Source organism: Asterias rubens, chromosome 11, assembly GCF_902459465.1.
Source record: "Asterias rubens chromosome 11, eAstRub1.3, whole genome shotgun sequence".
NCBI classification, from domain to species: Eukaryota; Metazoa; Echinodermata; class Asteroidea; order Forcipulatida; family Asteriidae; genus Asterias; species Asterias rubens.
The window spans coordinates 5,340,510-5,397,624 of NC_047072.1; the positions used below are offsets into that span (position 1 = coordinate 5,340,510).

Consider the following 57,115-nt stretch of genomic DNA (forward strand, 5'->3'; position numbering starts at 1 on the left):
GTAATAGGCAGGCCTGCATTTTAAAGGGCATCAAGGCAATGACCAGTGACTGGAGACAATTTCCTGCCGTGCCTCCCATGATTTACCCTACCATGTACATTGTGCATGACTGCATACTAAACCCTCTGTGCCTACAAAAAAAACTTAAAGTTTAGAAAAGGACACTATTTTTCTTGGCGCCAAGCAGGTGTGAGTTTTCAAATAAAGAGTTAACCCCCCAAGGATGTGCCACCCGTCTCTTTGTTATCCTAAAAGATGAATGACAACTTCCCAAAATTGGTTTGTTCCTCTCACCTAGGTCAGTTTCTTGTTACCTGGGAATAATTTATTTTTTTTTGACTGGCCAGATGCTCCGTTTTGGGGGCAACAGCTCCGGTGGTCACTGTTGACATAATGTTCGTATGTTGAAAGTGAGACGTTTTTTTGGTGTCTTTCGGAGGAAGACGACACGCAGTTGATTGACCTGAACTTCTTCGTGGGTCGGCGTCAAAATAACTACCGTGTTAATGAACTAGTAGTGTTTACATGTATGCTTTAGCAGTGTTAACGCCCTGAATGTGCACATACATGTATGTGCATTAGTACATGTGTAAAAGTGCACTAGCGGTGTGGATGGTGACCTAAGCAATGCTCTAGTATTTTATGAAATCTTAAACGGTGCGAATGCCCTAGCAGTGCTAATGCCCTATCAATGATAATGCCATTGCCGTCCATGTACATAGTGTAGCAATGATAGTGCCACAGCATATGTAGCACTTCCAATGCCAGTTCCCTAAGCTGTGCAGTGTATTATGAAATCCCTATCATTGCTAATGCCCTGTCATTGCTAATGCCCTATCATTGATAATGCCCTATCATTGCTAATGCCCTTGCAGTCCATGTAGCAATGATAATGCCATAGCACTTCCAATGCTGTGCACTGGTGTGTGCCACACTGACATTATATTTGAACTGGTACAGCTCTGTGATGAGGTGTTACGACCCCAGCCAGTTCTGAAATAATTTAGAGCTAAAAAAAAAGATGTAAAAAAATCGCTTCTCCATGCAGTCAAAGGGCTGCAAAAAAATAAAATCCCTTGTTTTTTATAGCCACTTCAGAATGTGTGTGGAGACAAGTGTACACTCTTTTATCATCAAAATTCAAAAACTCCTTTTTGATGAGTTTTGGCAGACTCTACTCTCGTTTCATAAGGGGCAGGTCACATTTTAGAAATTTTTAGGAGGGCTTTCATGCTCAAAATGACCGATAGTCAAGTGATTCCATTTCCAGATGTTTTTTAGGTGAAATCTTTCTGACTGTGCTTGCAGTTTTAGTGGAATCGAAGAGAGAGGGAAGAAATGTGGAAAAACCTTTAAAATACATCTTTCCTGGAAAACAGTTTACATGAGTTTTTTTTTATCCCCTTGAATAAACCATCGTCTGTTAGTAGTGCCAGGACAAAGTTATTTTTCACTTAACTACAGTCATTCCAAAAATGTAATTACTTTTTAAACCCCAGAAGTCAACTTGAGGTTGAATCAATAAGTATCGTCTAGAGTTTTGCTTTTTTCTTTAATTTGTACGTTTTTTTCCAATAGGCCCTTGGATAAATATAAACAAAAATGGGAATAAGTCAGTATAGTAGTTGTGTTCTTCATGAATTATAATATAAAATCTGATAGGTGCTTAGTCTATGATAAAGGGGAACCCAGGGCCAACAAACCATTCTCAGGAATTTTCACATTTGACAAATCTTATCCTGTCGTGCTGATCCCATTTATGAGCATTTATTGCTAAATAAATCAAAACAGCACAGATAAATATAATAAATAAGGGGAAGAACAAAGCCTTAAATGTTTATATGCACCCAAACAACCCGAGCTCGATGTCTTAAAGGAACACGCTGCCTTGGATCGGTCGAGTTGGTCTTTGAAAAGCGTTCTATAACCGTTTGTTATAAAATCGGTATGGTTAGAAAGATGTTGTAAAAGTAGAATACAATGATCTACACAAATATGCCTCGAAATTGCGTGGTTTTCGTTTTACCTCGTCGACAAATACGGTCGGCCATTTATGGGAGTCAAAAAATTTACTCCCATAAATGGCCGACCGTGTTAGTTCGCGACGTAAAATGAAAACAGTGCATTTTTTAGTGATACTTGTGTGGATCATTATATTCTACTTTTAAAACATCTTTCTAACCATATGCATTTCATAACAAACGGTTTCAAACGCTTTTCATAGACCAACTCGTCCGATCCAAGGCAACGTGTTCCTTTAAACCTGTTCAGCAGGAAACACTGCTTAGCAAATTTCTGCGGTAAGCAAAGAAATGAGTGGGGCGATGGTCATGACAGTGTAAACTTAATGAAATTTGGGCCGATAACCTGTTTCTACAAAGAAATATTTGTCTGTTCCCGAGCAAGTTCTTTGTGCTAACAGGCTTTAGAAAATTGGACACAGTGCTTGATGTTATGAAATTGTTCAGCAGGAAATAATGCTAAGCAAGTGGGGTGCCAGTCAGGACAATGTAAACTTAACAGCATTTCAGCAGACTGTAACCTGTTTCTGCTAAGCAAGATTATTCTGTGCTTAGCAAGGTTTTTGTGCGTGGAGGCTCTAGAATCAGGTCCAGACAACATGAAATGTAAGCAAATCTTCTCGACCCCCTTAAAGGCAGTGGACACTATTGGTATTTACTCAAAATAATGATCAGCATAAAACCTTTCTTGGTGACGAGTAATGGGGAGAGGTCGATGGGATTAAACATTGTGAGAAACGGCTCCCTCTGAATGACATAGTTTTCGAGAAAGAAGTAATTTTCCACGAATTTGATTTCGAGACCTCAAATTTAGAACTTGAGGTCTCGAAATCAACCATCTAAATGCACACAACTTCGTGTGACAAGGGTGTTTTTTCTTTTATCATTATCTCGCAAGTTCGATGACCGTTTGAGCTCAAATCTTCACAGGTTTGTTATTTTATGCATATGTTGAGATACACCAACTGTGAATTACCAATATTGTCCACTGCCTTTAAAAAAAAAAATACTACTAATAATAATAATAATAATGTTCAGCATCAGAGTGCAATTACTCATCTTGAAAGTCCAGTCTAAATATTTGTAAATAATTTTGTCTCTTCTTCTTTTCTTCTTATTGCAGTGGAAATGTTTCAATGAAAGTCTTATCCCAAATCAAAGGTAAGTTTTGGTAGAGTTTCTAGCACTACATTAATAACAGTTAATAAAGTTAATCTTAAAGGGAAGGTACACGTTTGGTAATTACTAAAAACAAATATTAACTTAAAAACTGTATTGGTAACGAGCATTGAAGAGCTGTTGATAGTATACAACTTTGTGGGAAACGACTCCCTCTGAAGTAATGTAGTTTTTGAGAAAGAGGTAATTTCTCACTAAAATAATAAAAGACTTCTAGTCTTTTATTTCTATCTGAAAGCACACAAATTCCTCCAACAAGGGTGTTGTTTCTTTCATAATTTTCTCGCAACTTCAATGACCGATTGAGCCCAAATTTGCACAGGCCTGTTATTTTATGCTTATGATGGGATACACCAAGTGAGAACACTGGTCTTTGACAATTGCCAAATGTGTACAGTGCCTTAAAAGGCACTGGACACTATTGGTAATTACCCAAAACAGCTGTAGGCATTAAAATTTACTTTGTAACAAGCAATGGAGAGCTGTTAGAAACATTGTCAGAAACGTCAGAAATTGTCTGAAGTAACAGGTAATTTCTCACTCAAATATTAAAAGACTTAAGCTAGCTGAAAGCACACATAGTTGTGCAACAAGGGTGTTTTTCTTTCATTTTTCTTTTGCAGCATCAATGACCAATGGAGCCCAAATGTTCACATGTTTGCTAGTTTATGCGTATGTTGGGATACATCAAGCGAGAATACTGAACTTTGACAATTACCAAACATGTCACGTGCTCAAATATTAAGAAAATCGTAACAAGGGCCAAAATAATGAAGTTCTGCTAGGCTAGTGTAAGCAGGTTACCAGTTACATTTGGTACTTGTGACATTGGTGGCTGGTAACCTTATTATGGTAAGCACAATTTTAGTTGTGCTTAGCAACATTTTGTAGTTAAGCAGCTCTGAACTTTCCCCGGACCTAATAATAATTGCTTACTAATACTACTTTCTCTTTTTAAAAAACAATATTGACTTTATTTGGAGAAGATGTGGAATTGAAAAGTTTCACTTCCCTTTTATATACCTGGGTGCAGGGGAGCAATGTATGGTTATTTAAAGTCTTGTCACCTGTCTCTTTAAATGTATTTGGTACACACTACCCGTCATGATCCATGGTCCTTTTAATCTACTCTACATGTACATATGTCGGATACGCTGAAAGGAGTTTTCCATCATGAATTACCTCAGTGTGATTGAAGTACAGACTTCAAACCATTGACAGCTCATGTTCCTTTTATACACCTGGGTGTAGGGGAGCAATGTATTGTTATTTAAAGTCTTGTCACCTGTCTCTTTGAATGTATTTCGTACACACTGCCCGTCATGATCCATGTGGTCCTTTTAATCTACTCTACCTGTACATATGTCGGACACGCTGAAAGGAGTTTTCCATCATGAATTACCTCAGTGTGATTGAAGTACAGACTTCAAAGCATTGACAGCTCATGGTGTGCATTCACATCCTTAAAGGGGCAACATGTCGCACAGAAAAACCTGTGCATTAACTTGAACCATGTGAATGTAAGTTTATGTATAAAGTTAAAGGTGTAACCCCTTCATGAAAGCCAATCTTGGCACTTATGTACAGTATTGGTAATGTGGTGTACACACATGTACATGTATATGAAGGCAACACACTTTTCAGTCATGGGGGAGTTGAATCTTTGTTTTTAACAATACAATAGTACATTTTGTATACATGGCCTAATTTTGTAAATCTCTTCATTATAAACCTTTCAATGCACTAGAGCATGGCCAAATCTTGCTTAGTAGTAGAAACAGGCACCAGCCAAGCCACCGTTTGATACACATACATAACTGTGGACCTGGGGTGGATTTCACAGCGAGTTAGGACTAGTCTTATCTCGAGTTAGGACCGGTTACTCATCCTAACTTAGGACTATCCATGTAATTTGCATATATCTCCTAGGACTAGTCCTAAGTTAGGACTAGTCCTAACTCTTTGTGAAATCGACCCCTGGTGCCCTGCCAAATTTGTACATGTACATGTACTTGGCAGCTACATTAGGCAGCTACATTAGGCATTGTGAGAAACGGCTCCCTCCTAAGTAACACAGTTTTTGAGAAAGAGGTAATTTCTCACTCAAATTATTAAAAGACTTCAGGCCTGACGCCTTTTAAAAATGTGTGTAAAAGGGTGAATTTGTGTAAAAAGAGTGTTTTTCTATCATTATCATGTCCTATTTAGTCAAAATTTTCACAGTATTGTTATTGTTTGCATATGTTGGGATACACCAACTGAGAATACTGCCTTTAAGCCCTGCTTCTTGAGCACCTTTAAGGTCAGCAAATTTGACCCCAGCAACCAGCTTGAAGGCTTCTTCAGGCATTGTGAGAGTTTCAAGTTCACAAGTTGAAGTGAATTCTATGTCAAGGTTGAACGGCTGCACTGTCTCTCGTTACCACTTCTGGCCGTCCTGAACGACCTGCTACCCGAACACATTTACTCGGTTTAAAGTGAAAATGCAAGCTTACCTGAGTGGTGAAGTGGATTTGGATGAAAATGGCAATGATGGACTGGGTAAATTAAAGTATAGGGTAGCTTAACAGCATTAAGTGGTGTTTACGCCACAGGCTCGGTTGACGTGCAGGGGACCTTATTTTTGTATTTAATCCAAGTGCACATAGTTGCCACACTTACAATGTGTTACTCTGCAGAAAATACTCACTCTAATAAAGTATTGCTTGTAAATTTAGGTATGATTCTTGTGTCTATTTCTGTTTAACAAAAGTTTATTATTTTGAACATTCAGATCTTGAGAAACACATTTATTACAAGACAATACAACTTTATTGCCCCTGCATTGGAAATTCCATTGATTTGTCCCTTTTTCGTTTACATAAAAACACCAATATAAAATACCAACCCAATTGCCTCCATGCTCTGTGTCAAAACCTCTGTGCCCCTTTGACTGGACTGTAGAAATTGAATTTCCGTTCCTAGACTTTCCCTTTAAAGAGGAAAAAACTGCCTTAGTATGGTGCCTATAAGTCTTATCTTTCTTAGTTTGTGTTCTAGGAATACATTTGGAAAGCTTGTAGGAGTGCATTTTCAAACAGGGTTTAAAGGAACACGTTGCCTTGGATTGGATGAGTTGGTATATAACCCTTTTTTATAAAATGCATATGGTTGGAAAGATGTTTTAAAAGTAGAATACAATGATCCACACAAGTTTGCCTCGAAATTGCGTGGCTTTCCTTTTAGTGTGCAAACTAACACGAAAACCGTGCAATTTCGAGGCATGTTTGTGTGGATCATTGTATTCTACTTTTACAACATCTTTCTACCCATGCATTTTATAAAAAAAAACGGTTACAAACGCTTTTCAAAGACCAACTCGACCGATCCAAGGCAACGTGTTCCTTTAACTTCACTTTTAAGAATTAATGTCAAGAAGATGCATACTTCATTGTTAAAATCTACTCAATGTGCTGTAGAGTTCTCAGTCATGTTATTACACTAAGGCCATGCTTCTGTGACCCTGGTCTTGGCCTTGGTGCCCCTTCAAAGACTTTTCATAGACTTTAACATTTGTAAATGTAAGTGCCCATTTCAAAAGTGAAATGGCATTGCCCGCTCAAAGATATTCCAGGCCTGAGAATCTTTTTTAGAAACTTGTCCCCAAAAATATCACTTAGAGGTTTTGATTTTTCATATTGCTTGATAAAAGTGGGTTGAAATTTCAATGGTTCATGTACACGACCCCCCCCCCCCCCAAAAAAAAGGGGGGGGGTTACTGCCGCTAAAACCAATTACTCAACCCCACCCACGACAAAATCAATTTTGTGGAAACTGACTTTGCAACAGCATTCTCATGAAGTACCAGGCCTGTATGCTTTGTTGTTGAATGGGCACCAAGGCATTTTCTCCTTGGCAAAGGACACTCTATGAGGAAAGTGTAAATTTTGACTGTAGCATTTCAAGGGCACCAGGCAATGACCAGGGGGCATGGAGGCCTGAATCAGTATCAGGCCTGAATTACCTCGCAACTTTGTGGCGCAATGTTGTGGTTTTCTGTGTCTAACGTGAACGCAGTGGTTCAAAGTTGAAAGTTTAACAACCTGCTTTAACATCGAACATTTGATATCAATAAAGTTGAGAATAGAACCACACCCGGGTGTGTCTTAATATAGCGCACCCCCCTCTCCTTTGACAGTTAGGTACATGTAGATGTGGGGGGGGGGACAGCCAAGTAGTGCTCAAACTTCAAAACATGTTTTGAAGTAGGTCAGAGTTTCGGAGGAAGTCGGTTATTTACTTGAGCAAGACGGCAAGAGTTGAATATAGAATTAGAAACCTCATCCAGCGGGTCTGACTCCACGTTGACTGGGGGAGATTTCGGAGTTTGACAAGTGCGTGGAAGCTATAAATAACATGTACATTGGGGGGCATTGAGTAGTCTCTACATCTGGCCATGATCTGGCTGATGAGGATACACTTTTACAGGCTCCTGTCCTGAACTACAGATGGAGGGCTGTGATCTTACTTGGGGGAGGGGGAGGCTGTGACTGGGATGTCAGTCCAGAACTTCATGTACCTGCAGTCTTGTTTTCATTAAGATAAATGCGATGGTCCTTTTTGACATCCCCCACCCCCTCTTACTTATTGATCATGGTGTCAGATTGACAGATCTTAAAGGCAGTGGACACTATTGGTAATTACTCAAAATATTTATTATCATAAAACCTTACTTGGTAATGAGTAATGGGGAGAGGTTGATACTATAAAACATTGTGAGAAACGGCTCCCTCTGAAGTGCCATAGTTTTTGAGAAAGAAGTAATTTTCCACGAATTTGATTTTGAGACCTTAGATTTAGAATTTGAGGTCTCGAAATCAACCATCTAAACGCACACAACTTCGTGTAACTCAACATATGCATAAAATAACAAACCTGTGAAAATCTGAGCTCAATTGGTCGTCGAAGTTGCAAAAGAATAATGAAAGAAAAAACACCCTACTTGCACAAATTTGTTTGCTCATAAAAGGCTTCAGAGCTGAATATTTTAGTGACAAATTACCTCTTTCTCAAAACCTAGGTTTCTTCAGAGGGAGTCATTTCTCACAATGTTTTATACTATCATCAACTGCTCTCCATTGCTAGTTACTCAAGTAATTTTTTATGCAACAATTATTTTGAGTAATAGTAATGACCCATTAGTGTCCCATATTATTTGGTTGTAAACATAAAAAGTAGACTAGATAAATAATAAGCTTAATGTTAGCCAGAGGAGTGTCTGGGTGTCTTTTTTGGAAAAATTTGAACACCCTGTTTCATCTGTCCTCCTACATAAAAATAGAAAACAACTTGGGTACCCAGTTTTAAAATGTTGGTAATTGTCAAAGACTAGCCTTCACAGTTGGTGTATCTCAATATATGCATAAACTAACAAACCTGTAAAAATTTGAGCTCAATCGGTCGTCGAAGTTGCAAGATAATAATAAAGAAAAAAAACACCCTTGTCACACAAAGTTGTGTGCTCTCAGATGCTTGATGAAATCAAATTCTTTGAAAATTACTTCTTTCTCGAAAACTACATTTCTTCAGAGGGAGTCGTTTCTCACAATGTTTTATACAATCAACCTCCCACATTACTCGTTACCAAGAAAGGTTTTATGCTAATAATTATTTTGAGACATTACCAATAGTGTCTGCTGCCTTTAACCAAATCCTGGCTAAAACCTTGTCTTGCTCTGAAATATACTACCATTCTGCATGTCAGCTTTCTGAAATTGGTGTCCCCTCCCCACCCGATTAAGAATAAAAATGGGCAGTTTCAGAGGATCATAGTGATTATAAAGGACTGGAAAGCGTAACATATCTTGGCGCAGAGGATTCAGAACCCAGTAGGCCTATATAAGAATTTTGCAAAATTGTTTTGTAGAATCAAAATCACCCCCCCCCCCACCCCCACAAATCTAAAGAGTAAAAATAGTAACTGGCAAAATAGCAACTGAGCTTCCTCTGACGCAACTTGCTGGAACTTTTCCCAATCAAATAAAGAGGCCCATTTGAACTCTTGAACCCCTTCCACTGTCAAGGAAAGGAAACAAAAAAAAAAGGTTAAAAATAGTAACTGCGGTAGTGAAGGCAAGTTAAGATATGAGATACGCCGGCAGAGTCATAAAGATAATGCAATTTTCATGGCCATTTACTGAAGTTGCAAAGAGTCGTATAGGATTTGTAGCTTGCTGTATGTAATCTGATATCGGAGTAGGATATAAGGTGGCAGCCATAATTATCGATTTTTCAGACTACGTTGAACTGTTTGATATTTTGATAGAGTGATAATCACAACACACCTCGTCCCACGCTTGGAATGAGTTTTATAAATGCCAACGATAGTCTCCAGGGAGTTATTCTGCGCGGTGGCCGACGATGGCGCGTTGGTTTTAAATGACAACAAATTCGCTACTCCGCGCATGTGTACTTCATGATACATGTTTTAATTGACAGTGCATTAGTTGGTAGAAAACGTGTAGTTCATGTGTAAACTACTGTGTGTGTATGCGTGTACATTGTACATTAACTATAAGTGTACTTTTCATATATGGACTTGGGGTGTACATGTGTACATCCATGCTCATTGTAGACGGGAAAACTCTCCCATACACTTTTTGTATATATACGTTGTAACAAATTTGTTTTGGGGGTGGCAATTTGACAGCTCGTCAAATTGTGCCCTTTCAACAAAACAAAGCAGTCATTTTGACGTCACATGGCTGTTTTCGCAGCGGAGTTGAACTGTCTTGAACTGTTGCGAATTATTTGTTGCGAATTTATCAATATTTGTATCACATTCGCAGGAAGTATGAACGGGCTTTACACCAAGGCATCTCAAACCTTACCCTCCGTTTACCCTTTGTCTTGGCCTTGATGTTCCTTAAGATTTGCCCTATAATGACTTCATCCTTCAAAGATTCTTAATAAATCTGAGCTTTTTATAAATTTGTCCTTTGAAGTAGGCCTTCTTTACTTTTTTTCTCACTGGAAATGTTTTGTTATCACTCAAAATATATATCAGCATAAATTTACTTGGTAATGAGCAATGGAGAGCTGTTGATAGTATAAAACATTGTGAGAAACAGCTCCCTCTGAAGTAACATAGTTTTTGAGAAAGAGGTTATTTCTCACCAAAATATTTAAATCTGAGAAAGCCTTAAAAAAGACCTTTCTCTTGCATCTCAAATCACAAACGTTTGTGCAACAAGGGTGTTTTAATGTCAGTAATTTCTTGCAACTTCGATGAAATTTTCCAAAAAGTTTTTTTGTTAAGATATTTGTTCGCAAACCGTCCCAGATAAAAATGATGAAGGAGCCGAATGACATTTGTGTTGCCATCAATTGAACAGTGTCACTCTTTATTTAACTTCTGTTTTAATGACTTATGAATAACAAATGAGCTGTGTGCTGAAACGGCAGATGTTCTTTGAGTGTTTGGTTTTTATTGCAGCAAGTTAAGGGAAATTTGCGATGTCTTTTATCATTCCTGCACAAGTTTGTCTAAGAGGACGGGTTAAAAGCTTGCGGGTCAAAATATTGTTGATGTGGACAAAAAGTGTTTGTAAATATTGAAGATTTGAAGTGTTCATTTTAGTGCTGTCATGAACAAATATACAAAACAAAGTAAACTGCTTTCCACTAGTAGGATTCGGGTTACGTTTTGCACAACACAAAACACAAATTCCACAGATTTACATTAAACTTACACGATTTGAAGATAATGATAGTAGAAAGCTTTCCGTGAAATATTACTTGCTGAGGTGCTGTTGTCTTTTGAGAAATGAGTTAAATGTCACACGAAAAATTGTCTCAGGAGTTGAAAATTATTTTAGCTCGTACAACTGATTTACTGTGATTTTAACTTGACCACTACTGAAGCTGAAACCATCTTATGCATTATTAGGGTATTGTTATTATTGTTAGAAATATTATGAACGGAACGTGAACGGAATGTTTACCTCGATATCTGACTGTTTTTTTTTCTAGAAATAGACCTGACTCATTCTAAGACTGTAGTCCGAGCAGTAGGATTGTTTTCACTTTCAGAGTGCAAGATTTGGAACAGATACTGCTGAGATTAAATTCATTGATACTAATGACTCCACGATCTCCAGAGCAGTGGGTTAAATTCCACGTCTTAGAAACATCAACAAATTCATTGCGGAAAAAAAGTAGAGCAGAAGTCTTCCCCTGTGACTCCTCCCCTTTAACAAAGAAAAGAAATCAGAAGTTTTTTATTTCGTGAAAAAAAAATCTGCTGACCCCATTGGAGATTCGGATTACAAGATGAAAGGATACAATATCTCGCCTCGTTGAGACGTGTTTTTTTTATTGCCGCTTTTTTGCTTGATTGATAAAAAGAGGGTGAGAAGGAATCAAAGTAACTGCACTATTCTTCCGCCTGACAGTTGAGATCCGATGCGACGCTCTAAAGAGAAAGAAGTCTTAGATTCTGTTGATGAAGGCGAAGAGGGAATGAAATAAAGGGGCGCGAATACAGACGGCTTTACCTTGTTTGTTGTGAAGGAGTTTGCCATGGCGCCATGAGACCCTTAGAATCTGCGCTGTCTTGCATCAGGTGAAGCTAGAGTGAGGCTTTTGTCTCTCTCAACCCCCCCCCCCCCCCTTTCCAATTCAGTCGGTTTTAAATCGCTCAAATTGCAGGCAGTCGTCTTGGGCTTACCTCTTTGCCGGCTAGCATCGGAGGCCGCCATAGCGATAAGAATCAAAGCGATTGCAACCCTCATCCACTTAAAGAAACGCTGGGTTCATGTACTTACACACACTGATGCCACAGTCCAGATAGCGTGAGTGCCTCTGCATGATAGTTACACATAGATATCGACGCAAGTGAAATTGATGACTTAGGGCATTAGCCGTGTTGGTTATCTCAAGCTACTAGTTCAGCGTGTGTATTTTTAGAGCGATCCTTTTTTCAGAGTTATGTATTGTTGGGTGTGCTGGAAACCAACGCTTAACTTTGTTTTCCAGAAGAAGAAAAAAAATGATTAAATCTGGGAGATTTATCTTAGTTTACGGAACTTGTCAGAAATAGTAGTTTATTTTTAAATAAACTACACATTTCTTTAAAAGAGAAATGTGTAGTTTTTTTACGATGGTATCAAGCTTGTTGTCGTTACAAAATCTCCCTGATAGCAAGATGCAAATGTTGGCAGCTCTGAAGCAAGGATAAGGTAAATGGTTTATTATTTAAATTTATAAAAAAGACATCACAAACAGAAGATTGAATTGTGTCTTAATTTACTTTAAATCAGTTAAAATTTCATTTAGAAACTTACAATAACAAACTTATACAATACAAAGAAATTAAGAAAAAAGACTTTAGAAAGGCACTGGACTGAATATACACTTCAGAAAGGGACAACAAGGGTGATTAAAAGGAAAGGCAAAGAGGGAAATGCAGGGAAGCAAAAAGCCAAGACAATTAAAAGCCATTCTGGATGTGAATGCAGTCATAAAAAGACAATCGTAAAATATGGCAGAAATGCATGTTACCCAACTGACATTATACAAGTTACATCTTCATGTAACTTGTAGGATGTGTGCACTATCCAAAACCCCATGAAAACAAACATTCAAATGAAGACGTCTCACTTTCGCGAAAACAAATTTTGCCCTTTTTCCTTTAAGCCTGAGGGTTTACAATGACTCGTGCAGTAGTAGAAAAGAACTGATTACAGAGTCTCTAGAAATAAAGCAACATCTCCCGTCCCCTAAAAAAAGATTTCTGCTTTCTATAAGTAGACAATTAGAGAAGCAGTCATACCAGTCCCTTGATAAATGGTATCTAACAAATCATTCAACAATAACAGATTGATAATTTATTTCCCAAAATAGATTTCCTCTCTCTATAAATAGACAATTTAAAAATCTCAGTCAAGTCTGTCTCTTGATATAATGTTATATGTAACTAATTCAACAATAATAGATTGATCTGTTGTGTTTTTAGATCACCTTGTGGTGTCTCCCCCCCCCCCTCCAAAAACTTGCATACTAACTAAAGGAAGTCTTCCCCCAAACTCATCATGTAATGCGGGCCTGTAAGCTTCGTTTTTTGAAAGGGCAATGGCACCAAGGCATTTTCTCCTTGGTAAAGGGCACCCGGCTGGAGCATTACAGGGAACCAGGGCAATGACCCAGGGGCATGTAGGCAATCGCCTTCATTACCTCCGTGAATATCTTATGTTTTAAGATCACCTTGTCCCCCCCCCCAACCTCGCATACTAAGGAAGTCTTCCCCAAAACTCTTCATGTAATGTGATTAACCTCTACAGGTGTTTGACTCTTTACAACTGCCCCCCCCCCCCCAACAGTGTTTTTCTTTCGTTGCCAGCGGTAATGACATAACCTACCTACATGACCCTCCCCTCCACCCGTAGTAACTGCCAAGCACATCCTGCTAATCAGCGGTTGTGGGACCTAAAAATAAACAGCCCTGCTGGCGGGAAACGCATGGCAAAAACACAGATTCATTGGCAGGCTGACATGACTATAACTTCTGGCTGGCGCTAGTTTCGAGTTTTGGAGTAACAAATAACAAACTAAGCATGCAGATTAATCCGATGATGTAAATTGAGAAATTAGTTTTAAAAGAACTAGAAATCTAGAGTTTGTGGTCATATAACTTCAACTTTCGGTTTTGACAGGAACTAAAGGTCAGATGGGGTCACACTTTGTACAAAATATCTAGACTTGCCATGGGGCTTTAAATAAATGATTATTTCACATTTCATTTGTAAGATTCACATTTTTTGTATGTGGAAACTTTGTTTAACCATGATAAACTTCTGTTTGCTGTTGAGTTTTGAAAATTTTGTTTGCACCCGCGAAACGAGTATTAAATGTTAAAAATCAATCCAGGCGTACAAATCAATCCAACAATGTAGAATGTGAGATAAATTTTTGGGAGAACTGATGCAGATGTTGGTGTATCTCTCCTTGGATGGTTCAGAAAAGAACCTGGCCCAATTTCATGGCTCTGCTTACCGTAGGCAAAGAATCAGCACTTACGGAAGCAGGGAATTCTGCCCTGATGTCAAGCGTATTTTATGGGTTATAAGGAAAGTTTGGCTTGTGTGCATGCAAACTTCACATTCCTAGGCATTCTTCGCTTACACAGGTTCATGTAGCACAGAAATATGTAGCGCTTACCCTCGGGCGGAGAAAGAATGGTGATCATTAAGCACAAAATTTGGCAGTAAGCTGAGCCATAAAATTGGGCCCTTCTGGACTAAACATTTCGTATACTTCCTCAGGAGACCTCATGATGCCCAAATGACCAAAGTTTAAAGAGGTCATCCCACCAGAGATACAGGTTGTGGAATAAAAATATGCAAAGTGAATTCATACTACATGTAGGCTTGTAAGCTTGGGCGATATCACGATATTATCGAATATCGCGATATTAATTTGGACACGATTTCGATATCGGATGGATTTGGTTTTAATCAAAATATCGGTATATCGCGATATATCGCGATAATCGCAATATATCGATATATCGATTAAATATCGCGATGTATTTGCTAGCTGAGACATCTTGCACCCCATACATGTAGGTTTGGAGTAAAACCAGAAGAATAGGTCATTAGAACACCTCTCTTATGCTAGGACTGTCTCTTCTACAACTTTCACTTGGAGTTTTAAGACTGATGATGTCAAATTTCATTAATCGCGATTATATCGAATATCGCGATATATTGTCGGCGATATATCGTGAATAAAATAAATCGATATGGCCCAAGCTTATAGGCTTGTCCTTGTAAAAGCTTGATGGTCAAAAAACTCCTTCCTGTGAATCCAAGTTACTGGTGGATGCTTGTAGCTGCAAATTCCATAAATGCAGAGTCGCCTATCAGCGATAACGTAGTGGTTTGGGTGTTTGGTTTTCTGTTTCTTTCTTTTTCTACTCTTTATTTTTGTTTTTTTTAATCAATTATTTATTTTATTCTATTTTATTCTATTTTGTTACTATTTTTTTGTGGGGGGGGGGGGGGTATCAGAATTTTTATGGGGTATCAGAATTTTCTGTGAACGTCGCTGGGTATTACAAGCATGTCAATTTTAAGTCCTCATCATTGTGGGTAATCATGCTGGGTAATTTTGTGATTTGTCACCAATCCATGTTTGGTCATTTTGGTATGTCCTGTTCTAGTTCTTACTATCCTAGTACTGGTCCGCCCTAGTAATGCTCGTGTACACATTTGTGTCATGTGCAGGGCTTTACCTCAAGTCTAGTTGGCGCTTTGTACAAGTTGTGTCAACATCATTGTTCAAAATGTTTTGCTGCATAGATATGTTTGGTATTTCCTACTCACTAACAGGCAGCACCCAATTGTCACTTAAATTTGTCTGTTCCTTTGTGATAAAGGGTCTGTGTACGCTTAGTAATGATTCTCAAAATTAATGTTAATAAAAACGTTAGTGATAATATAAGAAGTGCAGCAGCTTTGGATGTTATAAGTCATTTTGAGAAACATTTCACTCTGAAAGTACTGTGGTTATGAAAAAGTATATCACTGTTTACCCCCCCCCCCCAAAAAAAAAAAATAAATAAATAAATAAAAAATAAAAAAATTTAAATATAAGAAATGTTACTGGTATGACAATTTGAAAGCAGATTTGGTTTCATAGAGAAATATTATCTTTTATCGTGTTGTCTCATTTTCCTCTATACATTCTGGGGTCGATTTCACAAAGAGTCCTAACTTAAGACACTACATAATAATGAAATAATAATAATGAAAACTTATAAAGCGCACAAATCCACAGAAGTGCTCATGGCGCTAAAATACAAACAATAGCATTAATTAATATACAATAACAACAACACAAATTAAAATGTAAACCTAAGTTGAGAGAAATCTAGAACATGTGGTATAGAATACAATAATACAAATGCAATATTTAAGAAAAAACATCCTAAAAGGTAACAAAAATAACAATAATTAAACCATTGAATCAAATGCCTGTTTGAAGAGATGTGTTTTCAGTTGTTTTTTACATTGGGTCAAAGAAACGGATGATTTTACTAGTGCAGGCAGTTTGTTCCATAGACGAGGGGCAGCATGTGAAAAAGATCGGTCTCCCCATGAATGTTTGGAAATGGGCTCAATAAGGAGGCTAGAATTATAAGACCGGAGTTTTCGAGGAGGATTGTATGAGCTGAGAAGATCATCAATATATGTAGGGGCATTACTGGTGAGCGATTTATACACGAAAAGCAAAAGTTTATACTTAATCCTACTGCTTACTGGTAACCAGTGTAATTCTTTTAAAATCGGCTTTATATGGCAGGACTTTTTAGTTGAGGTAATAACACGAGCAGCATAGTTTTGAATACGTTGAAGACGTTCAATTTGAGTACAAGGAAGGCCTAGGACTCTTTAGTAGGTAATTAAAAAAATTAAAGCTAGTCCTAAGTTCTCGTCCTAACTCGAGATAAGATTATAGTCTTAACTCTTTGTGAAATCCAGTCATCAACCCCAGGGGCCGACTTTACAAAGCGCTAAGATTCATCTTTTAAGATGAGTTGCCAGTAATTGCCATAGTGATTTGTATTGTGACATCACACTTTGCTTAGCAGTTAAGAGTGATTTGCAGTTAAGATCATTCTTATTTCTTTGTGAAATCGAGGCCCTGGTTGCATACTTCAATCCTTCTCACATACTTGGAATTGAGGGAAGAAAAGAAAAAAAGAGGCGACAGAATTTTCCCGCAGATATAAAAAAAGAGTTCAACGTCCATCTCAAGGTAGTTTCCTCCCGAGGCAAGATCCACCTGGACCATCAGTGACTTCATAAGAGTGTATTTGAATGTAATCTCTTTCTCTCTCCGATTCTCTTTCTCCTCGTTTCGTATTCTTACAGGTACTCTGGAAGATAGCGGACTATTACTCTGGGGAGGTTAGCGAGAGAGACTCGCACTCAAAGACGGCTCAAAAACGGAGGGTCATCATCGCCAGGAAGTCCCAGGATGCACCTGACCTCTTCCCCTCCCGTAGCTATGGAGTGGGGGGGGGGAGTTGAGCTAGCTCTTTAATGGACGAGGCTGGAGATGATTCTGTTACTTACTGAGGCCCTGAATGGCTCAGTGAGATACGTAAGGCGCTTTCGTTTCAATAGTGTGCCGTTGTTTGATTGATAGACGTATAAATGCTCTTGGCGTCGCGAGAATTTAAAGTCCATTGGTTCTCCTCATTATGTCGCTTTGGTATTTTGTTCGGTGTCGGCTTATAAGAGAGTACCGTTGTTAAATTAATTGTACCAGGGCTCCTCTTCCCATCTAAAAAAAAATTGTAACAAAAATAGCTTGTAAAAAAATGTGTGGTGTCCCAGAGCTGCCAACTCTCCCTGATTCTTCAGAAAGTTCCCTGAAAAAAATGAACCAATCTTTCCATGTTCTGATGGATAAATTTGGAAATTGTCCCTGATTATGGAGGCTTTGTTCCTATTATGTTGAATGTGATTCTTAATATCGCCCTGATTGTTGCACGCCTTGAACTCCGCTCTCGAAGGGCCACTACAATTTTCCTCCGGTAAGTGGCACTCTATGAGGAAAATGTAAAATCCCTTACAAAAAAGTCCCATCAATAGGCGAAATACCTATAGAATCCTATAGATTTTTCGTCACTTCTTTGATTCCTATAAGGGATTGCAAAGGGCACCCTGGCAATTGCTTTGGGTGCCGTGGGTTATTTTGAGATTGTACATGATCCTCCTGATTGCAACATGCAAAGGGTGGCAGCTCTGGGTGTACACATGTAAACTGAATGAGAGAAGAAAAACCCAGTAAATTGACAACGTATGGATGGTGGTGGAGCTCTGCAATGGGAGGAAGTACAGATCAAGAGATGACCCGTTGTAATGAGGCTTAGAGACGCGGCAGGAAGCTACTGCCGTGAGTGTGGTTTTGGGATCGTGCCAAGGGATTGCAAACGACTGCCGGAACTGTACAAGAAAAAATCGCACAATAGGGAGAAAGGAAAAAGGAAGAAATGTTGGGTCTTGCTGTCCTTGCACTCTGCAGGATTGACACGCCGAGCACGTGACTACTGTGTGACAATGACTGAAGGGATGCTCAACAGGTACTTGGCCTACATTGACTACGTCAATGCTTTGGAGATGAGCACCAGCTCACAGATTTCTTTATCTGCACTGCAAAGTCGCCACTCTTGGGTTTTTGGGGTTTTTTTTTTGGGGGGGGGGGGGGGGAGAGGAGGATTTCCTTTTTCTATAATTTGATTCAAAAAGGGGAATTCTTTAAAAACTAAATATCAGGAAATTTTGTGAGAATGGCAATTGTAATGTGATGGGAAAAAAACAATTGTAATGTGATGGGGAAAAAAAACATGCCACCTGCTCATATTCAAAGGGGCATTGCCGCTGATTTAACTGGTATTCTTGTGTGTACTGGCATTGTACATGTACAGGGAGAGGGTAACCACTTCAGGTGGGCGCCATTTTTAAGAGAAAAAAAAGGACTTATTTTTTACAATCTTATATTCTCATGTGCTTTAAAATGTGTTAATAGATCTATACATAAACACAGCGGGTTCGGCTGCCTGGATGGAATTATATTAGAAACACTTTATCTACAAAATGAGAGGGATTTATATTCATTCACTATCAAATCATAGATTACTTTTTCCAGATGTATTTAGCTAAAAAATGTTGATGAAAATAGACGGAAAGGAGTGAAGAAAAAAAGAAGAGTACCGAGGGAGGGGGTTTGTAGATAAACACGTTGCAGAGGTAATATTATTTTCTAGTGTAAATATACAACAAAAAAAGTGATTTAAAAAGTAATTGAAATTATACTTAGTTTGTAGAGAGTATGTCTTATTTAGAACCATGTTTAATGATAATAATGAATGTATATTCGTACACGTTTCCACTTAGCTATGTACGTATGGTGCAAGTGTAAATCAAAGATTTGGCTGGACCATAATTCCTTGATAGTTTTTTTTCTTTTCTTTTTTTTTTTTTTGGGGGGGGGGGCTTTTGACTAAGCTGTTAAGATGTACACACGCATCTCGGATAAACACCTAATTACTAAACATGGTTAAAACCTACTTTTGTTCTTTTATGATGTTAATGTTGAGATTGTCTAATTTGGAATCATGTTTGAGCATTCAAGATTATTTTTGTTTTTTAAAGCTCTATTTTTATAATTGAGACGCTAAGAGATGCTGCAAAGTATTGTATGTTACCCCCTACCCCTCCCCAGCGAAACTACCATGTCCTGCTTATTTTTGCTTAAGCAACTGAATGAAATTGGGCCCAGATTTTGAAGATTTTAGGGATTTTGACGTTTCCCCGATTGCACAAAGAATACCCAATAAATACAAGTGTTCATTTAAATGTTCCTGTTTTGTAACAGCCGATAATTGGTACATGTTCATTAGACAAAACACCATGCAAGCTCTGTGGTTAATTAAATTCACTAGACAATAAGCTGTGTTTCCTTGAATATTGTGCATAAAAGCTTTGCAGAGTCAACCCCTTAGAGATGAGTTATTAAAAGATTAAATGATATAACAAAATCAGAGTAAGGTCAATTACAAAAAAATATGGCTGGATTTGTTTTCCTTGTCTCTCTCTCGATACCTATGAAGAAAAGAAAAAAAACACAGTGATGTTTGTATTTTATCGAATAAATGTTTTTCTCGGAGCATGGATGTTGTTGTTTTGCACCAAAATGTAGTCTGTATCAGGGGCGAATTTCAGTATGAGCCAAGATTAAGCTTAGCTGCAAATCAATTGCAGTTGCTTAGTAAAGTGTGATGTCACAATACAGATCACTATGGTGATACTTGGTAACAAGTAATTGGGAGAGGTTGGTAGTATAAAACATTGTGAGAAACGGATCCCTCTGAAGTGGAGTAGTTTTCGAGAAAGAAGTAATTTTCCCTGAATTTGATTTTGAGACCTCAGATTTTGAATTTGAGGTCTCGAAATCAAGCATCTGAAAGCACACATCTTCGTGTCGCACCTGTTGTATGGTTTGATGCATACATTAAGTTGTTGGTAGTGTATACAGGGAACTGGACAAAGATGGCTGCCACCTGGGCTCAATTTCATTAAGCCTGTAAGCACAAACAAAGTATTGCTTAACAGAAAACGGTAACCAACCAAAATTACATATAAGTTTACATTGTTGTGACATCGATGGTACCCCACTAATTTTTTGCCTAGCAGAGAAAATTGCTGAGTAGTATTTTTTGCTTTATGAAATTGCCCCCTGTTTAATCAGAACACATACATGTACATGTACAGTATAGCTACATGGGTATTCAATTTATTCTCCTTCTTTTAACCACATCAGTATTTTCTGTGTATCACTTTGGAAAAATGTTCCACATGATGATTTTAAATATAACAAAAAGGTTTTTGTTTGCATTTAATCACAGTTTTTATTTTATTTTAAACTGTTCATGTGTTTCTCCATATTTTCAGTCCTTACTCAAGTTAATTTCTTTCTTATTAACAATCCCAAAGAGGGTAGGGATAACCTTATTTGTGTTGTTTTTATTAAATAATTTAAAACCAAAATGATTTTATTTTTGATGAAAGTTACTTTCATAGCAAACAAACCAAGTGATTTCAGATTTATACACGTTATACACTGTGGTATGTTTTAATTTCATGTTTTGGTTTTTACCGGAGTCCGAGTCCAAAAGAGTATTTTCATTTATGTTTTAGTAGATTGCCTCCATAAACTTAAAATCATGTTATGTTAGTATTAATTTTTTTTAACTCGTGTGTTGTTTTTTAATAATTTGTTTAGGTAATTCTAAAAAGTATAAATACGGTTGAGCTGACCAAGTTTAGAAAATAGGGTTGAAACTTAGAGCCCCTGTGAATCAGGTGAAGAACATTTGTTTAGCGTAAATACTTTTTTTTTTAAACAGAAACCGGTTACCAGCCAAAGTGTCAAGAGCTGTATGTAAATATTGACTTGTCGCCAGCTCTTTTCCCCGTTTTGTGCTTGGCAAGCCCCAAATAAAGAAGACATTTTTGCAATTGCTTTTGAAGATTCAGAAAGTATGAATATTCAAATCGGAGATTAACATAAATAAATATTCAATGCTAGATTAGCTCATTGATTGGATAAGAGGCTCTTATGAGATGTGGTTTGTCATTTTGTTTGCTTCCTTTTCACTGGATGAAAAGTTTCGCTCAAGTGTCATCATTTAAAGCAGAGTTTTAGACAATGTATTAAGATCATTTATTTAGGACTTTATCAAATTGTATAAAAATACAGGACTTAGTGTCTACATTTTTCTGCTCAATCCTCAGTTTGTATTTCCTTTTTGCTGAACCTTATTTTTTCTTTTTTTAATGACAGGAATTAGTCAAAAATAATTTTGGTATATCAGATTGTTTCAAAACTCTGTATGAAAAAGAGTCAAATCAGGGCCCAACTTCATAAAGCCTGTAAGCATAAAAAAACTTGTTAAGCACAGACAAATCCTGCTTAACAGAAACTGGGTACCAGCCAAAGATCCATAAAGTTTACAAATGGTGCCCCAGTCTTTTTTTGCTTAGCAAAGAAATTTGTCAAGCAGTATTTTTCTGCTTAACAGCTTTATGAAATTGGGCCCTAATGGCCCTGCTTACCGAGGAATTCTTCGCTTACAGTGCCTGTAAAGCACATACATCTACGGCCAGTAAGCGCAGGATTCCGCAGTAAGCAGAGCCATGAAGTGGAACCTTCCTGTGAAATATGCTAATAACATTCTTGCATGCGTAAAGACACTATTGGTTGGCAAACACCATAGAGATGTGCAGTAAGCAGACGTACAAGTGCTTCTGCGTCATACCATCATCATCCTTATACAAAAAGGTGTTCCTTTGTTTTGCCAACCAAAGTGTTAGTGCGCAATTGTGACGTACATGTATGACATATTTCATAGGAATTAGGGTCTATATGGGCTAAGGTGTTTATATTCCGCACATTGTGATGCATTGTTTTAAAACGCTGATTCATAAGCTGAATACTGGTGTAGTGTTAAAAACCATTGTATAATTATCTGTATCAAGTAAATATGAAGCTTTATCCTGGCCATCTTGGTCTAAAGAGGTGTTCTTATATTGACTGAAAAAAACTCATGTTAGATTTCACAGCTATTGAAGCAAATTTCATATGATGTCCTCTCCTAAGGACTAATCTAATTTGGAGTTATACTACAACTACGATGAATACATTCACAAACAATCATCTTGTGGTTGCCTTGATGCGAGTATCAAGGCCACATTTCATAGAACTGCTTAAGCACACAGAAAAGCTCAGAAAAAAATTGTTTTACTTAGCAGAGTAAGTTTACCAGCCAAAATACCATTTAGACATGTACTGTTTGGGACTGGTTTCCTGTTAAGTTCTTGCTTAGCAGGGCCCTGTTCCATGGATCTGCTTACCTTGGAATTCTGCGGTTACATCTCATTGAATTATGTGTAGAAATTCATGGTAAGCAGAGCAATGAAATTAAACCCTGGAATAGTCAAGAAATATTTTTTTTGCCTTAAAAGCAATTCTACGAAATCGGATCCGTGAGGGTTAGTTTTATTTTTAACTTCTATTACTGAACAAATGAACAGATTAAAGGAGTGTGGTTTTCCGAATCCTGCCAAGTTATATTCACAAGTTACCATGGTGATTGATGTGGAAGTGGATGTTGAACGAGCTTGAGGGATTACAAGGAAGTCCTCGTTCCGTTATTGATGGGAATTTGTCTGCCATTCACAGGTAATCAATCCCCATTCACAAGTAATCAAGCGAGGGTTGCTGCTGATGTATTTAATGAGCTCAATGTCGATGAAGGAATCCATCGAAGGAAATTGTCCAAATCCAATTCTACGTCGGCCAAAATTTTGTGGTCGGTGAAGAACGTTTTTTAAAATATAATTCAATAACACCCACCAACTGAGAAAAAAATAAGTCCCTGTTAACAGCAATGAACTTGAGTCGCATTTTGTGTGTATGGCACAGTCATGTTCCCTGTGTTCTTTAGTGGCCATGGATGTTGTTTGTCAGTTGGGGCCAGGCTATTTTGTCCTTGCAGCTTTATTCTGGATAGATTGTTTTGAAGGAGAAAAAGTTAGTCTGGCTTAATCAAAATGTCAACACAGCTATATTTGAAACCAACGGTTCCCTTCATAACCACCCCAACTCATTTAGAGATTATCGGTTCATGGTGTTACTGGACAGGTACAGAAAACCTACTATACAGCTATATATTCACAGGTTACAGTGGTGCTTTTGTTAAGTTGGCTTGTTGGCTTCTGGGAGCTTTCCCACCAAGCTGATAATTTCAGTGATTTATGTCATTGTCCCCTGTGGCCATTATTACTGTGATTAGCACTACCCTCTGTCTGTGACCCAACATGACCCGACATGACCCCGACATGACCCCCTGAGGGGTGGGGGTCTGCCATGGTGTCACTTGGTCAAAGTTTGATGAGGCAGAGAGAGAAAGCTAGGATCATTAGTGGAGGAAAGAATGCCTCGTCTAGACCTTGTGTCTGTTTCAAGTTGTGTGTGTGTTTTTTTACCAGAAAAAAAAGAAAGAAATTGTGTCTCTGCAGGGCTCGATTTCATGGAGCTGCTTAAACAGAAAATGGTGCTCAACAACTTTGCGCACTGGACACTATTGGTATTGCTCAAAATAATTGTTTGCATAACAACTTACGTACATGAGCAATGGAGAGCTGTTGATAGTGAAAAACATTGTGAGAAACGTCTCCCTCTGAAGTAATGTAGTTTTTGCAGGTAATTTCGTACTCGTTACTATGTATCTGTAAGCACACAAATTTGTCCAACAAGGGTGTTTTTTTCTGTCATTATTCTCTTGCATTTTCAATGACTAGTTGATTCAAAATTGTCACAGATTTGTTCTGTTATGCATATGTTGGGATCCACAAAGTGAGAATACTGGTCTTGGATCCTGGAGATGGGAACAGCTACTTTCATTTGTGGTCGAGGATTTCTACCTGATACATTCAAACTGGAGGTTGTTCAACTCCGTAGACGTTTTTCCCAAAGATGCTTTCGGAGAATTTTTGTCACAGGTTAACTGATTATGGTATGATTTTCACTTCGAGTCGATGTTAATTGAGTTATTCTTTTTGTCCTTAGGCGTCAGGGATAAAAATGTCATGCAGGTGCAGGTTGTTCAACTGAGAGATGCTGCAGTTTTAGTTTATGTCCAAATTCTTTTTTTTTCCTTTTTTTTTTTTCCTTGTCTCGCATTTATTTATATTTATGACAACCTCTCTGGCCTGTGTATCTTAAAACCTGTGGTATTTTTGTTGTACCATGATGGAATATTTCTTTAAAGGCAGTGGACACTATTGGTAATTACTCAAAATAATTATTGGCATAAACGAGTAATTGGGGAGAGGTTGATGATATAAAACATTGTGAGAAACAGCTCCCTCTGAAGTGACCTAGTTTTGGAGAAAGTTTTGGAATTTTCCACAAATTTGATTTTGAGACCTCAAGTTTAGAACTTGAGGTCTCGAAATCAAGCATCTGAAAGCACACAACTTCGTGTGACAAGGGTGTTTTTTCTTTCATAGTTATCTTGCAACTCCGACGACCGAAGACGGCTCTTTGACAATTACCAATAGTGTACACTGTCTTTAAAAGGTGTTCGGTCTGTCTGTGTTAGGATTTTCTTTTAGGATTCAATTCGTCATTGGCATTTATTTTGCTCAAACAAAACCGATTTATGAACGACCTAAAAGAAATGGAGGACTTATGTTGTATTTGTCATCATGTAAAATCATTAACCATTCTTGTCTACTGAAGACAGTCAGAGCTAGCTACTGATCGAAATGTTGAGTTGTTAACACCACCTATCGGAGCCAGCCTGCTCAGGGCTCAAATGGTGTCGCCAGGGGGAAGAAATGTTAGACTTTTTCTGAATTCAGACTTTTTAGGTTAGCCTGGTGAAGAAAATCAGCCGATACTTGTCCACCATATGTGAAGAAATCGTGCTCTATGATTTACTTCTCTAGTGTAAGAGGAAACTGTTCCGAAAAGTTCTGTGAAGTCCAAACTCCAGGGGTTACTAGAAGGTGGAGGTGCCATCATTTCAACATACCTCTAACAATTTGGATTCTAGTTTCAGACCCTTTCATCACCAATAACTCTCATCCTGTTAGTCTCCAGATTGTCTTCTCACCATGACAAGTGTCAAATCTAGATATCCATTAATCGTCTCGTCACTTTGACTATTTTTCTCTCGATCAAGCGGGTGGATTTGAAAAAGTGTCATACTTTGATTGATTTTGGAGCCGCGTTTCTCTCCTGTGAATTGTTGTGTTGAGCTACTGTTTTATGCTTGTCATATTAGCTCCTCTGATTTAAGTGGTTCTTGATTCCCATGTCTCTTAAAACAAGAATGGAAGTACTTCTATGGTACAACATTCGGGCATCTATCTCAGCTGCTACATTCAAGAAGTTGCTCAAAACTGAACTGTATTGAATCTAACTCAATGTTTAATCGCACATGCGCCTCGATCTAGCACCTTGGATTTGTGCACTGTACAAGTATGGGATTCTGAAGACCACTAGAGTAGACCAGACGAAATGTTGGGAATGACCAACCTGTTTCAGAGTTACATTGTAACTCCTCAACCACATACTCAAAATAACACTTATCACAGGCTACATATTACAGAAGGATTTGGAACCTCTCTGATACAAGTATGAGATCTTGAAGACCACTAGAATAGACCAGACGAAATGTTTGGAATGACCAACTTGTTTCAGAGTTAACTCCTCCACAGTGTACTCAAAAGAACCGGCTAAATTTGTTACTCGCCAAAAAGAAGGATCTGGACCCCCTTGATACAAATGTGTAATCTTGAAGACACCTTCAGCAGACCAGATGAAACGTTGAGAATTACCAACTTGTTTCAGAGTTAACTCGTCCACAGAATACTCAAAAGAGCAGGCTACATTTTGTTCTACTCTCCAAAGAGAAGGATTTGGTACCTCTATGATACAAGTATGGGATCTTGAAGACCACTAGAGCAGACCGGATGAAACGTTGAGAATGACCAACTTGTTTCAGAGTTAAATCCTCCACAGCATACTCAAAAGAGCCGGCTAAATTTGCTACTCTCAAAAGAGAAGGATTTGGTTCAGTGTTTGAAATCGAAGCCAACTTGGCATTCAGTCAACAAACAAACTGTGGAATGTACCCACCGAGCAGTCATAGGTCTCCATTGATCCTTTTATAATAGTGACTGTCATTCCCCCTCGTTCCCAAAGTGCTGCTAATCTCTCGGGAGCTGCTCCATTGATATGTAACTTCCGGCAGTATAAATGCCAATCAGCTTTTCCTCAGGAGTCACTCAATAATCCGACACTCTCCTCGGCCACCTCTGTATGACTCCATCAATCTGCAGGTGTTTTCTTCACTCCCTGTTAAAGTTAACATCAGCATTGGGCTCTGTCTTTCAAACAACTGGTCCCAATTTCATAAAGCCTGTAAGCAGAAAATACTGCTTGAGTCGGGCACCAGCCTCAACAATGCAAACTTAATTTGGATTGACCACCTGATTCTGCTAAGTAATACTATTATGTGTTGAGCAAGTTGTTGTGCTTACAGTCCCAATGGTGCCTTACTAAAATGTTCGCTTAGCAAAGAAATTTGTCAAGCAGATGTTTCTGCTTAACAGCTTTTTGAAAATTGGGCCCTGGTTGCAAGAAATCTGAGGAATTTCCCATCTTTTTTTCTCATTAGCTTCTTCTGATGACAGGCGTTAACCATTATTGTTGATTTCTTTTTCTCGTCTTTTTGGGGGGATCAATATTTGAAGTAATGATTAGCATACAATGCCCTTGGAAGGGTCAAGTGTGGAGGGGACCGATTTCTGTCCCATGGAATGTGTCCCTTGGTTCTGCCAGTGGTAGGTTCCACCTGCAGTTTAGAATTGATGCTGAAATGTGTGGACAGATTTGTTGAATCTGTAGTGAGGACAAGTTAAAGACTCATTATATACTGTGTTCCTGGTGGACAGAAATGTCAGCAGTTTTCATGGCCACAATTTGTACTCTCGAGTTCAAGGCGTTTTTTTTGAGTGTTTTTTTTTTTTATGTTTCTGTCAGTGTTACTTGGTACTTGTCGGTTCTAAGAGAAGTTAATAGGAGTGAACATTTACCAGAAAGTAAGCATCATCAAGTTTTACATCCATGCAACACCGAAAAATGTGGTTCTTAAGGAAAACCTGAGGTAGTATTTCGCTCTGCCTCATAGCTCAGTTGGTAGAGCATCTGCCCGGAAGGTCAGGGGAGGTTCCTAATAAGGACCATTTGATTTTTCTCTCACCCCATGTTTGAATATTAATTTCACTTCTTTGGTGATTAAATCAAATCAAATAACAATTAACATTGGGTTTTCGATTTGTGCTCCCAAGTGGTTGTTTGTTTAAAGCCTTTATTTCACTGCTGAAACGGTCCCAAATGTTACCTCAACTTTTCAATTAACAAACTTACAGTCATACTTTGGTATTGACTCCGAAAAATTTCTGCAGTGTTCGTTTGTGAATGCTGTGGCCAGAGATGCAGTTGGTACCCGCTGTCAACCAGCTAAACTAAGCGGATTCAACGTTCTTGATGAAAACACTGTCACGTTTTCTCAACAAATAGACACTGTATTCAGCTGAGACTTTCATGGATCACTTCTATTGTACGGTTCTTCATACATGTTTGTAAATGGCCGGTAAATCAGCAAAACGTTGACAAAAAGAATCTAGGACCCTACCTTCAAATCTTATTTTGTGTGAGCAGAAAATATTAGATTGACTCTCACGTTTTTCATCTTTTCTTTTGAGTTTGTTTTTTGTAAAAACACATTTTACTGAAATTGTTCAAGAGCTGTGCATACAGCGCCTTTCAAAATGCATGATTGATCTTTCAGTGGATAGAAAATTTGTCTTTTATCTTCAAATTCTTGTGAGCACGACTCTATCCGCTGTGAAAAAAAAGACACCCCGCCCCCATGATGATTTCACTTTGACTTTTTCTACCAGCTCATGACCTTTTCTCCTCGGATCTTTGAGAGACTACATAACTGCTGCAGTGGAGACTAGTCCATCCAAAACTCATGACCTTTTCTCCTCGGATCTTTGAGAGACTTACATAACTGCTGCAGTGGAGACTAGCCCATCCCAAACTCATGACCTTTTCTCCTCGGATCTTTGAGAGACTTACATAACTGCTGCAGTGGAGACTAGCCCATTCCAAACTCATGACCTTTTCTCCTCGGATCTTTGAGAGACTATCATAACTGCTGCTGTGGAGACTAGCCCATCCCAAACTCATTACATTTTCTACCCTGATCTTTGAGAGACTTACATAACTGCTGCAGTGGAGACTAGCCCATTCCAAACTCATGACCTTTTCTCCTCGGATCTTTGAGAGACTATCATAACTAATGCAGTGGAGACTAGCCCATGACCCTTCTGTCATGCAACCTTTTACTGAATAGATTTTTCCTCCAGCTGGCACGCACAGTGCGCCATGACAAGTGTGTGTAAAGGTAGCTGCTAGGGGCACTATCAATTATCTCAAACTATCTTGAGTCTTCTAAAATTTCTCTCAGGATTTCCATTTTTTTTTTTCTTTTTTTTTTTCAGGGAAGAATTTTCTGCATGATCCTCCTAGCAATGGGAGACATGTCTTGGTTTGACATGCCGTTGTTGTAGCTTGTTTAAATTAATGGATTGTTGGAAAGTGTCAAAGTGCAAAACACAGAGAAGTTTAAACTGGGGGAGTTGATGGGCGTCGTTGATTCAAATGCCATTAGCTCATTAGGGATGTAATTGATTGATGCGTTATGTAATTACAATGATTGCCTGTTAGGGGGACAAGAGATGGAAAGTTCTATGGATAGCAAACTCATTGTGGTGTTGTGATTTAAGCTTTGCATGCTGGAGGTACATGAAGGAGTTGCATTATTGTTAATAACTCTAGTTTATCAGTATTTAGTATTTCATAAAAGGTTTCATGGCAGGTTGGTTTTACTGAACTTGTGGTGATTCCCAGTATCGTTTGTACATTTCAATCCAGCCTGGCGTACATTTGCCCTAGATGGTGAAGATGTTTTCATAATGAATTCCGAGTGGTACTCCTACCGTCTCTGAGAACTTAACAGGATCAAATTTGTTCCTCTGAAGATTGTATGTCCAATGAGAGATTCAATTTGAACGGCAAAATGGATTTCCACGAGAAAGATCGGTGGAGAAAGTCCCAGTCACACACGTACTGCATCATTTATTTGTATTGAGATGTATCAAACTTGAGTTATGGTTTTTACATCGGATGAAAAGTTGATGCGTACAATTTGTGAGATCGTTATATTTAACGACATCAACCCACTAGTTTGAAACATTTTGACATCCTTAAAAAAAGATTGACTTACTCCAATCATCAAAAAGTCAATTCTGTCGCCACATGTACAAAAAGATTGTCGTATCAGACTTCAATCTTACTGTATGTTCTGAATTCACTGTATTCTGGGGTAGTTTTTGTGTTAGTACCCAGAGTCTAATAACTATTCACTGTCCGTGGGCGCTAAATTCCCAGGACTAATTTGTGCCCGATTTTCCCTCCATTGTTCCCCGTCCTTCTCCCCGCGAATCCCTATCTATCAAATCCCTTCTACTCCTTTGCTCACTTCGGGGAACTGGATGGAATAATTAGACCGCGATGCAATGTGGACTCGGGGCTTCTTCTTTTTTTTAGTTCACTGCCACTGTTTCTGATTTGATGGTTGTACTTCTATCCTCTCGGCTCATTTCTAGTGAGAGGTTTTTTACCAACTCTGGAGGCGTCGTCCTTTGACTCAGCAACAAGGGACCCTTTACTCCAGGGCTGGGTTAGAAACTGAATGTGTTAGTCCTGACTATACAGAAAGGACAGCCGAAATCTGCCAATCTGTTAGATGAGGTTTTTGTTTCGAGGGAGGGGGGGGGGGATGAAAGAAAATGAAATATGTATCTCCACTGTCAGTTTGAATTCATCTCTTGGTATCTTTGTTGCCTTTGGTTGGATGTGAGATTGGTTGATACATTTGTAAACGCCTGGTTTGAAAGCTGAAGTGTGGTTCTCGTGTATTTTTTGTTCGGGAATTATTTTATAACTGATGTTTGGCTGATATGATTCCCAATTGGTTGATTGCTTGTGTTTTAATAGATTTTAGGTTAGTCAAGTTTGGTTCTTTTTGTTCGGTTGGAATTTCCGTTTTTAGCTTAGAGTTATCATTGTTGATACTATTTTTTACTTGGGCTGATTGTTCATGTCAGTGGTTATACATAATGAGTGGTTAAACATTGTAGAGAAGGGAACCTTTGAATTGTGGCCACTTTTAACAGGTGGCCACACTGTGCAGGTTGACAAGTCATCATGTAGTACATTGTCATATTTAGCCAGTGCCCCTTTCACTCAGTCATCTGTCAGGGAGCCCTATCACATAATAAGACGTGGAGCCAGACATTACAAATTATCCACCCCCTCACTTATAGAGCAAGCTACCCTGGATGCTGTGTAAATGGACAGTAATCACTAGAGTGAGAGAGAGGGAGATTGGGGGGGGGGAGCCTCTCACCGAAGCCTCCGCTGCCTAGGCGGAGTAGACTCTGCAGCCGTAGGCATCAGATGACCTTTTCCTAGCGAGAGCTGCTGCCGACATGTATATTAGCAAGTGAGCTATGGTAACATGTCTGCTCACATATCTGGCGTGCGAATTGATTGTGTGCATATAGTGCACTGCCGTTGTTCGGAGGATGCGAGGTAACCGACCATCTATTGGCGCATCAAACCCATGGCTCTTGTTCCCATTCACACTCAATAAAGCACTCTTTCATCTGTCTTTATTTCCAATACATCCACGCCCCCCTCCCTCTCCTCTTTCCTTTTTAGATTGTTGTTTATTTTTGGTTGGATTCGGGTTATAACATGAATATGTTTAGAATCTTTAAAGCAGGCATGATATTCTTTCTACTTTAATCTGTTTTCCAATTTTAGTTTTTGCCCTTGGACAAATCTAAAAAATTGTGAGTAAATAGCATTAAGTGTTTATCAGAGCAGACACCATGTGTACATGTAGGTCAGTCCCTGAACTACAAAAAACTATTCCTACATTTTCTCCCAAAGACCATCATGCCTACAGTTAAACAAACACATTGTATTCCGATCGGGCTATTAGGGCTGCTAAAACTGTTGTTTTGACATTAATATGGTTGTAAGGATGTTTTAAATGTAGAATATAATAATTCACACAAATATCCCTCGAGTTTGTGTTGTTTTCCTTTTGCTTTATGAACTAACAGTAATTTGGCCAAGCCAAGTTTTACAAAATAGCAGGCCGTCTTTACTTCACAAAGTAAAAAGAAAACCATACAATTTCCATGGATGTTTGTGTGAATCATGATGTGCTACTTTTAAATCATCTTTCCAACCATGTTCATTTCATAACACTCTTTTATAGACCAATGCGCTCAATTCAAAGGCAGTGTTCCTATTAAAGAAACAAGGTCACTTTTCTTCTTTGGTTTCTTACACACACGCGATATTACCCATGGTTTCTCATTTCTTTCCCCATTGCACAAATGACACTTTCAATGATTCGGACCACCAGGGGGTATAATCCCTTTTTCTTTTCTTTTCATAAAGCAAGAAAAGGGCACCTCTTTCTTTCTTATTCCTCACAAAAAGAGCAACCTTGCTTCCATACTTGTTTCTTACATACATGTATACTCCATAAGTTATTCATGCAGGATTTCTATCCATAATTTCATTTCTTTTTTCAACTTGAGAATTTTTGTATTTTTTTTTTCTTGGAAGCAATTCTGCAAATGTTAAATAAAGCAAAAATATCTGTCAGTGATCAACAATGCTTCCCTAAAGTGATGTATTTACCTTCCCAGAAAAAATGACTACTTTTTCCGTTTGACTTTGTGAGGGACAGTACCTGCCTCAGATTCCGGAAACCATGCCCAGTACTTCTGATCAGGAAATATGCAAATTTGTTCAAAAATATTAAACATAATGCACAATTTAAAATACTGTTGTAGGAGAGTTTGTAAAGAGTGTTTCAGTCAATATAAGAATAATCCTTTATGTTTATTTGATATCAGTTGTTTTCCAGGGGTCGATTTCACAAAGAGTTACTCGAGATAAGACTCTTTGTGAAATCCACCCCTGGGTGGTTTTCTTATTTCATGTGAAAATCAAGTTGGACATTACAGATTTAAAGAAATATTGGTTCCTTTCAGTTTTTCCCTTTACTTTTCAGTTTAAGGTAATTTCCGAATTGGCGGCTACAGCTACAGCCTTGACTGTTACTAAGGACGCCCTATACTCCTATAGCTGTAGCCATAGTTGCCGGGGTCCAGTTTCATGAAGCCTGTAAGCACAAACATTTGCTTAGCATGAAGTTTCTTTCTTGATAAAAACTGGATTACCAACCAAATTTCCATGTGTTGCATATTGCTTGATACTGGTATTCAGTTTTTGTTGTTTGCTTATCCTGAAAATCACGTGCCAATTTGGTTGGTAATCCTGTTTTTATCAAGGAAGAAATTTCATACTTAGCAAATTTTTGTGCTTGCAGGCTTTATGAAATTGGGCCCAGTTCAGACACAGCCTACACTTTAAACTGCAGCGTTCTTTGCTTTGATCAGTCTGATGCCTTTCACAGTAGGTTTGTTCCAATGTTTGTTTCTGTAGAGGGCAGTCAAGGTGCCAAACAAATATGGCTGCTGCATGACAGTGACAAAGTCAAAAATAGAGTAATGAATAGTGTCAAATATGTTAGTTGATTTAAAGAGTGTTTAAAGGGGTTTTGTAAAAGCCTTTTTTTCCTTGATGTTGTAAACCGTAGTTTTGACAAAAAGGCATCGCAGAATCAGAAGATGCTGGGAAAACATTCCAATTTCTTTTTTTAAATACAACATTTTGTGAATACGGATTAAATGTAGAGAACGATGTGTTCCCGAATATTATTTTACATGTATGTAAAGTTTTCTATTTTTTATTTCGCTATGTGAACTCCATTTAGTTTGAGTGGAGTGGGGGAAATAAAAGTTGAGTAATTTCCAAGAATAGTAAGCTGCAATTAAATATCGTTAATGGATTGCTGTTGTAAAAAGTAGCTGTCATAAACATAGTGTGATATATCAATTATGCTAACATGTAATGGACTTTAAAACAATCATTGCATATTGTATTTTTATTACTTTAAGGAGAAGTGTAAAATCTGCTTAAAATGCAGTAAGCATGCTTAATTAAAAAACAGCTTAGGACAATGGCCTGTAGCTTTTGAGTACATAAACTTACTTAGCACTCAAAATAAAATCCTGCTAGGCAAGGTTTGCAGATTACCAGCTTAAGTATCATGTTAAGTACAGTGTATGTGATTGTATCCTGCCAACTTGTGCTCAGCGAAAAACAGTTGCTGGGCACTATTTTCTGGTGAAACTGCAGTCCAGTGTATTTAGCCAAGTTAAAAGTTTTATCTGGTAAGCACGAATCTTCAGGGAATCCGTTGCATTCAGTGGACGTGACATTGCATTTTTGGCTCACCCTTTTGTTAATAATAATATGTTAAGTACCATTTTTACATGCTTAACACGTTTGTGAGCTTAGTAGGCGTGTAACGTTGTACCAAGTGGGGTTAGGAGAAGGCGGATTTTCAGCCGTCGACGTTTTGTTCACATTGCTTGTAAATATTCATGAAGATATGTAAAAATAACGTGAATGACTTATTTTTGTTTTCAAATCAGGACCACAAACACGTTATGTAATTAAGAAAGAAAAGAACACTTTGAGATGAAGTTATTGTTCATTTGATCACAGAGGAGGTTGTGTTCAGTCAAGATGAACGTAAACTGTGTACAGTGTATTATTGTATTTAAAATTTAAAAAAAATTAAAAAACAAAGAAAAAAAAAACACATTTAATGTCTAGAAAATTAATTTAATGTCTAAGAAAAGTTAATTTTGTCAGGTTTAATAACATTGTAAGAAGAATGAACAATAATATTTTGGGAAGAAAAAAACCTGTTATATTTTCAACTGAAGACGGAAAACAAAACATGTCTTTTTGCTACTGTTGTATTCGATGGAGATCACATGACCAGATCACATGACCAGATCACATGATCATCATGTGACGGAAGGGGTTTGTAATATTGTTGTCAATGCACGAGTGTAGTGTTTATTTTAGTGTACATTTCTAGAAACACACTTTAAGTGTTCTGTTAATGGTATCAACATTAAACAAAAAACGGATCTCTATTAATAATGCGTGTGTGGCGTTGGTGTAAATCGTAGTTTTTATTGTGAACTCCGTTATTGTCACACGCCCCATGCTAGCAGCATTGTACTTTTTAAACTGGTACCAATCGTCTGTGATTAAAAAAAAATACCCAAGCAACAATTTCCAAATTGGATAAGATGGTAAATAAACTTTTACAATGGTAATTTTTGTACTCATTGTAGCAGTATGCCATTAGCAGACTGGCTCAAGTCTAATGTTTATTTTCCATCATGTGGCTTGTCTAGCCTCTAACATAACGAAGTTGCTACCTTCTTTACATGGTGTCAGAAGTGGGGTTTATTTCTTAACCAATCATGGCAACTTCCGGCTCTATTGGTGAATTTTTCAACAAGATATAAACATTAGACTTGCCTCAGTCTGCTAATGGCATGCTGCTCAACTCATCCATTAGAGTATACTATTTAGTTGAATTCTCGGGTCAAGTACATGACCTTTGACCCACATGTGTGTGTGAATGAGCCTCAAAGATGTGAAAAGATGTGAAAAGCTGTAAAGCAGAAATCAGTGCTTAGCAAATTTAGCAGGGAACCAGCCACAAACAGTATACATTACACTGTATTTTGGCTGGTAACCCGGTTTCTGCCAAGCAAGATTGTTCTTTGCTAAGCATTTTTTTGTGCTAAACACATCTTTGTGAAATTGGGACCCAGGTGTCTGTTGCTGTGGTCATTTTTTTATTCCACGGCTTCGACTTTGGCTCTTGCTTAAGCTCTAGCTTAGGCTCTGGTTTAGGCTCCGCCCACCTGTTCTTAAGCACCATGCTGAAAGTGCACAATTTTGAAAACACCAACTGATCCCAGGCCAGAGCTGAACGCGAAGCCATGGTTTTAACAAGGGTCTAATATGAAACGAACACATCATTCTCCCTACCATCTCAAGACTATTCTTAAATCTATCAAAATCCAACAGCAGTATGGGGCACTCAATTACATGTCTACTAACTCTTATTGATGATACTTTACCATTGATACTGCATGGTGTTGTCATTCTGAGATGATTTTGATTGATTTGAAAATCTACTTCAAACAAACTAGAGTGGCCTCTAAAGGAAGTGGTGTATACATGATGGCATGCAAGACATGGAGTTGGATTTTGATGGGTTCAGAAGTGATTTGGGGTTTTAAAAAAAACTGTGTTACAGGTAATGTAGCAACATAATCCATTGTTTTGTAGTTTATTGTAGATAACCCATGCAGATATTGTTTCTAGAGGGTCGTCATTGTTCGGAACCTAACCCCGTGGTCGTACTAAAAAGTGATCATTATGGTGTACAATCATTGCATGAGATTTTAACCCAAGTCAGATAAACTGGAACATTATGATTTCATTTTGTGTATACAGAGAGAGACACATTTAAGTAAAACCAGATCGATCCTGCTCTTATTGTACAAACTGTGTCAGTGTCAACTTTATTTCCAAGTTATCAGAGTGAACTAACAACAGGCCACCCTGAAACCCCAAACTCGCCCATAACCCCACTGCTACCCTGAACACCAAGGCCACCTTAATCCACACTGAAGCCTGAACCCCCCCCCCCCTGCTACTCATAACCACACCCTCCCCCCATAACTCCAAATCCACTTTTACCCCCCAAAACCCACACTGACTCCCCCCCCGCCACCCTTAACCATAACCACACCCTGATCCCCAGGCAACCCTGAGCTCCGAATCCACTTTCACCCCCAAATCTGCTACAACTCCCAGGTCAGTGCACCCTAAACCAGCAGGCCACCCTAAATTCCTACACCCTTATACCCAAACCCCGAACCCAAGCTACCATGTACCTCATATCCACCCTGAACCCCCACCCCACCTTATACCCCCTCCCATCCCACACAGTCCACCAAGACACCAACCCAACCTGAACCCCAATCCACCCTGAACCCCCCCCCCCCCTTCCCTGGCCACACTGAACACTTATTCCTAAACCCATGAAACCCAATAATTCAGCCTAAACAACATGCTATCCTGAACAACCCCCACCCCCCCCCCCCCCCCCACAACCAGGCCATCTTGGAATTAAATTTATCCAAAGGGCACTATTACCCCCAATCCACCCTAATCTGAATCCTCGGGAACCTTCCAAAGGCAACCCTGATCCTAACAAGGCCACACTGCCCCCCCTCCCTAAGGCCATCTTGAACCCCTCCCCTATTCCTCTCCCCTTTTCCAAACCTCTTACGCCCTCACCGGTAAGCCATCGGTTCACAACTTTGTGCTAAAGAGGAAAATAGCATGTCCCTTTTGTACCAAAGGCTACTCAAAACTATGCCTGTCATGGGTGTGAGAATTTTTGTTCAGATGTGAAGTGGGGGGGGGGGGGGTGCACACTGTGTTGTTTCGTGTGATAGGATAAGTCACAATGATAAAAGAACAGCCCCGCCCATTGAGACAAAGTCTGCCGTTTCTAAATCTTAGGATCAACACACGATGAATGCGTTTGCTTTCAGTCTTTCTTTGAAATTTGCCCAATTTCATGAAGCTAGAAAATACTCACTGCTTTCCTTGCTAAGCAAATATTGAGTGGAGCACCAGTCACCCAATGCAGAATGCCAGTAAGTTAGGCTGGTAACCCATTTCTGCTTAGCAAGACTGCTAGGTGCTTAATGAAATTGGGCCCTGGTCATGCAGTCAGGAGAAGAGCCGAGCTTTGAGTTGTTTCTTTAATTATTGTGGTGATGTTGAGAGTCTGTAGATCCCTCTCTATCTGAAATGTGATACCCGGGCGGTTCAGGACTCGTGGGCATCATCCACAGAGGACAGACACTTGGGTCTTTAGTTTTGGAGATGTAGGTTGTCTGGAAACAATGCCATTTGTGATGATGTAGGCCTGGGAAGAGTGTTCATTCTGAAATGTAACACTCGGGATGTTCAGGAGGGCTTCGTCCTGAAGAGCAAGGGGAGACAACAAGCCCATAACACTTGTTCTTTATTTGTGATGCTGAGAGTGTGTAAATCCTGTGAAATGTGACACTGGGGAGGTTCAGGGGCTTCATCTTCGAGGATGAGGTGGGGGGGGGGGGGGGGTCGAGGCCAATGTCTTTACATTGGTAGTTTATTTTTTGGGGCGTGTTGTAGGTAGAGGGCAAGTAGAATGTCTTTGTGGTGATGTTTTAAGAGTGCTCTGAAATGAAATAGCCAAAAGAGATTCAAGGGATTGGGCAGGGGGCGCCCCCCACCCCCAATTATGTACCCCACCCCCCGTTATTCTTACTTGAACCGCCCCACCACTTGACGTCTAATTTGGGTTTTCATTATGTTTTTGTCATGTCTTTTACAGTATTGCAGATTGTAGTTTTGTTTGAGAGGGTTTGTACTAGTGTGACCTGCATAACCAGGGACCTTTCAAATGGAAACATTTCCTAATCTCGATAAGTACCATGCTCATAATTTGTCTTTAATGCACTGGACACTTTTATGCCTACTCGAAATAATATTTAGCATAGGAACTTACTTCGGTAACGAGCAATGAGACCTGTTGATAGCATAAAACATTGTGAGAAACGGCTCCCTCTGAAGTAACGTAGTTTTTAAGGAAGAGGTTAAATTTCTCACTCAAATATTAGAAGACTTCGTAAAGGACACAATGGTGCTTTTTCGTTCATTATTCTCTTGCAACTTCGATGACCAATTGAGTCAAAATTTTCACAGATTTGTTTTTATGCGTATTTTGGGATACACCAAGTGGGAACAGTGGTCTTTGACAATATTACTAAAGGTGTCCGGTGCCTGATCGGTGTATTTAAAAAAAAAAATGTATTTTTCTTATCACTGGTGCACTCCCCTATTATATAGATTGTGGGTGGATTCGTCACACCCACAATGCATGCACCGTCCCGTAGGTATGATAATGAAGCCTACGCGCAACAATGTCATCTTTCATCTCTAAAGTGCCACTCATAAATTCCCCAGGTCTTGAGAAAACCTCGTACTAAAAATTCCCCAGGTCTTGAGAAAACCTCGTACTAAAACGGGAACGAAACGTTACTTCGCCCCCATATCGAGGTCGGTGCGTTGGGCTATGGGCTATTTTTAAACCAGGTTGCGCCCACACACATTGATGTTTAAACTCAGAAAAACGAAGACAAAACAATGTATATTCCATACCTTAATTACATGAAGTCTAAAATTGATTTGTAGGTGTTCGTGTCGGGTGGAGATCTCTTGGAATTAAACACATATGAATACGCAAATCATCTTGTTTGCATAACCTGTGTCTTAAAGACAGTGGACACTATTGGTAATTGTCAAAACCCAGTCTTCTCACTTGGTGTATCTCAACATATGCATAAAGTAACAAACCTCGGTCGTCAAACCTGTGAGATAATAACGAAAGAAATCACACCATTGTCACACGAAATTGTGTGCTCTCTGATGCTTGATTTCGAAACCTCAAATTCTAAACTTGAGGTCTCAAAATCAAATTCGTAGAAAATTACTTCTTTCTCGAGATCTACTTCACTTTAGAGGGAGCTGTTTCTCACAATGTTTTATACTATCAACCTCTCCCCATTACTCGTTATCAAAAAAAGTTTTATGATAATAATTATTTTGAGTAATTACCAATAGTGTCCACTGCCTTTAAAGGACACTGGACACCTTTGGTAATTGTCAGAGACCAGTCTCCTAACTTGGTGTGTCTCAACATTATGCACAAAATAACAAACCTGTGAAAACTTTGACTTAATTGCCATCGAAGTTGCTAGAGAATAATGAAAGAAAAAAACACCCTTGTTTCACAAAATGTGGGCGCTTTCAGATGTATAATAAAAGGCTGCATACCTGAAGTCTTTTATTGAGTGAGAAGTTACCTCTTTCTCAAAAACTACGATATTTCAGCGTGTTCTCTCCCCCCCCCCCCCCACCCATCCTATCCCACCCCCTCTTCCACGACCCTCCTGGGTCCACCCCCGCTTATACTTTACCACCTTCGTCATCACTCGTTCTTTCAGATGATCCAAATCGACTGAACTCAATCGCGAAGTCCGCTTCAAATTGACACATTTGCATGGCAACCACGTTTTCCCGCGGAAAGAGTATTTTGCCCTTTTCCCCTGCCATTGATCCCGTCACGTGATCTGCATGACTTGAGTAATAAGACGCCTGTATCTAGATAATCATCTATTTTTTGAATAATTTCGAGCGAGAACCGTTGTTAATTTGGAAGAAAAAGTTCATGTTTGTCAGTAAACACGTCATACGAATCTTTTTTAAACCCTTCCATCTTCATACAATTCAAAAAAGATGCCGCGGCAAAACTTACCCGACGACCCATTCATTGGGTCTCTTTAGTCTGGCTAAAATAGAGCAAACAATAAGAAAAGAGGAAGACAAAGAAACAACCCTTTATGATTTATACCAGTGAGCCAAAATATTGTTGGATTTTGTCACCGGGCCAGGATCTGGGTCCGCGTGGGGCTTGACTCATCTGGGTCAGCTAGTGTGTCAAAATAACCCAGAAAATGATTAAACTGACGCAGATTGAGTGGAAATCCCCATTTTGTTTTTTTGACCACTTTTCGGGTCACAGCAGTTAGGATTCAATTTGACGTGAAAGTGTGACATGCATTAATGGGAAAGTTCTTTGTGCTAAAGCTTCCCATGTATTTCTTTATAAAAGTCATTTTGACTACTCTGCATAAAGTTCACAATTTCTTAACCTAAATTAGAAGCAATGAATGTGCGAGATTATTCATAAATGGATTTCTGACCTTCATCTGCTTAATTAACTGCTGCCCGTTATCAAAGCCTTTCATAGTCTCCAGGGGTCTCACATCACGGAGAAACGGTCAATTAATTTGTTGTGACTTCGCACTAACAGAGGCAAGATTTTTACATACTTATTTACCAACTGACCTTTATGGTATCTTGCTTAAGACGCCATATTGCAGACATGGGGTTAACATACCCTTGACATTTGACTTCTATTTTATTTAGAGATCTAGCACAACATGAATATGGTTTTGTTGTAGTTCGTGTAATGCCAAGTAAAGGGAACGATCGGGGGCGGGGGGGGGGGTTCCTACCGTCAAAGTCTGTAACAAGAATCTTGTAAGTTGTGTTTTCCATACGCAGTTATAAAAATACAATGTGCGCCAATATAGCATCGGATATAGGCCTGAGCAATTCCTTACTCCAAAATTATTAGATTTAAAGGCCATGTGCCCCTTTAAAAACATAAGGTATTAAGCTGTGTCCCCATGAGCAGTTTTTTACCACCAGCATTACAATTTTATCTGAACTACATTTGTCTGGCTCTTTTCCGCATCTTGTGTTTCGGACTATATTCACGGCTCATTCTAAGCACGTTTGCTACTTTGATGTCGATAGCTGAAGCACTTCCGAAGCCATGTACGTTTACTGGAGGTCTTCCCCACTTCACTTTTCGCTGACCATTGAATAAGAGTAGGAAGACTAGCTAATTTCATCACTAGAACCATCCAGGTGCAGAACCTTCACATTTCCTTCTGCTTCTTCTTCTTCCTTCTACTTCTTCTTCTGTCTACATCTTTCTGATTGGGAGCAGATCCAAGTGTATGCGGAGACACCATGTTATAAAGCTCGCTATGATTTGTGGTGGTTCTGAACAGAACTGGGGCCCAATTTCAAGGCTCTGCTTACCGTAAGCACAGAATCGGCGCTTACGGAAGCAGGGAATTCGGCAAGCGTATTTCACGGGTTGTAGCGGCGAATTTTGGCTTCTGCGCGTGCACTGCACGTACTAGGTATTCTACGCATATAAGGCTATAGCGAAGAAATTCGGCGCTTGCACAGAAGCGGGGAATCATGATCGTAAGCGAATTCGCCGGTAAGTAGAGCCGTGACAATGGGCCCTGGTGGGTTTATTATATATATTTATTGACCAAACCAACAGCGGACGAGCCGCCAATTACAGGAAAGGATACAAAAAAAAGAAATATTCATATAGCCTATATAAAAACAATCTGATATGTACAAAGTTAACAATTAAAATAGAATCATCTTAGGAAAGAAAATTAAAGCATACATTGAAGATTAAGTAAAATAAAATAGGGAACAGAAACAGACCACCATGAACGACTGTGAAAATATATTTAAAATAAATTATAAACAGAATAAACGAAGACAGTAAACACTATTGGTAATTTATTAAAATAATTATGAGCATGAAACCTTAGGCTACTTGGTAACGAGTAATGGGGAGAGGTTGATAGTATAAAAGATTTTGAGGTTTCGAAATCAAGCATCTGATAGCACACAACTTCGTGTGACGAGGGTGTTTGTTCTTTCATTATTATCTCGCAACTTCTACAACCAATAGAGCTCAAAATTTTCACAGGTTTGTTACTTGTATGCATGTTGAGATACACCAAGTGAGAAGAGTGGTCTTTGACAATTACCAAAGGTGTCCAGTGTCTTTAACAACTCGCTCTCTTACCTACGGTGTATTGCCTCCACATGAATAAAACACAAGGCTATATTTATCGTGTACGTACACATCAATCATTCCAAACTTATCGTGTACATACACGATAAGTTTTGGTGTAAGTACACGAAGTTTGGATTTATCGTGTACGTACATTTATCGTGTAGACGATGAGTTTGGTTTGACATTATCGTAGTAATTGTACACAATAAGTTATCGTGTACAAACACCATAAGGTAAATGTTTTGTTTTATTCATGTGGTGGCAATACGCTTCAATATACTCTCTTGTCATCTCAACTTTGTAATTTAAAAAAAATGAAAACTTCTCATCCTGTTTTCTACTTTTCTAAATCATTCTACTCTTTCTGTTTTATAGCATGGGCTATTATTTTGAACAGATCTGTACATATCCCTCAGTCTTACTGTTCCGTGAGTGGGGGGCTGTCGTCACTTCCTGCCGGCCCTTCACAAGCTCCCAGTGAATCTCTGATATATACCCAAGTTGGATTCTCATTCAAAAGCAACATCTGCCAACCTCAATTCTTCATTCTGAGAACTTGAACATCCTCTGAGATCACGTTCTCGGAGTATATTCCCCTCCAAAGGATCACTTACGTGGCGAAAACATCCGAACAAAGTATGTTCTCCGTGCTTTCATTCATCAGTACAAGTTTACAAATCGCGACATCAACCGAAGTGCAAGTGAATTTACAATAACGGTTTAAACAGAATTTAGGGAACACAATCGCAGTGAGAAAACGGCAATGTGTTCAAACAAAGCAGAACAAAACAAAACAAAACACAGCATTCAAAATGAGTCGGTTTCAACAGTGACATTCACCGGTGAATTGTATCATTCCATTTCATTAATTGACTTTGGATGTCACATCTGCACGACCCACCTCTTGTGATTGGAAATGTTAATATACACAATATTTGGGTAGGCATCTGCTCGGAGTGTCAGGTGTCTTGGGTTCAAATCCCAGTGAGGACCATTTTATTTGCCATTTCATATGCCCTGTAAAGCACAATGTTGTGGGGCGGTAAGTGCAGCATAAAAAAAAAATTGTGGTTACCAGAATAAGGTTATCAGCCAAAACACCATGTCAAATGTACAGTTTGTGACTGGCATTCTGCTCATTTCTGCTTAGCAGACAATTGTTAAGTAATTTCATAAAACTGTTTGAGAAAACACTGCTTAGCAAATGTCTATACTAAGCAAAAGGTGGGAGGGGCACCAGTCACAACAACGTTACCTTTATGGACCTTTTTCGTTTAACTTTTATTCAAGTTTATGGACACGTTTCTGCTAAGCTATATTTGTCTGTGCTTTTATGGGCCCTGTTGTTTTCGCTGTTTTTATACACACGTGCACTTCAACGTTTTTTGTAAATTATCCTTTTGTTTTACTCTAAGCATGGAGGAAGAAACTCCATGCGCTAAAGTATGACGGGACGTATTATATGCATTCTTAAAGGTAGTGGACGCTATTGGTAATTGTCAAAGACTAGCCTTCATAGTTGGTGTATCTCAACATATACATAAAATAACAAACCTGTGAAAATTTGAGCTCAATCGGTCATCGAACTTGTGAGATATGAATGAAAGAAAAAAACAACCTTGTCACACGAAGGTGTGTGCGTTTAGATGGTTGATTTCGAGACCTCAAGTTCTAAATCTGAGGTCTCGAAATCAAATTCGTGGAAAATTACTTCTTTCTCTTCAGAGGGTGCCGTTTTTCACAATCTTTTATACCATCAACCTCTCCCTATTACTTGTCACCAAGAAAGGCTTTATGCTAATAATTATTTTGAGTAATTACCAATAGTGTCCACTGCCTTTAACCTACAAGTGCACCAATATTGTGGATCAAGGTGCGTTGGCGTTTCAATCAATCCTTATCTTCTGCAAGCTTGTTGTCTCATCTTTGTCAAGAAGAATTGCGGACGATTGGACCGTCTCGAGTTTGTTTTGACTTTGTTCCATAAAGGATAACCCCCCCGATGTCCGCCCCTGTCAGATTTACACGAATACCATCATATGATGCATCCATCGGGAAACGTGTGAATAACTCATTTGTAACGTTGATTTCATTTTGCGAGCATGTCCAGTCGTGAAGAGACAGTTTTTACAAACATAAATAACAACAAAATATTAATTTTTTATTTAGTTTTATTTTTTTTAAATATTGTTTTATGTGTTTACAATGTGAAACTGCAGTAATTATTTTGTGCACAAGTATCTTCCTCCATGGTAGAACTATGTAGAAAGTGTTTTCTAGCGGGAGAATCCGGACCACGAGTCCCAAAGGGTCATAGACCATGGGGGGGGGGTTAAGAGTTCAGACTAGTCTTATCTCGAGTAAGGACGGGTCGTCCCATCTTAGGATTAGCCATAAGTTTTTACTATCTCCTAAGAATAATCCTATATCGACCCTGGTCAACCGGGTTTCTGTGAGAAAGAGTTTCACGTGTTGAACAATTGAACAAACAATTGAAAGTTTTTGGTCTACTGGCTGCTGAAAGGTGGGTATCGGAACGTTTAAAGGTACTAGGCCTACATGTTTGGTGAACTTAACTCTTTCTCCCAAACTATACGTTTACTTTTAGGGAGCCATGTCTCACATCAACAGCTCTCCATTGCTCGTTACCAAGTACGTTTTTATGCTTAAAATTATTTCGAGTAATGGCTTATAGTGTCCAGTGCCTTTAAACAAGTGTTTTGTTGTTGTTTCAGTGTATAATAAATACGACTGATATGAAATTTTAGTTTAAACAGTGAAGATGTATCAACACGTAAGCTTTATCACCATCATCATTATAAACATTTGTTCTTAATTTGTGTGTTTTTGTATTTGTATTAATAGATTACTCATTTATTCATGGTTGTTTTCATTTTCATTCTATTTTCCCTCTTCTTATCATCAGCTCATGAAAGTAGAAAACGTACGCAGAGGACAGCCGATGTAAACAAAACTGCTTGAAATTTCATTCTGAATTCTCAATTTTGTTATTTGGCTGAAAGATCCTTATTTTGAAACAGCTTATTGACAGCGTGCGCAGGCGTGATCCCAGTGACGCAGTTTGCATTGGCGCGAAATCCCTTTCAATGGAGCCTACATGTTTGGTGAACTTAACTCTTTCTCCCAAACTATACGTTTACTTTTAGGGAGCCATGTCTCACATCAACAGCTCTCCATTGCTCGTTACCAAGTACGTTTTTATGCTTAAAACTATTTCGAGTAATGGCTTATAGTGTCCAGTGCCTTTAAACAAGTGTTTTGTTGTTGTTTCAGTGTATAATAAATACGACTGATATGAAATTTTAGTTTAAACAGTGAAGATGTATCAACACGTAAGCTTTATCACCATCATCATTATAAACATTTGTTCTTAATTTGTGTGCTTTTGTATTTGTAATAATAGATTATTCATTTATTCATGGTTGTCTTCATTTTCATTCTATTTTCCCTCTTCTTATCATCAGCTCATGAAAGTAGAAAACGTACGCAGAGGAGAGCCGATGTAAACAAAACAACTTGAAATTTCATTCTGAATTCTCAATTTGGCTGAAAGATCCTTTTTTTGAAACAGCTTATTGACAGCGTGCGCAGGCGAGATCCCAGTGACGCAGTTTGCATTGGCGCGAAATCCCTTTCAATGGAGCAGTTGTCACGGCAACATGTGGATACAAGCGGGAAAGGTATAGTTATATATAGAGAGAGGGGAAAACATTGAAGCTTAAAAGCACTGGACACTATTGGTAATTACTCAAAATAATCTTTGGCATAAAAACTTTGGTATAACTAGGAGTGGAGGGCTGTTATGTTCATAGCTTAAAACAGTGTGAGAAACGGCTTCCTATGAAGTGGTGTATCTTTTTTAGAAAGAGGTAACTTCTCACTCAAATAATAAAAGACTTCAGCTGAAGCCTTTTATGTATCTGAAAGCATTGCAAAGTTGTACAACAAGGGCTTTCATTGTTCTCTTGCAACTTCGATGACCAAAATCGCCCAAATTTTCACAGGTTTGTATATTTTATGCAAATTTGTTGATACACCAAGTGAGAATACTGGGGCCAATTTCATAGAGCTGCTTAAGCAAAAAATTTGCTTGAGCACGAAAATAGCTCGCTTATTTTACACATGTTACTGGCCAAAATGTCATGCCATATACATTGCTTATGACTAGTATTTAGCTGTTGTTTACTTTAAGCATAACAATTGAGTGGAGTCTTGGCCGGTAATCTGATTTTACTAAGCAATGAATTTTGTGCTTAAGCAAAATTTTGTGCTTAAGCAGCTCTATGAAATTGGGCCTGGTCTTTGACAATAATATCAAACGTGTCAAGTGCCTTTAAGAGAAGGCTACTGTATAGCAACTGAGGGCCATGTGTGAGCCTGTCATTTACGTAGACTCGTCGTGTAGATTACAGGGTGGGGTGTATCAGCATATCATTTCTGACCTAGTCTCCAGAGAAAAAGTTGTATAGCATGCAGCTCAAATTTCACCCGCGTCGAAATTGGATTCGACTCAGCTGCATCTCGTCGAGGGGAAGAAGAAGTAAAAAAAAAACAGAAGAAGAAAACGGAGAAGGAAACAGAAGAGGAAACCACAAGTCATCAGAAGTTCTGAATTCAACGATCTTTGTGTGTGAATAACCCCCAAGCACTGGCAGAATTCTATGCGGGCTTAAAATAGACGGGAAAAATACCCAATTTCCGCTACTTGTTTTGATACATTACACCCCCCCCCCCCCCATGAATGTTTTTTTTCTCGCTCCAAAAGAGAAATGATTCTAAATGTAGGTTGAATGACATTATTTAAATTAAACTCATTGATAATGTTTGTAAGATAAAACTTCCCAGGGTTTAGGATCAAATCAATGGATTGTTGTGCATGAAAAGTTGGGACTGACGAACAAATAATAAAAGTAAGTGATTATATTTCTATCGTTGGCAGGGGTCTGTTAAGATGATTTTTTTTTAAGTTTTGTATTTGTATCCAAACACTACAACAATTAACCCGTAGATTTTTGCTGAGGGCACAATTTAAGATTCACAGACTGATGAGTTGCAGCGTTGATTAAGCCCCCAGTCAAAACAGAAGTACCTACAGCATGGAGCTACCCCCACGCCTACATTAAGAATACCATGGGCCGATTTCACAAAGAGTTAGGACTTGTCCTAACTTAGGACTAGTCCTAGGAGATAAACAAAATGTGCTGCTAGTCCCTAAGTTAAGGCGAGTAACTCGTTCCAACTCGAGATAAGACTAGTCTTAACTCTTCGTGAAGTCCACAGCTGGTACAAAAAGGACTACGGCTCCTGCTACACTTTGGTCGTCCTTCAACGAGCCTGGATGAACACAAAACTGGTTGAAGGAAAGCCAAAGTGTAGCTGCAAAAGCTGCAGTCCTTTTAGTGCAAAGGCTTCTTACAGGGAAATACTGCTGTGGTTTCTTTCTCCAGGCTTCAAGAAAGTATTTTCAGAAAACTCATAAATCTTGTTCGCATAATTATTAATTTTATTAAAGAAGTTTAATGGTTAGACACTACCGGCCATCAACCCTCGCCAAGCTTCTTCTTTTTTTTTTTTTTGGGGGGGGGGTCTTCAAAAACATTCAAAGGCGCGAGTTCTTCAGATACAGTTAGCACTAAAAAGGAAGATGCTAGTCTTGAGCGAAGCTTTAAGGTGGCCCGGGTTGTCGCAATAAATGATGAGAGGGAGTTCTACAAGCGAGGAGCAATGGATGAAATGCACGGTCTCCCTATCTCTTGAGATGAGTAATGGGCATCTGCAGAGCACAAGGCCAGATGAGCGAATACCTGGGGCCAATTTCACAGAGCTGCTTAAGCAAAAAAATGCTTAAGCACGAAAATAGCTTGCTTATTTTTCACATGTTACTGGCAAAAATTTCATGCCATCTACATTGCTTGTGACTGGTATTTAGCTCTTGTTTACTTAGCATAACAATTGAGTGGAGTCTTGGCTGGTAATCTGATTTTACTAAGCAAGGATTTTTTTGCTTAAGCAAAATTTTGTGCTTAAGCAGCTCTATGAAATTGGGCCCAGTGCAAAGGTGACGCCGCTCAATTAAAGATGTCTTTCTCTGCGGTTCAACCAAGAGGAGCTATCCCAAAGCTTCATCCTAAGCTGCTAGTCTCTAAGCATGAGAGGAAGGGTAGGTTTCTATCGACATCCTTGTTTCTAACTTGTTTGACCAAAGTGCAAACTACTAAAGGTGGGCTCTGAATGAGAATTCTTTCAAAAGAGGGCGCTATCACTATCAGAAGTAGTTGGTAGATAGACAGTTCACAGTGTAGTGAGGACAGAATCTCTGAGCCAGTGGTGGAATGTTGGTCGTGAACATTCGTGAACTTTATATACCCTATGTAAATACAGGCCACTTAGGGCATATTGTAGCTTTGGGATTAGTGTGTTTTGTGGAGGGGGTAAGGGGGAAAACTGTTTTCTTTTCCATTCCTGTATACTTATAAAATGAACTAAAATAATGAGGGATTTCAATATAAAAATTCAGCGGTAGCCCCAGCCTTTGTGGAAATACCGGCGTTTAGGGCCTCATGAAACTTTTGGATTTGTGTTTTTTGTGGAGGGGTTTACGGGGAAAAGTTACTTTCTAAGCTCTTCTCCATTTTATGAACCAAAATTTGGGATTGGATATAAAAAGATAATCCGGTGAGCGGTACGATGTTGGTAATTTATACCGTCTTTCTGAATGTATAGCCCCTAGGAATTATCAAAGTTTTATAGGGCCACCCCCCCCCCCCCCCCAGTAAACTTTGGGATTTGTGTGTTTTATGGAGGGGGTTATGGGGGAAAGTTATTTCTTCTACATTTTCGTTTCATTTATACAAATGAACTAACATAAGGATTAAGTTAAAAAAAATTCGCTGGTCAGCGGTAGCCCCTGAGAAAATACAGGCCGCTTAGGGTGTATAAATGTAGCTTTGGGATTAGTGTGTTTTGTGGAGGGGGATGGAGGGAAATTATTTTCTTTTTTATTTCTATTAAATTATAACTTATAAAATGAACTAAAATAATTGGGGATTGAATATACAAATACAGTGATAGCCCCAGCCTTTGTGGAAATACCAGCGTTTAGGGCCTTGCGCTTAGAGGCTTTTGCATTAGGCGCTTTACAAATGTCTTATTATTATTACAAAACTTTGGATTTGTGTGTTTTGTGGACTGGGTTACGGGGAAAAGTTACTTTCTTCTCCATTTTATGAACTCAAATTTGGGATTGGATATAAAAAATAAGCCGGTCAGCGGTACGATGTTGGTATATAAACCGCCTTTCTGAATGTCTGAGCCCCTAGGAATTACAGTCGCGTTGTGATAGTACAACGGTTGCTACGGGAATAGTACCTTGTTCGCCGCATGTATAGTGCGTACAAATTTTGCGGCCTTGGAGTAAACATATAAGACATGCCATGTGCTTTATACCATTCAAAAGGCATAATCTTTGTACTGAGTGTTTCAATATAAAATATATTATGTTTAACACCTCTTGGATTTTAAAGGCACTGGACATTATTGGTAATTACTAAAAAATAATTGTTAGCATAGAAACCTACTTGGTAACAGACCATGGAGAGCCTTTGATGGTATAAAACATTGTGAGAAACAGCTCCCTCTGAATTAACATAGATTTGCAAAAGGGGTAATTTCTAACTCAAATAATAAAAGACTTCAACTGAACCCTTTTATTATGCATCTGAAAACAAACAAGTTGATTTCAATTTTTGTAAGTGAGAATACTGGTCTTTGAAAATTATTAAACAATGTCCAGTGCCTTTTAAAATTAAAAACAATCCCCAATACCCCTTGTCATGAAAATAAAAGGCCCTGTTCACACTATCAAGCCAATCCCAGGAAACAAAACCCTACAGGAAATTTATGGAGGAACATTCACTGTTTGGTTCACTATTGGCAGTTACTCAAAATAAATGTTTGCATAAAATAAAATCACTTGGTAGTAAGCCATTTTATAAGACATTGTGAGAACCGGCTTCTTCTGAAGTAACATAGTTTTTGAGAAAGTTGTAATTTCTCACTCAACATTTAAAGACTTCAGGTATGAAGCCTTTTATTAGACATCTAAAAGCACACATATTTGCAACAAGGGTGTTTTTTTATATATTATTCTTTGCAACTTCGTACACCAAAATGAGTAAAACACTTTACAGATTTGTTAGTTTATGCATACTGTATCGAGGTGAGAAAACTGGCCTTTGCTAGTTAAAGGAACACGATGCCTTGGATAGGTGAGTTGGTCTTTGAAAAGCATTTGTAACCGTTTGTTATAAAATGCATATGGTTAGAAAAATGTTTAAAAAGTATAATACAATGATCCACAAACATTTGCCTCGAAATTGCGTGGTTTTCCTTTTACTTTGCGAACTAACACGGTCGGCCATTTATGAGAGTCCCATAAATGGCCGACCGTGTTTGTCGACGAGGTAAAAGGAAAACCACGCAGTTTCGAGTGATACTTGTTTGGATCATTATATTCTACTTTTAAAATATCTTTCTAATCATATGCATTCTATAACAAACGGTTACATACGCTTTTCAAAGACCAACTCGACCGACCCAAGGCAACATGTTCCTTTAAGACTAGTGTTATCTCAAGCTAGGATAAATAACTCGTCCGAAAGGACCTAAACTTCGTCCACACCTTTAGTTACTAGTCCTAACTCTTTGTGAATAAAAAGACAACTATTTAAACATGCGTTTGAATTTTGTGTTCTTGCGTCTCTTTTTAGATATGCTTGTAGTGGTCATCATACTCTTTGCAATTTGTTGGGGTCCCAACCTTGGCTTCACAGTCTATAGTCGCTTCTACCTTGGATATAAAAAATAAGCCGGTCAGCGGTACGATGTTGGTATATAAACCGCCTTTCTGAATGTCTGAGCCCCTAGGAATTACAGTCGCTTAGGGGCTAATATAACTTTGAAATTTGTGTATTTTGTGGAGGGGGTTATGGGGAAAAGTTGCTTTCTGTTCCATTTTCGTTTCATTAATACAAATGAACAAAAAAAGGATTGAAGATAAAAGTTTAGCCGTCGGCAGCCCCTGATAAAAAAAACGGCGTTTAGGGCATAATGTAACATTGGTGCAATGTGTAGTTTTGTGGAGGGGGTTATGGGGAAAAGATTATTTTTCTAGAGAGGGCGCTATCAGGGATACTAAAACTGTTTGGGTCCCGAAGTCACAATGGAAAATTGCACAGAAATGATATTCGTCTGCAAGAAAATGGTGAGAGGTAGCCAGTCTATTTCAAAAGGGAGCGTGGCTATAAACATTTTCTCAGCGGGAACTTGGATTTGCCAATTTATTCGGTTTTTCGATGATGATGGAAATATTAGAACCATGCAATGAAAACATAAACAGGTAAGGGTCAAATTGGTGACTTCAAAATCAGTAAATTAGGTAAAATGTGTGACCTTTTAATCTGAATTGACCCAGCCAAGCTCACAAAATGAAGCATTCGTGTGTACATCCATGCAATTATATGCAAGTACTAGTACACCGTACGTACAGATGTACAGCACAGTGCACACTGAGGCACTAGTGTAGTGTTAATCTAAAAAAAATTAACGGCAACCGCACAATTTTTGTTTTATATCAATTGAATTTTTTTCAAATCAGTTATGAATAGATATCATCACGGATATCACTATCAAATTTTCATTTGTTTATTGTTTAAAAATCTATTGTTTTACTTTTATTAAATTTTAATTAAAATAATTAATATAAATTATTGTTATTATGGAAAAGTTTCCATATGGCGCCACCACTTTTTCATTCGATATGAAATAATAATAGTATCTAATTTACCTCAATGAGATATCCCTTTTTGTAAAAATGAGTGAAAAAGTGGTGGCACCATACGGAAAATTGTCCTTTTTTGTGTGGGGGGGGGGGGTGGGGGAGGGAACGAAACTGTTGGACACTTTAAATAAACAAAACAGTCATTTATTTGTTTTCAGTGTTTTTATTTAATTTAGAACAGATAAAAATATCACAAACTTCGAAACAATATACAATTCAACAAAAATAATGATCGCCCAATTCTTATAAAAGACAAGGTACAGCACAGCACTACTAATGTAGCAGTTAAAAATATTGATTAGTTTGAGGGTGTCACAGTTTTAAACTTATATGAGTAAAAGGAGTCAATATTTGTAACACCCCAAACATAATATGGTGTGTCTAGCAACCAAAGAACCAGGAAGCTTACTGCTGTTGCTATGGGTAAAACATTGTTTGCCTTGTGATAGTACAACGGTTGCTACGGGAATAGTACCTTGTTCGCTGCATGTATAGTGCGTACAAATTTTGCGGCCTTGGAGTAAACATATAAGACATGCCATGTGCTTTATACCATTCAAAAGGCATAATCTTTGTACTGAGTGTTTCAATATAAAATATATTATGTTTAACACCTCTTGGATTTTAAAGGCACTGGACATTATTGGTAATTACTAAAAAATAATTGTTAGCATAGAAACCTACTTGGTAACAGACCATGGAGAGCCTTTGATGGTATAAAACATTGTGAGAAACAGCTCCCTCTGAATTAACATAGATTTGCAAAAGGGGTAATTTCTAACTCGAATAATAAAAGACTTCAACTGAACCCTTTTATTATGCATCTGAAAACAAACAAGTTGATTTCAATTTTTGTACAGGTTTGTTATTTTTCATGCATATGTTGGGAAACTCCAAGTGAGAATACTGGTCTTTGAAAATTATTAAACAATGTCCAGTGCCTTTTAAAATTAAAAACAATCCCCAATACCCCTTGTCATGAAAATAAAAGGCCCTGTTCACACTATCAAGCCAATCCCAGGAAACAAAACCCTACAGGAAATTTATGGAGGAACATTCACTGTTTGGTTCACTATTGGCAGTTACTCAAAATAAATGTTTGCATAAAAATAAAATCACTTGGTAGTAAGCCATTTTATAAGACATTGTGAGAACCGGCTTCTTCTGAAGTAACATAGTTTTTGAGAAAGTTGTAATTTCTCACTCAACATTTAAAGACTTCAGGTATGAAGCCTTTTATTAGACATCTAAAAGCACACATATTTGCAACAAGGGTGTTTTTTTATATATTATTCTTTGCAACTTCGTACACCAAAATGAGTAAAACACTTTACAGATTTGTTAGTTTATGCATACTGTATCGAGGTGAGAAAACTGGCCTTTGCTAGTTAAAGGAACACGATGCCTTGGATAGGTCGAGTTGGTCTTTGAAAAGCAATTGTAACCGTTTGTTATAAAATGCATATGGTTAGAAAAATGTTTAAAAAGTATAATACAATGATCCACAAACATTTGCCTCGAAATTGCGTGGTTTTCCTTTTACTTTGCGAACTAACACGGTCGGCCATTTATGAGAGTCCCATAAATGGCCGACCGTGTTTGTCGACGAGGTAAAAGGAAAACCACGCAGTTTCGAGTGATACTTGTTTGGATCATTATATTCTACTTTTAAAATATCTTTCTAATCATATGCATTCTATAACAAACGGTTACATACGCTTTTCAAAGACCAACTCGACCGACCCAAGGCAACATGTTCCTTTAAGACTAGTGTTATCTCAAGCTAGGATAAATAACTCGTCCGAAAGGACCTAAACTTCGTCCACACCTTTAGTTACTAGTCCTAACTCTTTGTGAATAAAAAGACAACTATTTAAACATGCGTTTGAATTTTGTGTTCTTGCGTCTCTTTTTAGATATGCTTGTAGTGGTCATCATACTCTTTGCAATTTGTTGGGGTCCCAACCTTGGCTTCACAGTCTATAGTCGCTTCTACCTTGACCCCGCAGAGAGGAACATACAGAAGTGGAGGTTAATTTCATCAGCTCTCCAGCTTCTGTCGCTGATGAACAGCGCTTGGAATCCTGTCATCTACGCCTACCTACAGAAAATTACTTCTTTCCCGAAAACTATGTCACTTCAGAGGGAGCTTTTTCTCACAATGTTTTACACTATTAACCTCTCCCCATTACTGGTTACCAAGTGAGGTTTTATGCTGACAATTATTTTGAGTAATTACCAATACTGTCCACTGCCTTTAAGTGCTGCTAATTCACAAAGGAATCAAGACTAAAGTGCAGCACTCAAATCATTGCAACAAAAGCGATGCTATCAGGGAACATTTCGTTGTGGCTTTGTTTTTCAATTTGGGGCAGGTACTTGTTTAACTATGCTTACTGAGAATTGTGATACGTTAATGAAGAAGAATATGTTTGTTTTTTGTAATTCTTATCAAGTCCTTAGTCTAATTGGACTGTGCACCGAAATCTATTTCTAGCCGGACTAGTCTTGATAAGCAATGTTCATTTTTTAAATCGGTGTTGCCAAATCGCAATTTCTGTCATCTCGAATCCTGCATTAAAGAATCTTGTGTTACGTTTTTCAATCATGCGTTAGGTGATTCAATATTGCGTAAGGTTTTTAAATCTTGCGCTACGTTTGTCAATATTGTGTGTGGTTTATCAATCTCGTCTTAGGTTTTCGATCTCGCGTTAGTTTTGTTCAATCTCGCCTAAAGTTGTTCAATCTTGCATCAGTTTTGCCAACCTCACAGCCAGATGCGTAGACTTGCACAGTCCCTCCCAGCAAGTTTCATGGTGCCGCGCACTCTAACAAAAACAGCGGCGAAAATAAAGACAGTTGGACCGGACTCCCCTGAGGAATTCCTTTTAATTTTAAATGCATCTCTTTGTAATCGAGATATTAATGTTCGCCAGTAAGCAATATTTTAATAATTAGAATATTATTGGTTGTATCAACAGCTCTTCTTTCAGTTCTAAGATGAACAAATATTTGCCTGCTTTAATTTCCAGAGCAGCTTTCCAACTCAACTTGAAAAAAAGTCACTGAAAGTTTTAGTAATAAAAAAGTCACTGAAGTTTTAGTAATAATATTAAACAATTTAGCTATATTTAAGTGTCTATTGTCAATTTAAGTGTTATTGAATAATTTTAATTAATTATAATTAAATTAATTATATTTTCTTCTACTATAATTATAATTCATGAAACATCGAGTTAAAAAAGGCGAAACAGCTGCTCCTTAGAAAATCTTTGATTTGTGCATTGCTTTAAATGTTTTAAACAGCTACCTGAGCGGAATGTTTTCAACAGAAATGGTATTTTTACTTGTTTATAATGCACTTGTTCACCATTTTAATGTAATTTTGATATGTGTACACTTCTGAACTTTTCGTAATTATCGATTAAAAAATCAGGCCCCTACCTAAAGGTTTTTTGAAAAACTAAAAACACTTCTGCCGTTGAGAGCGGGCGTCAAAGGACAATGCCGCTGACGTCATTTATGGGAGTTTGCTTTGTTTTACATCCAAGCTGCAACAAAGCGGCTTTATCTACTTATGACGTTTTGAGAGTGATTACGTAACGGGGCTTTTCGCAAATCTCGCAGAAAAGCTCTGGATAAGGGCATACAAAATGATTGTTTTTTTACACAATTGAAACCTATTTATAATCATTTGACTCGATTTCCTTATTCATCGAAAACATTTTAAGTGGAATTCAGCAAAGTTCACGACTTGACACTTTCGTTCAAGCAGGTCTTTAAAAAGAATAAATCTATAGATAAATATATATAATATATATACAAACTAACTTCTTTTGCTTGTGTTGACATTTTTTAAATGCAGAATTTGTATTCAAGTTTAACCCCATTTCACAAGTGTTTTTGCATTTTATGGCCTCGTGTACATCTGTACTTGTCAAATTTTGCTTTAAAATTTACATAAGGCCTTGTGTATTTTTCAAATTTTGAAAATGTTCACTAGGCTATGTACTTGTCAAATTTTGCCTGAAATGTTTACAACGCTATAGCCTTGTATACATGTCAAATTTTTCTTGAGAATGTACACAAGTTTTGCCTGAAAGTGTACTTGTCAAATTTAGCCTTGTGAACATTTTCAGGCAAAGTTTGACAAGTTCACAAGGCTTTTGTGAACACATTCAAAATTTGACAAGTTCACAAGGTTATAACCTTGTGAACTTGTCTAAACGTGTGAACATGTTCAGGCAAAATTTGACAAGTTCACAATTGTGTTGTTCAGGCAAAATTGTGATGTTCAGGCAAAATTTGACAAGTTAACAAGGCTTATAGCCTTGTGAACACATTCAAAATTTGACAAGTTCAAATAGCCTTGTGAACACATTCAAAATTTGACAAGTTCATAATAGCCTTGTGAACACATTAAAAATTTGACAAGTTCACAAGGCTATTTCAAAAGTTCACAAGGTTATGGCCTTGTGAACATTTTCAGGCAAACTTTGAAAAATTCACAAGGCTTATAGCCTACTGAACACATTCAAAATTTGACAAGTTCACCCCAAAATTTGACAAGTTCACAAGGCTATAGCCTTGAAACACATTCAAAATTTGACAAGATCACAAGGCTATAATAGCCTTGTGAACATGTTCAGGCGAAATTTGACAAGTTCACAACGCCTTGTGAACACATTCAAAATTTGACAAGTTCACAAGGCTATATTATAGCCTACTGAACACATTTAAAATTTGACAAGTTCACAAGGCTTTAGCCTCGTGAACACATTCAAAATTTGACAAGTTCACATAGCCTTGTGAACATGTTCAGTCAAAATTTGACAAGTTCACAAGGCATTGTGAACATATTCAAAATTTGACAAGTTCACAAGGCTATAAGGTGCTGAAGTTTTTGAGAAATGAGTAAAACAATGTCATGAAAATACGTTTTCACATGCTAAAATAATTTTCGTCTCACGATTACAAGATGAAAATTATTTTCATGACATTGTTTTACTCATTTCTCATTAACTACAGCACCTCAGCAAATTATTTTCAGGGAAGCTTTGTACCATCATTATCTTCAAACTATGTAAGTTTAATGTAAATCTGTGGACATTGTGTTTTTTGTCCTAGAAAAAGTACATAGCCCCTTTAAGTGGGTGCACCCATAACTCTGGAGTGAAAGAAACCAGATGTTTGTGTGATACATATCTCTTCTTCAGTAAATCGTAGTGCGATATCGGCGACTACGCCAAC

General features: G+C 38.2%; 1 long non-coding RNA gene across 1 annotated transcript; it reads left to right on the forward strand.

The window, feature by feature from the left end:
- The first annotated feature begins 3,145 nt into the window (after window positions 1-3,145).
- Window positions 3,146-18,714, forward strand: LOC117296540. Its single transcript, XR_004519774.1, has 2 exons — window positions 3,146-3,182; window positions 17,114-18,714. It is a non-coding gene; the product is annotated as an uncharacterized LOC117296540 (long non-coding RNA).
- Window positions 18,715-57,115: the final 38,401 nt, after the last annotated feature.